This window comes from Harpegnathos saltator, unplaced genomic scaffold (genome assembly GCF_003227715.2).
Source record: "Harpegnathos saltator strain DR-91 unplaced genomic scaffold, Hsal_v8.6 scaffold113, whole genome shotgun sequence".
Taxonomy (NCBI): Eukaryota; Metazoa; Arthropoda; class Insecta; order Hymenoptera; family Formicidae; genus Harpegnathos; species Harpegnathos saltator.
Genome location: NW_020229888.1, coordinates 1 through 70000, shown reverse-complemented (window position 1 = coordinate 70000; position 70000 = coordinate 1). Strand labels below are relative to the sequence as shown.

The 70000-nt window shown below is 39.1% G+C and overlaps 7 protein-coding genes and 3 long non-coding RNA genes across 17 annotated transcripts; 7 read left to right on the top strand and 3 right to left on the bottom strand.

The window, feature by feature from the left end:
• The first annotated feature begins 23318 nt into the window (after nucleotides 1–23318).
• On the top strand, nucleotides 23319–24468 carry LOC105183011 (transmembrane protein 234 homolog). 6 transcript variants are annotated; one of them, XM_011140854.3, is made up of 4 exons: nucleotides 23319–23470; nucleotides 23853–23977; nucleotides 24060–24219; nucleotides 24299–24468. In XM_011140854.3, exons 1-4 carry the CDS (start codon nucleotides 23428–23430, stop codon nucleotides 24412–24414), a joined length of 444 nt encoding a protein of 147 aa, XP_011139156.1. In that variant the 5' UTR covers nucleotides 23319–23427; the 3' UTR covers nucleotides 24415–24468. The 6 variants fall into 6 exon arrangements, with proteins under 6 accessions (XP_011139156.1, XP_025157168.1, XP_011139157.1 ...); XM_025301383.1 differs by having other exon boundaries at nucleotides 23319–23556; XM_011140855.3 differs by having other exon boundaries at nucleotides 23319–23706.
• Nucleotides 24469–24503: 35 nt separating this feature from the next.
• LOC112589171 (uncharacterized) lies at nucleotides 24504–25869 on the bottom strand. Its single transcript, XR_003113337.1, has 3 exons — nucleotides 25134–25869; nucleotides 25028–25048; nucleotides 24504–24729 (listed from the first exon to the last, which is right to left on the bottom strand). It is a non-coding gene; the product is annotated as an uncharacterized LOC112589171 (long non-coding RNA).
• A 349-nt stretch (nucleotides 25870–26218) lies between these two features.
• Nucleotides 26219–28192, top strand: LOC105183012 (uncharacterized). Its single transcript, XM_025301367.1, has 6 exons — nucleotides 26219–26353; nucleotides 26811–26835; nucleotides 26995–27344; nucleotides 27482–27658; nucleotides 27847–27909; nucleotides 28013–28192. Exons 1-5 carry the CDS (start codon nucleotides 26338–26340, stop codon nucleotides 27861–27863), a joined length of 585 nt encoding a protein of 194 aa, XP_025157152.1. The 5' UTR covers nucleotides 26219–26337; the 3' UTR covers nucleotides 27864–27909; nucleotides 28013–28192.
• A 913-nt stretch (nucleotides 28193–29105) lies between these two features.
• LOC112589148 (uncharacterized) lies at nucleotides 29106–29721 on the bottom strand. Its single transcript, XM_025301321.1, has 2 exons — nucleotides 29477–29721; nucleotides 29106–29402 (listed from the first exon to the last, which is right to left on the bottom strand). The coding sequence occupies exons 1-2, from the start codon at nucleotides 29674–29676 to the stop codon at nucleotides 29282–29284; spliced, it is 321 nt and encodes a 106-aa protein (XP_025157106.1). The 5' UTR covers nucleotides 29677–29721; the 3' UTR covers nucleotides 29106–29281.
• Nucleotides 29722–30500: 779 nt separating this feature from the next.
• On the top strand, nucleotides 30501–34168 carry LOC112589165 (uncharacterized). Of its 2 annotated transcripts, none has more exons than XR_003113328.1 (4): nucleotides 30501–31287; nucleotides 33096–33319; nucleotides 33413–33725; nucleotides 33930–34168. It is a non-coding gene; the product is annotated as an uncharacterized LOC112589165 (long non-coding RNA). The 2 variants fall into 2 exon arrangements; XR_003113329.1 differs by lacking the exon at nucleotides 30501–31287 and adding an exon at nucleotides 32336–32639.
• A 2335-nt stretch (nucleotides 34169–36503) lies between these two features.
• On the top strand, nucleotides 36504–37399 carry LOC112589192 (uncharacterized). Its single transcript, XM_025301508.1, has 2 exons — nucleotides 36504–36753; nucleotides 36826–37399. Exons 1-2 carry the CDS (start codon nucleotides 36504–36506, stop codon nucleotides 37263–37265), a joined length of 690 nt encoding a protein of 229 aa, XP_025157293.1. The 3' UTR covers nucleotides 37266–37399.
• A 1703-nt stretch (nucleotides 37400–39102) lies between these two features.
• LOC105189352 (uncharacterized) lies at nucleotides 39103–41273 on the top strand. 2 transcript variants are annotated; one of them, XM_025301347.1, is made up of 4 exons: nucleotides 39104–39722; nucleotides 39805–39885; nucleotides 39946–40158; nucleotides 40253–41273. In XM_025301347.1, the coding sequence occupies exons 1-4, from the start codon at nucleotides 39386–39388 to the stop codon at nucleotides 40771–40773; spliced, it is 1152 nt and encodes a 383-aa protein (XP_025157132.1). In that variant the 5' UTR covers nucleotides 39104–39385; the 3' UTR covers nucleotides 40774–41273. The 2 variants fall into 2 exon arrangements, with proteins under 2 accessions (XP_025157125.1, XP_025157132.1); XM_025301340.1 differs by having other exon boundaries at nucleotides 39103–39722; nucleotides 39805–40158.
• Nucleotides 41274–43554: 2281 nt separating this feature from the next.
• Nucleotides 43555–45316, top strand: LOC112589156 (uncharacterized). The gene is made up of 3 exons (XR_003113324.1): nucleotides 43555–44562; nucleotides 44700–44850; nucleotides 44926–45316. It is a non-coding gene; the product is annotated as an uncharacterized LOC112589156 (long non-coding RNA).
• Nucleotides 45317–53350: 8034 nt separating this feature from the next.
• LOC112588088 (uncharacterized) lies at nucleotides 53351–55094 on the top strand. Its single transcript, XM_025301330.1, has 4 exons — nucleotides 53351–53716; nucleotides 53802–54163; nucleotides 54235–54357; nucleotides 54497–55094. The coding sequence occupies exons 1-4, from the start codon at nucleotides 53679–53681 to the stop codon at nucleotides 54985–54987; spliced, it is 1014 nt and encodes a 337-aa protein (XP_025157115.1). The 5' UTR covers nucleotides 53351–53678; the 3' UTR covers nucleotides 54988–55094.
• A 97-nt stretch (nucleotides 55095–55191) lies between these two features.
• On the bottom strand, nucleotides 55192–60641 carry LOC105185619 (protein ALP1-like). Its single transcript, XM_025301318.1, has 4 exons — nucleotides 60477–60641; nucleotides 55925–56082; nucleotides 55752–55851; nucleotides 55192–55662 (listed from the first exon to the last, which is right to left on the bottom strand). The coding sequence occupies exons 1-4, from the start codon at nucleotides 60639–60641 to the stop codon at nucleotides 55237–55239; spliced, it is 849 nt and encodes a 282-aa protein (XP_025157103.1). The 3' UTR covers nucleotides 55192–55236.
• Between the last annotated feature and the right edge of the window lie 9359 nt (nucleotides 60642–70000).

Below are 70000 nucleotides of genomic sequence, written 5' to 3'. Positions count from 1 at the left end.
GCAACACGTACGGTGTAGGTGCGGCGGATGTGCTTCGCATAGCACTTTCGGCAATATAAATAATGCATATTAATTATAGGTAATTCGTCATGCTCATTTAGGACATGACAAACTAAAAAGTCGCCATTGATTGCGTTCGACAGGAAAAGCTGCTTTGCAACTGTATAAAATTCGTGACTCTAACTGGCATATGCTTTAAATTTGGCTGAATCCAAAAGCATGCACCCCAACGGATTCACGAATTTTATGAGAATTACAAAGCAGCTTTCTCTGCTGAACATAGCCATTATTGGACTTGCCTAACTCAGTCAAAACCACACCGTTGGCTCGACCCGGTCTCCTCGATGAGAGTTGAAATAACGTTTATTTAACGTTTCATCGACTGTTTCAATGTCGAATCAACGTTATAGTTCTGGAAAGAATTGAGATCGTGGTATGACTTGATGTAAGTCAGACGTCCACTCCATCTTCAAGTAGCATAATTTAATAGATTGTCAACCGACTTTTCCATTATACTAAGTGGTAAACTTAATTCCTGTCGTTTCTTCGTCTCGAAAATTGATTTATTTCGAAAGGAAGGTGAATGAACCTTAATCAAAGCAATTTCCTCCATTTCTTACTACTTTTTCCCATCTCTCCGGCAATATATTGCCAATCTGTTAAATTATACTACTTGAAGATGGAGTGGGCGTCTGACTTGTATCAAATCATACCACGATCCCAATTCTTTCCAGAACTATAACGTTGATTCGACATTGAAATAGTCGATGAATCAACGTTAATTCAACCCTCATTGAGGAGACCTGGTCGAGTCAACGGTACAGTTTTGACTGAGTAAGACAAGTTCAATAATGGCTACGTTCAGCAGAGAAAGCTGCTTTGTAATTCTCATAAAATTCGTGAATCCGATTGGGATGCATGCTTTTGGATTCAGCCAAATTTAAAAACATACGTCAATTAGGTTCACGAATTTTATACAGTTGCAAAGCAGCTTTTCCTGTCGAACGCAATCAATAGCGACTTCTCAGTTAAACCTACGTCATATGTCCAAGCATACGCATTTAGCTCAGTGTGTCCGAACTCGAACTCTACCTCTTATTGGTCCACATGATTTAGAATCCTAACGCAGAGCTCTGATTGGGATAGCATGTCGAGAGGAAGTAAAATTGCGTCCCTTATTCCACCTCTTCGTATCCTAGTTTTAAATCGCGACGTGAGCGTTTGATCAGGATCACACGTAAAAGTTGAACCTTACTATGGCGTACAAGCTCCCTTGAGCATTATAATTAAGTAGAGCCTGACAGCCATTATGGAGGATGTGCTTTACGCTCGACATTCGTTATACAAAGTCAGACTTAGAAATTAAATTACTTTTTATTTTTTATTTTTTTTTCAGGGCGACGTAAACTTTGCGAGAAGGACTCGTTGTCCTAATCGCAATAGTTACTCATCGTTTTTCTCAGATGATTTGCATTATCCCACTTTATTTTGGCAGGAACATTCACTGTACGAAAGTCTTTTTCATTACGTGCAGCCAGTGCGACGTAAACTTTGCAAGAAAGTGTCGGTGTTCTATTCGCAATAGTTTCTCATCGTATTTCTAACATGTTTTTTATTGTTCCACTTTATTTTGGCAGGAATATTTGTCTTCCAAAAGCATTTTCATTTCCGTATTGCTAGTGCGACGTAAACGTTGCAGAAGGAAGTCGGTATCCTAATCGCAATAGTTTCCCATCGTTTTTCTCGGATGACTTGAATTACTCCGCTTTATTTTGGCAGGAATATTCACTGTACGACAGCGTTTTCAATTCCGTATTTCCAGTGCGACGTAAACGTTGCAGGAGGAACTCGGCGTCCTATTCGCAATAGTTTCCCATCGCTTTTTTCGGATGATTGTAATACTCCGCTTTATTTTGGTAAGAATATTCACTGTACGAAAACGTTTTCCGTACTGCTAGTGCAACGTAAACTTGACAAAAAGAAGTCGCTGACACGATAAAGTGAGAAGCCGATGTACGTGAAAACAAGCATACTGTTTCTGAAGAATCATTTTCGTGTAATAATATTCATTGCTCAAATTATTCTTTAATACATGTTACACTGTATATATATCAGCGAGTCGAAAAATCTGAGAAGCAGCAGCAAAATGCACATTTCGGAAAGAAGGCAAATATCGGCAGCGTCGTATTCACATTCATATAAGATCTGTGTGAAGAAAAGTCGAAATGACAATGCAATACACACACATTTGTCCGAAGTCTGTGAGAAAAGATATATATGGAAAAATGCGATGAAAGGATAGCGTAATCGCATTAGCGCTTATCCAGCAATTGTCTTTACTACAGGGTGTTATAAAAGTCCGGGAAGAGCAGAATAACTCGAAAAATATGAGTCCTAGAAAAAATGCGAAGTATTGAGTTTTTGTGATTTTTTCCTGGCTATCTGACGTTGACCTTGGATTTAACCTGAACAATGACCTTGAAGGTCATTTCAAGGTCAGGTCAATTTTTTTAAATGGGACCCCATACTTTTGACCCCAGAAATGAAAAGAGCGGAACATTTTACGTTCGGATATGACCTTGAACACTGCCAAATTTGACCTCTGAAGGTCACATAAAGGTCGAAGCTTGTTTTAGGCTGAAAACGCGAATATCTTCGAAAATGCACCTGCTAGGGAGCAATGTTACGCATAAGAATAAGAATGTTGAGGTCAACGAGGGACATTCAGCCGTGACCTTGCTCTTATTATCAAGGTCATGAGTTAAGATTATTATTAAGGTCAAACCGGACTTTTTTAGGACTGAAAATCCATACTTTTGACCTAAAAGTGTCAGGATTGAAAAAATTTACGTTCGGATATGACGTTTTCAACCTTGATCTTGTTCTTAAGGTTATGTGTCAGTCATATCAAGGTCAATTAATTTTTCAGGCTGGAAACATACTTTTACCCCCCCCCCCATAATGTGAAGAGTGAGGTTTTACGTTACGTGCGAGGTCACACTCCGATTGTTAGTAATTCCTCAATATCGGGCGCCATTTTTGATCGGTCATCTTGAATTTGTAAAATCCAACGTCGGATTCGATTTCAGAAACGATTTCAGAAACTCCTTAAACAAGATCCAATTTTTATTATTCTTAAATATCGGCCGCTATCTTGAATCGGCCATCTTGAATTTGCAAAATCCGACGTCGGATTCGGTTTTAGCGAGCTCAAAAATCCCAGGATCGCTATCCGAAAAATTTATTCGCCATCGATAAAGTGTATGCTTCAAGGTTTTTATTTGTCTCGATTCTATCAGTGTCAAACAGATAATAGATTGTTTTTGAGTTTTCATCGATTTAACAAATTTTGATGTCATTCTAGTCCGTTTTGAATTATTATCATATTATCATTAACGATCAATGGTACATTACTTATTATTTTTATTTAAAGATAAAGGAACCGAATTTTTTATACTAAATGTTTGCAAATTTTTTATTTTCAATTCCAAATGGCTTCTCTTACAGAACATGAGAGAGTTTCGCTATTGATCATGAGAGGATTGGGGGATAGACAAAAGTCATGCAGCGAAGTGAGATTGCTGTTCAATGAAAACTTTCGTAATGAAGGAGAAGGTATTTCAATATCGACTGTATCTCGCACCATCAGACGATTTGTAGAAACTGGGAATAATAAAAACCGCCAAAAATCTGGGAGGCCAAGGTCCCAAACGACAGAAGAGCGACAATTTGAAGTAGCCCAATCATTTGTTGAAAATCTCAGATTGTCAATTAGAAAAGCATCTCAACAGCTTCAAATGAGTGTATTGTCAATTTCCAAAAATCTAAAGACCATTAAGTCCACCTCTACAAAATTCATCTCCACCATGAGTTGAATGAGAATGATTTTGACCGCAGGGTGCAATTTTCAGAAGTTATGATGCAAAGAATTGATCAGCAACCGAACTTTTTGCATAATGTCGTTTTTTCAGACGAAGCATCTTTTGGAATTGCTGGTAACATAAACCGTCATAATTTTAGATATTGGGACAACGAAAATCCTCATTGGATGCTTGAAGCACATACGCAGCGACCTCAAAAATTGAATGTTTAGGCAGGTCTTTATGATAATCAAGTGTTGTTTGTGAATGTGTTGTTTGGGCCTTTTTTTATAAATGGGAATTTGAACTCAGAAACCTATCTCCAGCTTCTAACAGACCAAATTGTTCCATCAATACAGGGGATTGTTGGTGATAATTTTGATGATGTTTGGTTCCAGCAAGATGGGGCACCGCCACATTATGGACGCATTGTTCGGAACTATTTAAACGATACTTTCCCTAATCGATGGATAGGTAGAAGAGGAACAATCGAATGGCCACCAAGATCGCCCGATATTGCCCCACTTGATTCCTCTCTTTGGAGCTACATAAAAAAAAAGTTTATTTCACTAAACCTCGTAATCTGGATGAGCTTCAACAACGGATTATAGACGAATGTGCTGCAATACCTCCAGAAATTATAAGGAGTGCGACTGACAATTTGTACGTCCGCTTAGCACACTGTCAAACGGTCAATGGGGAACATTTTGAACATCTCTTGTAATCTCAGGCCGAGTTACAAGATGCTTTGCCTTCGGTGGCCGGGACTAACTGAACCTTGTCTTCAGTGGTCGGTTTGAGACACCTTGCCTTAAGTAGTCGGCTTTGAGACACCTTGCCTTCAGTGGTCGGATTCCGAGACGCTTTACTTTCAGTAGACTTCACGATCAGTGAAGTAACATAAAACGCATAATTTTGAGAACAAGGTCAAGGTTGAAAACGTCATATCCGAACGTAAAATTTTTCAATCTTGACACTTTTAGGTCAAAAGTATGGATTTTCAGTCCTAAAAAGTCCGGTTTGACCTTAATAATAATCTTAACTCATGACCTTGATAATAAGAGCAAGGTCACGGCTGAATGTCCCTCGTTGACCTCAACATTCTTATTCTTATGCGTAACATTGCTCCCTAGCAGGTGCATTTTCGAAGATATTCGCGTTTTCAGCCTAAAACAAGCTTCGACCTTTATGTGACCTTCAGAGGTCAAATTTGGCAGTGTTCAAGGTCATATCCGAACGTAAAATGTTCCGCTCTTTTCATTTCTGGGGTCAAAAGTATGGGGTCCCATTTAAAAAAATTGACCTGACCTTGAAATGACCTTCAAGGTCATTGTTCAGGTTAAATCCAAGGTCAACGTCAGATAGCCAGGAAAAAATCACAAAAACTCAATACTTCGCATTTTTTCTAGGACTCATATTTTTCGAGTTATTCTGCTCTTCCCGGACTTTTATAACACCCTGTAGTAAAGACAATTGCTGGATAAGCGCTAATGCGATTACGCTATCCTTTCATCGCATTTTTCCATATATATCTTTTCTCACAGACTTCGGACAAATGTGTGTGTATTGCATTGTCATTTCGACTTTTCTTCACACAGATCTTATATGAATGTGAATACGACGCTGCTGATATTTGCCTTCTTTCCGAAATGTGCATTTTGCTGCTGCTTCTCAGATTTTCGACTCGCTGATATATATACAGTGTAACATGTATTAAAGAATAATTTGAGCAATGAATATATTACACGAAAATGATTCTTCAGAAACAGTATGCTTGTTTTCACGTACATCGGCTTCTCACTTTATCGTGTCAGCGACTTCTTTTTGTCAAGTTTACGTTGCACTAGCAGTACGGAAAACGTTTTCGTACAGTGAATATTCTTACCAAAATAAAGCGGAGTATTACAATCATCCGAAAAAAGCGATGGGAAACTATTGCGAATAGGACGCCGAGTTCCTCCTGCAACGTTTACGTCGCACTGGAAATACGGAATTGAAAACGCTGTCGTACAGTGAATATTCCTGCAAAATAAAGCGGATAATTCAAGTCATAAAAAAGTGAAACTGCGAGATACATTCTTCTAAGTTTACTCCATACTCGAAAGAAAATGCTTTTGGAACGACAAATATTCCTGCCAAATAAATGGAACATAAAAAACATGTTAGAATACGATGAGAAACTATTGCGAATAGAACACCGACACTTTCTTGCAAAGTTTACGTCGCACTGGCTGCACGTAATGAAAAAGACTTTCGTACAGTGAATGTTCCTGCCAAAATAAAGTGGGATAATGCAAATCATCTGAGAAAAATGATGAGTAACTATTGCGATTAGGACAACGAGTCCTTCTCGCAAAGTTTACGTCGCCCTGAAAAAAAAAGAAAAAATAAAAAGTAATTTAATTTCTAAGTCTGACTTTGTATAACGAATGTCGGGCGTAAAGCACATCCTCCATAATGGCTGTCAGGCTCTACTTAATTATAATGCTCAAGGAAGCTTGTACGCCATAGTAAGGTTCAACTTTTACGTGTGATCCTGATCAAACGCTCACGTCGCGATTTAAAACTAGGATACGAAGAGGTGGAATAAGGGACGCAATGCCACTTCCTCTCGACATGCTATCCCAATCAGAGCTTTGCGTTGGCATTCTAAATCATGTGGATCAATAAGAGGTAGAGTTCGAGTTCGGGCACACTGAGCTAAATGCGCATGCTTGGACATATGACGTAGGTTTAACTGAAAAGTCGCTATTGATTGCGTTTGACAGGAAAAGCTGCTTTGCAACTGTATAAAATTCGTGAATCTAATTGGCGTATGTTTTTAAATTTGGCTGAATCCAAAAGCATGCATCCCAATCGGATTCACGAATTTTATGAGAATTACAAAGCAGCTTTCTCTGCTGAACGTAGCCATTATTGGACTTGCCTAACTCAGTCAAAACCATACTGTTGACTCGACCCGGTCCCCTCGATGAGGATTGAATTAACGGAGGTCTGATTCAACGTTTCATCGACTATTTCAATGTTGAATCAACGTTATAGTTCTGGAAAGAATTGAGACCGTGGTATGACTTGATACAAGTCAGACGCCCACTCCATCTTCAAGTAGTATAATTTAACAGATTGTCAACCGCATTTTCCATTATACTAACAAGGAGAGGGTCACAACTGTCCCACACTGATTTGAATGGGCTTCGGATATGTTGTAGAGCATCAGAAACTAAGGGACACGTATTTTTTTACATCGTCTTCGGAGCATGTTTAGGGAGTGAAACCATCCCTTGAAGAAAATAGCCGTTATCGTTTTTATCAAATATTTTCTAAATTATGAGTCATATGAAAAAAATTTATATATGCGATTTATCTCTGCTCACATGTTTATTTTGTGTAAAGGACTGGTCTCACAATTGTCTTAATGATTTTCTATACGTTAACTTTTATGAAGTTGCATATGGAACATTATATGACAGAGTTCATGATTTTGAATTGTTAGTGTTATTGTCTTTGTCGAAATCATGAAGGTTGCCATGCAGAGCTCCGTGCACAAATTCATAAGTTAACATACAGAAAATCATTAACACAATCGAGCATCGTGAGACTAATATCATTACGATTAATTATAGCATAAGAAAATATGCACAAGCACTCGTGAAGCATAGGGCAGTTGCAGAGAAATATCACAGCGTAGCCACCAACAGTATCTATCTACTCGGGCAGCGCGGCACAAATACCGTAGAAGATTTCTCATTGCGTTTTGTCCAAAATTTTAAATAGCATTTTCTAAAATTATATATGGATGGATTTGGTACTTAATGCTCTACAATTTTTGACCTTACAAAAACTTAAAAATTTTACCAGAGTAACGAGAGGGGAGGAGTAGTTCAACAATTGAAACTTTAAAAATTTGAACATTTGGTTGCAAAGAGCATAAAATATTGCAAAACTTTTGTCTGAAACTTTTATTCATATGACTCATAATTTATAAAATATTTGATAAACGCGATAACGGCTATTTTTTTCAAGGGGTGGTTTCAACCCCTAAACATGCTCCCAAGCCGATATAAAAAAATATGTATCCCTTAGTTTCTGATGTTCTACAACATATCCGAAGCCCATTCAAATCGATGAGGGACAGTTGTGACACTCTCCTTGTTAGTATAATGGAAAATGCGGTTGACAATCTGTTACATTATACTGCTTGAAGATGGGCGTCTGATTTGTATCAAGTCATACCACGGTCTCAATTCTTTCCAGAACTATAACGTTGATTCGACATTGAAATAGTCGATGAAACGTTGAATCAAACCTCCGTTAATTCAATGCTCATCGAGAGGACCGGGTCGAGTCAACGGTATGGTTTTGACTGAGTTAGGCAAGTCCAATAATGGCTACGTTCAGCAGAGAAAGCTGCATTGTAATTCTCATAAAATTCGTTAATCCGATTGGGATGCATGCTTTTGGATTCAGCCAAATTTAAAAACGTACGCCAATTAGATTCACAAATTTTATACAGTTGCAAAGCAGCTTTTCCTGTCGAACGCAATCAATAGCGACTTTTCAGTTAAACCTACGTCATATGCCCAAGCATGCGCATTTAGCTCAGTGTGCCCGAACTCAAACTCTACCTCTTATTGATCCACATGATTTAGAATCCCAACGCAGTGCTCTGATTAGGATAGCAAGTCGAGAAGAGGTGGCATTGCGTCCCTTATTCCACCTCTTCGTATCCTAGTTTTAGATTGCGACGTGAGCGTTTGATCAGGATCACAGATGAAAGTTGAACCTTACTATGGCGTACAAGCTATCTTGAGCATTATAATTAAGTAGAGCTTGACAGCCATTATGGAGGATGTGCTTTACGCCCGACATTCGTTATACAAAGTCAGACCTAGAAATTAAATTACTTTTTATTTTTTATTTTTTTTTACAGCCGGGGCGACGTAAACTTTGCAAGAAGGACTCGTTGTCCTAATCACAATAGTTACTCATCGTTTTTCTCAAATGATTTGCATTATTCCACTTTATTTTGGCAGGAATATTCACTGTACGAAAGTCTTTTTCATTACGTGCAGCCAGTGCGACGTAAACTTTGCAAGAATGTGTCGGTGTTCTATTCGCAATAGTTTCTCATCGTATTTCTAACATGTTTTTTATTGTTCCACTTTATTTTGGCAGGAATATTTGTCGTACAAAAGCGTTTTCAATTACTGCTAGTGCGACGTAAACGTTGCAGAAGGAAGTCGGTATCCTATTCGCAATAGTTTTCCATCGCTTTTGTCGAATGATTTGTGATACTGCGCTTTATTTTGGCAAGAATATTCACTGCACGAAAACGTTTTCCGTACTGCTAGTACAACGTAAACTTGACAAAAAGAAGTCGCTGACACGATAAAGTGAGAAGCCTATTTACGTGAAAACAAGCATACTGTTTCTGAAGAATTATTTTCGTGTAGTAACATTCATTGCTCAAATTATTCTTTATTATGTTACACTGTATACAGAGTGAAGTAAAAACCCCGGGACCCCTGAAAATTTCGAAAAATATGCACTTTATAAAAACACGTTTCAGACAGAAGTTGTAGCATTGAAAGACATCTATTTGTCGATCTTAACAATTTGACCTTGGGTGGCGTTATCAAGGTCAGGACAAGGTCACCTCGGATTTTTTAAATGGAACTCCCAATTTTTTATTGCATATTCTTATGGTCCTTCTTCAGGGATTTTCAAAGCACTATAGTTTTATCCAATTTGGATAAGCTGTTCCGAAGTTATCGAGTTTTTTAAAGTAAGATATCTAAGCAACTAAGGCAGGATCGGAGGATGATCCGGCCAACTAAGGCAAAGTCGGAGTGATCGAGCCAACTAAAACAAGATCGGAGGATGTTCCAGCCAACTCGTAAAAATAATTGCGCGACTAACTTCCAGGCGTTGGCTCCTATTGGCTTGTCTTAATTTCGTTGATTGATTTATTTCAGTTATTTATTTATTTGAACTATTCTGCTGTTCGATGTTTATTTCTTCCATTTACTCATTTAATACTCATTACAGTTTAGTGAATCGCAAACTCTACTGAAATTCCTCTATTTTTTGAAAATTATTAAAAAACAGTTTGAAGCTAGTAAGCTGACTTAATTGCACCTCATTCCGTGCTCATTATTATTCTTCAGCACTGTCTTTAGAATAACTTTGAATTGATCCAAATATTAATTTAGTCGATTAGACTAAATCTTACCACTTCTGCTTGTCAATATGGCAAGACTTTCAGAACGAGAACGCATATCTCTTTTGATGATGAGAGGATGGGATGATCGACTAAGGTCGTACAATGATGTGAGGCGACTTTTTAATGAAACTTTTCGTCATCAGGGTAATGCCATTTCAAAATCTACCGTTGAAAGAACGATAAGGCGTTTTCAGGAAACTGAAAGTGTGAAAAATCGTGTAATACCAGATAGGCCAGTATCAGCAATAAGTGTAGAAAAATCATTAGATGTTCTACAATCCTTTATCGAAAATCCGCATGATTCGACCCGCAAAGTAGGACAGCAACATGAAATAGATCAAATGTCTGTGCTTAAAATATTGAAAATGAATAAATTTCATCTTTATAAGATCCATCTTGTACAAGAGCTAAATGAAAATGATTTTGATAGGCGCATTGAATTTTGTGATTTGATGATGGAAAAAATAGCCCAAGATCCTAACTATCTATCAAATGTAGTATTTTCAGATGAGGCAACATTTCAGTTAAATGGCCACGTTAATCGACACAATTGTAGATTTTGGTCAAATACAAATCCTCACTGGATTGAAGAAACACACACACAGTATCCACAAAAAGTGAATGTTTGAGTAGGCATTTTGAATAATGTTCTCATAGGTCCACACTTTATTGACGGAAATCTAATAGCGATAAAATATGAGAATATGCTAAGAAACGAAATAGTTCCAGCGATACAAGCAATCATGGATGACAACTTCGAGCATACATGGTTCCAACAAAATAGTGCCCCCTCCCACACATTACGGAAGGGACGTCCGTAATTATCTGGACACAGTGTTTCCTCATCGATGGATAGGTAGAAGAGGACCTATAGAATGGTCTCCTCGATCACCCGATTTATCATCTAACGATTACTTCCTGTGGGGCCATTTAAAAGATAGAGTTTACAAAACGAAACCACAAAATTTGGATGACTTACGAAATCGAATTCTTGATGAAGCTGCTCTCATCCCTGCTGATTACATTCAAAAAGCCGTTTCATCTTTTTACGATAGATTAGCTTATTATCAAACTGTTGATGGCGGACGTTTTGAACAATTACTTTAAAGCTTTCCAGTATTACCTTAGTTGGCCGGACAACTCCCGACCTTGCCTTAGTTGGCCGGATCATCCTACGATCTTGCCTTAGTTTGCTAGATATCTTACTTTAAAAAACTCAATAACTTCGGAACAGCTTATTCAAATTGAATAAAACCATAGTGCTTTGAAAAGGTTTGAAGAAGGGCTATAAGAATATGCAATAAAAAATTGGGGGTTCCATTTAAAAAATCCGATGTGACTTTGTCCTGACCTTGACGACGCCATCCAAGGTCAAACTGTTAAGATCGGTAAATAGATCTTTTTCAACGCTATAACTTTTGTCTGAAACATTTGTTTATAAAATGTAAATTTTTCGAGATTTTCAGGGCTCCCGTAGTTTTTTCTTTACCCTGTATATACCAGCGAGTCGAAAAATCCGAGAAGCAGCAGCAAAATGCACATTTCGGTAAGAAGGCAAATATCGGCAGCGTCGTATTCATATTCATAAAAGATCTGTGTATAGAAAAGTCTAAATGACAATGCAGCACACACACATTTATTCGAAGTCTGTGAGAAAAGATATACAGGGTGGACCATTTTAACCTTTAATGGAGAATAACTCGACCGGTGAGCGAAATAATGAAAAAAGTTTCATACAAAAGTTGTTGGACAAGGAGGGGGACGTATGACCATATCCTTGAATTTGACCTTGACTTTGATCTTAGGCGTTATTTGAAAGTCAAATAACATTTTTTAAATGGAATTGCTTATTTTCGACCCCGGATTTGGAAAGAGCGGGAAATTTTAGAATAGGATATGGTATGATCGATAAGATCAAATGTCATGTTTTGAGGTCATTTCAAAGTCAAAAGGAACTTGTACGTGTATACATGCGAAAATCGTATCTGTATACGGGGATTTCTAAATTATCTTCTACACTTAGCATTACCCAGAGACAACGACGTGGACGTGGTAGAATTCTGCCTCTTTCGGGGTGCTTGTTTAGAGTGAGTCCCCTTGCCTCTCACTATGCATACTTTGCTATTGTTAATCTAGCTATTCAAAAGGTTTTCGAAAGTTGCACCGTTAGCATTTATGCAATAATTGAGCCTTCTTTGGAAATGGGCCACTGTGCTGAGCAAGACATTTCGTGGAATCGCTTCACAAGTTCGTCTTATGCGATTTTCCATATCTTCTCTTGTTGTTGGTTCTTCTTTGAAAACAACTTCTTTCAAATAGCCCCAGAGATAAAAATCGAGTGACGTCAAATTAGGAGAACGAGGAGGCCATGCAATCGGACCCTCTCGACCAATCCATCGGTTCGGGTACCTTTCATCTAAAAACCTCCTGACTATACGTGCAAAGTGCGGTGGTGCACCATCCTGTTGGAAGAACATCCTTCGCCTGGTTTCCAAGTCTACGTTCTCCAACAAATGAGGCAATTGGTCTGTGAGCAAATCGAGGTTTGTATTTGCATTCACAGTACGTTCGAAAAAGAATGGACCGACCAAGTATCCATTAACAATCCCGCACCAGACATTGAGGCTCCAGCGGTGTTGATTGTTAATGGATACTTGGTCAGTCCATTCTTTTTCGAACGTACTGTGAATGCAAATACGTACCTCGATTTGCTCACAGACCAATTGCCTCATTTGTTGGAGAACGTAGACTTGGAAACCAGGCGAAGGATGTTCTTCCAACAGGATGGTGCACCACCGCACTTTGTATGTATAGTCAGGAGGTTTTTAGATGAAAGGTACCCGAACCGATGGATTGGTCGAGAGGGTCCGATTGCATGGCCTCCTCGTTCTCCTAATTTGACGTCACTCGATTTTTATCTCTGGGGCTATTTGAAAGAAGTTGTTTTCAAAGAAGAACCAACAACAAGAGAAGATATGGAAAATCGCATAAGACGAACTTGTGAAGCGATTCCACGAAATGTCTTGCTCAGCACAGTGGCCCATTTCCAAAGAAGGCTCAATTATTGCATAAATGCTAACGGTGCAACTTTCGAAAACCTTTTGAATAGCTAGATTAACAATAGCAAAGTATGCATAGTGAGAGGCAAGGGGACTCACTCTAAACAAGCACCCCGAAAGAGGCAGAATTCTACCATGTCCACGTCGTTGTCTCTGGGTAATGCTAAGTGTAGAAGATAATTTAGAAATCCCCGTATACAGATACGATTTTCGCATGAATACACGTACAAGTTCCTTTTGACTTTGAAATGACCTCAAAACATGACATTTGATCTTATCGGTCATATCATATCCTATTCTAAAATTTCCCGTTCTTTCCAAATCCGGGGTCGAAAATAGGCAATTCCATTTAAAAAATGTTATTTGACCTTCAAATAACCCCTAAGGTCAAAGTCAAGGTCAAATTCAAGGATATGGTCATACGTCCCCCTCCTTGTCCAACAACTTTTGTATGAAACTTTTTTCATTATTTCGCTCACCGGTCGAGTTATTCTCCATTAAAGGTTAAAATGGTCTACCCTGTATATGGAAAAATGCGATGAAAGGATTGCGTAATCGCATCAGCGCTTATCCAGCAATTATCTTTACTATATAAATACTATGTAAATATGTATATACATATGTGTACCAAAATTCACTAACGTCGATAACAGATGATAACGTTCCCTACTTTTTGACGAACGCTTCTACGTTATCGATGCTTTGCAAGTTTGTTGACGACTTCAGCATCCCCTTAATGTATTTGGCTCTTGATGTGTGGTCTGAAGTGTCTCCACTTGATATCAGAATTATACTTTCTATACGACTGTCGTTAAAGATGTGTCGGTATGCCATTAACGTCTTGTAACGGGTACCAAGTTAAAGATACCGATGTTCATCGTTTATAAACGACAAGCATCATTACACGTTTGTCGTTAATAGTAGTACAGAATAGCCTTTATCAATATTTGTCGGTCGATGCTGTTAACGACACTAACAACTGTCAGTAGGAGTGTATGGGGTGTAATAGCAACATACGGGTCAGTATGACGGTTTATTGGTCCCAATTCGGACAATAATGCAGAGGTTGTCGAAGAAATTGATTGTCACTTTTGGTTTTGCTGATAATGATATTTGCAGTGCTCCCAGTTATGATAATTAACTTTGCAAGTTGATCGTTATGATAATTTATCGACCGTTTACTAACAAGGAGTCGAGCTTCATTGAATTAAAGAAATTGTTTAAAAAATGAAACTGAGGAATCAATGTTACAGAATTAAACAGAATAATATTAGATAATATTAGAAATAAGAATAATATTTAAAGAGGTAAATAATACAACTTATTTACAATTTCTCCCATTTTGAGCAATAAATAATTTGTCACACTCACCTTATGCATCTTATATCCAACAATAGTATTTTCATTATTAGCTTCGAGTGATAGTATTCTCATTGGTTCTCATTGGCTATTATTCTCAGTTTGGAGTGAATTTTCGTCTTAAGAAGTATCCCAGACAGCCCGCACCGGACATCCAATGGATGTACGTTTCACGTCCAATTTATGTCCGTATGTCCGATTTACGTCCGTGGACATAAATTGGACGTAACAAGGATGTCCTTATTGGACATCGGACATGTAGGACATCCGATGTATATCCATCGGACATCCTATGCCCGAAGTTGTGACAAACGTACGTCCTATGGACATCTTTTGTAAAAAAAATGGACATATAACGGATGTCTAATGGATCCGTGTGCTGTCTGGGATAAAGAGATGTATTTGAAAACTTTATCGACAAAAGTATTCTGAACACATTTTATCAACAAAAGTAACTTATGAGTCATCTCATTTGCTTACATGCAGCAAAAATTTTTGAAAAATAGGCCTTATTTTCGATAAGGAAGACGTCAAGATACAAGATTAATGTATCGAAAATATGTCGCTTGATAGTTGCGGTTGATTAAGTTACATCCAATATTTATACTTTGTTTCTGGTTCATTCCTATTCTTGCAGGAGCGATCTTTCGTAGAAACATAAATGAAATATAGTGTATAAGACTTTTAAATATTTCTGTATCGTTCTCTTTAATCTCCAATTTCTATCAAACTTTCAGCATAAAGAAGAAATTAGGAAATTATGCGAAATCAGGAAATACATTGTATTATTTATCTCTTTAACTATGTGCCGTTTAGGAGATATCGAAGGTAAAAATTTTTAACTTGTACTGTTAATACCCCCGATTCTACTGGGAATTGAGAGTCGAGCTTTATGGTAAGAATAGGGATGGAATAGGACTATACTGTGGCAAAAGAGCGTAGCTGTATGTTGAACCGTTTAGGAGATATCGAATGTTAAAGTTTTAACTTGTACAGTTAATATCTCCGGTTCTACTGGGAGCTGAGAGCCGAGATTTATAGCGAGAATAGGGATGGAACAAGACTATATTTTAGCAAAAGGACGTATCTGTACGTTGAACCGTTTAAGAGATATCGAAGATTAAAATTTTAAATTGTACAGTTAATATCTCCGTTTCTACTGGGAATTGAGAGTCGAGATTTATGGCGAGAATAGGGACGGAATAGGACTATACTGTGGCAAAAGGGCGTACCTGTACGTTGAACCGTTTAAGAAATATCGAAGGTTAAAGTTTTAAATTGTAGAGTTAATATCTCTGTTTCTACTGGGAATTGAGAGTCGAGATTTATAGTGAGAATAGGGATAGAATAGGATTATACTGTGGCGAAAGGGCGTACCTATATCTTGATCCGTTTAGCAGATATCCAAGGTTAAAATTTTAATTTTGCAGTCAATATCTCCGTTTTTACTGGGAATTGAGAGTCGTGATTTATGGTGAATATAGTGATGATAGAGGACCATATTGTGGCAGAAGGGCGTACGTATATCTTGATCAGTTTAGGAGATATCGGAGGTTAAATTTTTAACTTGAACAGTTAATATCTCCTTTTCTAGTGGGAATTTAGTGTCTAGATTTATGGTGAGAATAGGGATAGAGTAGCATTAAACTGTGGCAAAAGGGCGTACTTGTATGTTGAACCGTTTAGGAGATATCGAAGGTTAAAATTTTATCTTTTATAGTTAATATATCCGTTTCTACTAGGAATTGGAAGTCGAGATTTATGGTGAGAATAGGTTTGGTATAGGACTGTACTGTGATAAAAGGGTGTATCTGTATGTTGAGCCGTTTAGGAGATATCGAAGGTTTAGGAGATATCGAAGGTAAAGTTTTAAATTTTACATTTAATATCTCCGTTTCTACTGGGAATTGAGAGTCAAGATTTATGGTGAGGATAGGGTTGATATGGGACTATATTGTAGCAAAAGCGCGTTCATGTATATTGAGCTGCTTAGGAGATATCGAATTCGCATCGTGCGAAAATTGGAGAAGCGTGGTCCAGATGGAAAAATCCTCATTGATGTAAGTGTCAATTATTTTTACATTTTTGTTGATTGTATTTTCGCATTTGCATAAGGTAAAAAACTGCATTGCTATGACGACATATGTACCAAATTGAATTAATACATGTTGACATAAATGTACAAAGGTTTATATATATATATACACTCAAACGCAAAAAACCCGGTACACTAAAAATTTGGGAAAAAATTACAAAATTTCAAATGATCATAACTTGGTAAACAATGAAGATACAAATATGCGCAGAAATGCAAAATGAAGCTTGAAACGTCCTCTTTAAGAATATCTGAATGGCAATTATGCTCGGCCATTTTTTTCAAAATGGCGGATGATAAAGTGAGAGGATGCAAAATTGATAATCAAAGGTCCGTGTTTGCGATGGTGCATGGTGTGCATCAGGTATCGCAGCGTAATGGGACCAAATGCACATGAAAGTATAGAGTGTTATCTTTAAAATGCTACTTTACCGAGCTCGATGTGATCATTTTTCACTGAGTTGTTCCAAATTTTGCTAAAAATGCGGTTTTCTTGTTAAATTTGCATAATTCAGTGAATAAGTATCGCATCAAGCTCTATAACGAAGTATTTTAAAGAAAACATTCTATACTTTTAGGTACTTTTCGTCCCATTGAGCTGCGACACTTACTTTGCTCCATGCGCCGTTGCACGCTCGAACCTTTTTTTAGCAACTTTTCATGTTCTCCTTTTTATCACCCGCCATTTTGAAAAAATATCGTTGCGCACAATTTCGATAGATCTTTCGAAAAGTACGGTTTCAAAGCTTTCAAACCGTTTTTGAAATTTGCTGCTAGGATATTTAGGTATCGAGATATTCAATTTCGAATTTGCAACAAATGTCGATTCAGCGAGGCTTAAGGGGCTAAGAGGCTCTGCGGTTCGTTTGGCTCTTTCATAATTTCAATAGCCGCGTTCATTATTCTCTATACAATAATTTACACAATTTTGCGAATTGGAAATTTAATTTTTATCAAAAGTTATCATTCTTTACCCTTCAGTTACGCATGATCACTGTGGTATACACTTTAGTTCGCGAAGCTGTCCCTAGCTCTCTACCTTCTCCGTACGATTGGCCATTATGGTACATAGCTTGAATATGCTATTCAAGATCGCGCCTGAGTTCGCGGTGACTCGGTGCGCGGGATGCCGAGTCGCTGGACGCCACCTGAACGTCGAAATTCCCTAGCGCTCCTAGTCCACGGAACCGCCGCGACGCGGCGATCTGGGTTGTCGCGCGCGCGAGCTCCTCGGCTCGCACGCGAGTTCGAGCTGCCCAGGGCATATAAGAGTGCCCGCGGAGACGATCAGAGATTGCCTTCGTACAGCTTTTGGCCTTCGTACGGTCCACGGCCGATAGTGGCACTATCTCTTGTACGCTGGACTTCGCGAGTTTGTCAGTACGCCGGGCTTACGTTCTGGCTTGACTGAGATTCTCTCGGTGCGCCGGGCTTTAACGCCTGGCTTGACTGGATTTTTCTTAAATGTATGTGCCAAGACAATAAACAAAGACAAACAATTTTCCTTTTCCGAACGTGTTCACTCCGATAAGCGCTGCCTCGTGCGACTTTTCTTTTTCCGTGATCTTTTCCTTTCGAGGCGCGTTGCTTCGTGCAACTTCATCAATTTAAACCATAATTGATTGTTTCGCATCGAAATTATTGCGTCGATTATGGCGACGATAAATCCTGAAAAGGCTGCTCAAGTTATTGCTTTAATTGAAGATGGCAGAAGTCGAAGGTACGTTGCTCAGGCACTTGATTTGTCAGTGTCAACTGTGCAACGTGCTTATGCCAGGTACTTACAAACCAATTCTTTCCATAGAAGGCCTGGTTTGGGACGTCCTCAATGTACCAATCACAATGATGACCGATTTATTGTTTCAAATTCGTTAAGAGACAGACATCGAACATCTGTTCAAATTAGAAACAATTTAAGGGATGTCCGCAACATTAATGTATCCGTTAACACCGTTCGGAGAAGATTAAAGGAACAAAATCTGCTTTCGCGCAGGCCAGCAGCTGTACCTTTGCTTAAATGTCACCATCGCGTAGCTCGACTCAATTTTGCAGTTGAGCATAGAGACTGGACTTACGCAGACTGGAGCAAAGTACTCTTTAGCGATGAATCTCGTTTTTGTGTCTATTCTCCAGATGGACGAGAACGAGTTTATCGTCGCGGTGGAGAACGATTTGCAGACTGTACGGTAAGTGAGAGGCATAGCTACAATGGAGGCTCTGTAATGATTTGGACAGGAATTTCAGCTAATGCTCATACAGATCTGCACTTTTTTGACAAGAATATGAACGCAGATGTATACGTGGAAGACATACTCATTCCGTATGTTGTTCCGTACGCACCCTTCATCGGAAAGAACTTCTTGTTTATGCAAGACAATGCGACCACACACTGCGAGAAGAGTGCTTGATTTCTTCGATGAAGTTGGCATAAATCGACTCGATTGGCCAGCAACTAGTCCAGATTTAAATCCAATCGAACACTTATGGGACAACCTCGGCAGGAAAGTACGAAATCATGTACCTGCTCCTCAGTCACTGCGAGAACTGCGAATAATTCTCGAAAACGAATGGAATACAATTACGCAGGATGAAATTAAAAGACTAATAAGGAGTATGCCTGATCGTATGAATGAGGTAATACGCGCACAAGGCAGTCATACCCACTATTAGTATACACACACCACACACACAGCAGAGAGGGTTTGGAGTCATTAATTACTGCAGGAGTGACGAACTGCGGGGTCCTTATCTCTGCTGTAACACCACACACACACACACACACACATCATAAGGAGGGTGCGAAATCTTGAAATACTGTGGAACTGACGAACCACGGGGTCCTTATCCTTGTGGTATACAAACACACACACACACACACACACACGCGCGCACACGCGCACACACGCACACACGCACACACACACACGCGCGCATGCACGCACACACGCACACACACACACACACACACGCACGCACGCGCTCACACACACACACACACACGCACGCACGCACGCACGCACGCACGCACGCACGCACGCACGCACGCACGCACACGCACACACACACACTACATACAATGGGACTTTTCCTACCAGTAAAACTCCATGCGGTTTATATTGGGGAGACTTACAACCATAATTTGAGCTAATGACAGCGGTATCTTAAAACGCAATTCATCTTTATTACGTAATATCGATTACGTAAAATGAAGAACCTAAATTGAATTTTACTTTCATTTCCCTGGCTTTCAAAATAATAAATGCAAATCGTTGAATATATTGTGCAGGTTATGTAAATTATTATATAGAGAAACATGAACACAGCTATTGAAATTATGAAAGAGCCAAACGAACCGCAGAGCCTCTTAGCCCCTTAAGCCTCGCTGAATCGACATTTGTTGCAAATTCGAAATTGAATATCTCGATACCTAAATATCCTAGCAGCAAATTTCAAAAACGGTTTGAAAGCTTTGAAACCGTACTTTTCGAAAGATCTATCGAAATTGTGCGCAACGATATTTTTTCAAAATGGCGGGTGATAAAAAGGAGAACATGAAAAGTTGCTAAAAAAAGGTTCGAGCGTGCAACGGCGCATGGAGCAAAGTAAGTGTCGCAGCTCAATGGGACGAAAAGTACCTAAAAGTATAGAACGTTTTCTTTAAAATACTTCGTTATAGAGCTTGATGAGATACTTATTCACTGAATTATGCAAATTTAACAAGAAAACCGCATTTTTAGCAAAATTTGGAACAACTCAGTGAAAAATGATCACATCGAGCTCGGTAATGTAGCATTTTAAAGATAACACTCTATACTTTCATGTGCATTTGGTCCCATTACGCTGCGATACCTGATGCACACCATGCACCATCGCAAACACGGACCTTTGATTATCAATTTTGCATCCTCTCACTTTATCATCCGCCATTTTGAAAAAAATGGCCGAGCATAATTGCCATTCAGATATTCTTAAAGAGGACGTTTCAAGCTTCATTTTGCATTTCTGCGCATATTTGTATCTTCATTGTTTACCAAGTTATGATCATTTGAAATTTTGTAATTTTTTCCCAAATTTTTAATGTACCGGGTTTTTTGCGTTTGAGTGTATATATACAGGGTGCACGATTTATCTGAAGATATTGAAATATCTCGAGGACAATGCATTGGATAAAAAAAAGTGGTTAATGAAAGTTGTTAGTCTCGAAGGGGGACATCCAATGATACCAAACTCGACCTCCCACCCCACTCCCTGGGGGTGGGGGTTGGGGGCAACTTTGAAATCTTAAATGGAAACCCCCATTTTTATGGCAGATACTGATTCTTCGCCACAAAATACGTAAATTTTGTCCGAAACTTTTTTTTTAATTCGTGATAGATGGCGCTGTAATCGCAAAAAATTATATTTTCCGCAATTCTCCAGAAATGATCATTGGATTGAGAAATAAAAAATACCTGTTCAATATTTTTAAAGAACATAATAAAAGTTATTCCCCCCCATCCTCTCGGGGTAGGGTGGATGATAACGTTCATATCTGAAATGGGGACCCACATTTTTCATTGCAGAATTAGATTGTACGTGAAATTTTTATTGAAACAATTTTTTCCATTGAAACAATTTTTTATAATAAGCCGTAGTTCGCCATACACCCACAGTGGCGCGTCGAGCAGTTCCCTCTTCGATTCGGGTTCCCATTTCAGATTTGAACGTTACCACCCACCCTACCCCGAGAGGATGGAGGGGAATAACTTTTATTATGTTCTTTAAAAATATTGAACAGGTATTTTTTATTTCTCAATCTAATGATCATTTCTGGAGAATTGCGGAAAATATAATTTTTTGCGATTACAGCGCCATCTATCGCGAATCATAAAAAAAGTTTTGGACAAAATTTACGTATTTGTGGCGTAGAATCCGTATCTGCAATAAAAAATGGGGGTTTCCATTTAAGATTTCAAAGTTGTCCCCAACCCCCACCCCCAGGAGGTGGGGTGGGAGGTCGAGTTTGGTATCATTGGATGTCCCCCTTCGAGACTAACAACTTTCATTAACCACTTTTTTTTATCCAATGCATAGTTCTCGAGATATTTCAATGTCTTCAGATAAATCGTGCACCCTGTATATAACGAGACAATCTTTTTGACAGATTCCTTACAAACGTTCTCGTTTGCTGGAATCTGCGGTTCCATCGATTTTTTACTGTGAATATTTAGCGCATGAAGGCACTGACAAAGAAAGTAAGTGCAACCAAAATAGAATTGTCTAAATGAATAGCATTTAATGTTGACCATTAATAATATCGCATTATAGATCGCATTATAGATACAACAGCAGTGGTCAAAGTTGCGACATCTGATACTGATGCCAATAGATGCTTGGTGCAAAGAACAGCATCCTTTAGAACTATCGAAAATGAAGAAAAGGCTGTAAAATCAGTAGAATCGGTAGATGAGTTGAAGTCATTAAACGAAGCAGAAAATATCAGTAGCACTACGGATAACCTAGATGTGGAAATTGAATCTCACTTCTCCAGCGATGATCAATTTTTGACATTTTCTGTGACAAATGATTCACAAATACATTTTTAAATCGGCGACGATGTTTGTACAGTGACTGTGTCGAATTCATGGAGTATCGTTGAATCATCAACAGAACAGAAGCTTCTGATGTTATCTCAGATTGTCTCAAATGCTGCAAATAACGGTGATATTGCTGTAATTCGTAAAGGTATCGTGATTGATAATAAGAGAAGAATTAAATATGCGATCCATGGAAAGCTTGTAAAGCATGACGTACCACAACTTCCACAAGAACTGACTGACCCTCGAATTTTGCCGAACATCTTAAACGAATTTCATGATCTGCATGTTTGTGATGGATTGAGAGATGCCAACATAAATCTTGTAGAGAGTGTTGCTGTATATAAAGATAATATGAACATTAACCGGTCAACGAAATGTATGTTAATCGGAAATAAAAATACGTGCAATTTTTGTACGCGACTCAGGAGGATGTTACTGCAAAAAAATTTTCGTTACACAAAACATGATAAATTCAAACGATTTGCTGCTTTGTCAAATCCTGCTGATCAGAGAAAGTTTAACGCTATGCGGCTGAAGATAAATCGTCAGAGACGAGCAAAAAATCGTCGAACGAGACGGATGAAAATATTGTCAGCGTGATTAAGACAGAAACAAGACGAATTTGTTGCGATAAAAGATAATTTGCTCGAAGAACGGTGTGCAATGTTACACATAAAAGTTATGACAATATACACAATGCGTCTGTTACTTTTTTGTACGCCTTTCCTTTGTTCCTCTACTTTCGCACTCACATTATACAAATAATTTAAAAAATTAAAGAAGTATAAACAAACGAAAAATGAAGTACCCATACCAATAAAAAAAGAAATTAATGAAAAAAAGAAATAGAGAACGAATCTATAAAATAAATTTAATGAATGGGTAAAAAAGTCATTGCATTTCTATTTTAAAAATATTGTTTTTTTAACATCATTGCACAACTATTTGGATTATTTAAACACTTCTGTCGATGATAACCACCGTGATGGTAACACTTTTGGGATGGTAGTTCTCGGTTACGCCACCTGCGGCAGTGCAACCTAGGGGTGCTTGCCGCACTATCTGAGTCACTCCCTACAAGTTTTCAGCCTGTATGTAAGATCGTGGTCTGTTCTTTGTAGCTGCACTGTTGAACTAGTGCAATAAGTTAAAGTGAGATAAATATAGGTTTTTTCACTCTAGCTTATTGCATCAGTTCAGCAGTGCAGTTATAAAGAACAAACTATTTAGTTCGGCTCCGTGGCGGTTGAATATGGTTCCTGTAACTACTCATATTTTTTGGTCGTGGGGATTATGTACGCGCGTTGTCCCTGTTTTTCTTTTACCTTCATACTATTGAAAATGGCCTATGGACAAAGCTGAATGCAGTCCGGAACCATAAGTGATCTGACTGAACAGTTTATGTTTGATACGATATCATGGAATGTGTTGCGAATTGTTTAACAAATTTTTGTAACAAATTGCTTTATACGTCATTGAATGTTTATAGTATTTTATATGTTATAATTGACAGCGATGTTGGTTACTATTGGTTAGATTCGTTTATTTAATAATCTATTTACTGACATGTTAAGAATTATCGAAGTGCAATGGAACAAATTCAATACTCAAGATTGATCTTTATCGATGTGACTTTTGATTTTTTTATAGATTCTGTGATATATTTATGTCTTGTAGCGATCCTATGGGGCGTAACTAATCCATTTATTAAGAAAGGTGCACAAGGCTTAGAGGATGTCAAGGCTATGTCTGTTTATGGGCAATTTATCCAGGAAATTTTGTTTCTTGTGACTAACTTAAAGGTTTCACACTTTTCCATAGATCACAATGTTTTTACAAAATAATGTTGTATGTTAGTATAGTTCATTATTGATTTTCTTGTAGTATATTTTGCCTTTTCTTCTTAATCAATGTGGCTCAGTATTATATTATTTAACTCTGCAGAGTACAGATATATCTCTTGCTGTACCTGTTTCAAATTCCCTTACTTTTGTATTCACTGCAATCACAGGCTGGTTTTTGGGTGAAGAGAAAGTACATAGAAGTTAGTAAATATAAGCTTTCATATTTTGACAGAAATAAATGTTACAATGAATTAATCATTTCATCAATTTGCTATTTAGATACATATATGGGAATGATACTTATATTATGTGGAACAATATTATGCTGTTGGGATAAGATAAAAGAAATTGTAGAATTGATATCACCTTCTACACTTGGTTTCGAAGAAGAATAAAAAGTCCAAGACTGTACCAAAGTGGAAACAGATATATTAATTTATTATGTATAAATATGTATTAAATATATTATGTGTACATATTACATATAGACTATGTATTTACTCACCTGTATGATAGTTTTTTCTTTCTTTATAATTTCTGTTATTTATGTTATTTATTGCAATCCTGTTATTTTTCTTTTTCTTTTATTTTTCTTCTCTCTTTGACTTACAATATTAATTATTTTATCTTGTACTGGACTATTCTATTGATTTATGATGCATGATCTTATATTAGTTTATCAATTCTTATATTTGTACTATCTACAATATCTAAAAATATAAATAATGTATATAAATTTATATGTACAATTTCAAGTAAATTTTAAATTGATACAGCAAATAAGTTTATATAGAATAGATTATGTAAACATATTTTTAGAAAATATGTCATTGTTGCATTTTTCTTTCCTAATGTAGGAAATTTTACTACATGTGAAGCAAATTGAAATTTTATTATATTTGTTAAAATTAGTATGATATACTTATTGTAATCCTGAACTGATCAACTGTATGATCAGCTTGATATGTTATGCTTTTATACCCAATATAAAATATATTTTTCACTTACTGGTTCATAATTTGCAATGTTCTGTAATGTCGAATGATTATACTTTATAGAATGTACTTTATACCTGATATACTACTTATTTCTTCTAGTTATCTCAATTCTATACCTGCCTATTTATAACCTGCTAAGTAATTCATCCACATCTACCCAGACATCACCGAGCATCCAATGGATGTACGTTTCACGTCCAATTTATGTCCGTATATCCGATTTACGTCCGTGGACATAAATTGGACGTAACAAGGATGTCCTTATTGGACATCGGACCTGTAGGACGTCTGATGTACGTCCATCGGCCGTCCATCGATGGACGTACATCGGACGTCGTATGTCCCAAGTTGTGACAAACGTACGTCCTATGGGCGTCTTTTGTAAAAAAAAATGGACATATAATGGACGTCCAATGGACATCCGTGTGCTGTCTGGGTACATTTATTCAGTCTATATTGATGAGTAACACAATGATTAATACATTTATATGATACCACTCTGACAAAGCAAAGTTATGCTGCATATTCTATATTACTTCTGAATATTGTATGACAATGTTACGATGTTTGATATACATTTTGTTTATATTATTTTACATTTGCACTTTGTTCAAGTTATTATAGACATGGTTTTCTCTGTCTCGTTTTTCTTTTTCTTCTTCTTCTTCTTCTATTATGCTGTTATAGTATATTTTGTTTTAGTTTCTTCTATATTTCCCTTCTTTTTATTTTGATCATATTTTTACATATCCCCTTCAAAAATGTGCATGTGAGAGCGGCCAACACGGCATTTTCTACGATATCGACTCTCCGCACTGGGAAAGGACGCCATCTGCATCCATTTTGAGAGGCGAACTATGATGCTACATCCACTTTCAGGTCTCGGTGGTAAAATCTGTGTTTGGTGCACGGTCTTAGGGCTAAAACACAAAACATGTCGTAACAGTTAAGACCATTGCACGTAAAAAAATTTTAGTCGTAACCGTAAGACCGTAAGCAAATTGACCAATCACAATCCAGCATCTCGAAATATACAAATTATGATTGGTCAATTTGTTTACGGACTTACGGTTACGACTAAAGCCTGGTCTACAATAGGTGTTGTAAGCTGTAAGCCGTAAGAACTGACCAATTATAGCTGATTATTTTTGTAATAATCGACTGTGATTCGCCAATTCTTACGGCTCACAACTTACGACACGTATTGTAGATCAGGCCTTCAACTTTTGTACGTGCAATGGCCTTTACGACAAGTCGTAGTCGTAGGTCAACGCGCAAGCTTTGTCGTATACTTGTTCGTATAACAGATCTCACTGTGATATGTATCCAAAGATAGGTATATAACCTGATTAATTCTATATACATTAAAACTTATATGCAATTCATTAAAATTATTTATTATTATTATACATAAATTATATACTATCAGTTATTATTCTCATGGACATTATTATATAATAAATAATAATACTTTTAGGAGAAAATATACGCAATGAATAATATAAAAAATATTAATGATTTTTTAATCTGTGTCCTTCAATGGATAAATACATATATTTTGCTTGTACGTAAAAGAAAAGAACAAATTAGATGGTTGAATAGAAGATAGCATACTAGACCAATAAACCAAAAAAGAGATAAATTTGGAGATTATAAAAATTTATTTTGTGAGTTAAAAAATGACAGAAACATGTTTTATCGCTATACTAGAATGTCATTAGAACAATTTACAAAACTGCTAGAATTAACTGCACCATATTAAAAAAAAAACAGTAAACGAGCTTTTGTTCCAGAACATCGACTTATAATAACTCTAAGGTAATAATTTCACAATGTATGTTAGTTTAAAATATTTGATATTGCAATAATTAATGTTGTCGTAAAACATTAATGAATATTATACAATAGAAACTGTACAAATAAAAGGAAAAATAATGTATGTTGTATAATATAAATTTATTATTTTAATTTTTGTAGATACCTTGCTACAGATGACTTACCTATATCAATAGCTGTAGCATTTCGAGTTGGAGAATCTACAGTCAGGAAAATAGTAAAGGAAGTTTGTGTAGTAATTATAAAAGTTTTACAACCAATGTATCTTACTTTTCCTGCTGAAGAAGATTGGAAGAAATGTACAGATGGATATTGGAAGAAGTGGAATCTTCCAAATTGTTTTGGATCAGTTGACGGGAAGCACATAAAAATTCAATGTTCTCCTAATAGTGGAACTTTATTTTATAATTATAAAAAATATAGCATAGTTTTAATGACAGTAGCGGACCATTTATATAGATTTACTTTAGTTGATACAGGAGCTTATGGAGGTAAGTCTTAAAAAAATATTAGTATCTATGTGTTATGCCTGTGATATCCTTTAAATTATAAATAATATGTTAACGACATGTTATTTACACTTTTGCAAAATACATTTAAAACAAAATAATTATGTTTGATTTTGTAGGAGATAGCGATGAAGGAATTTTTAACGATTCTGAAATAGGAATAAAGTTAAATAATGAACAATTAAATCTGCTGAAAGGAACTGCTAATCTTCCTGGTAGCAATTTGAAGACATTTGGATATTTTATTGCTGATGATGCCTTTAGACTCTCAACCAGGATAATGAAACCCTATTCTGGTAAACATTTGAGCGATGAGCAGAAAATTTGTAATTACAGATTTTCCAGAGCACACAGAACTGTTGAGAGTGCTTTTGGAATTCTTGCCAATAAATGGAGAATATTTCATTCAGTTATTTGCACACTACCAGAAACTGCAAATTTAATGGCTACAGTTTTGGTCTGTCTACATAATTATGTGTTACAGGAAGAACAATGCTGTAGATATAACCATTATAGTAGTGAAATAATTTCAGAAAATATAAATGAGGTAAACAATTATGATTAATTACGATTCAGTAATTAGAGAAATATAAGTTGTTTTGTACATATTTTTTTATTATTTAAATAACATTTCTTAAATCATATTCTAGGATGCGATGTGGTTGTCATTACCAAATGCTGAAGAATGTAGTGGTAATATAAAAGAAGCTCAAGCTCAAAGAAATACATGCAATTATTTTATTTCTCCACCTGGACAAGTAGAGTGGCAGTATGACTTTATCCGTAGAGGTGTTCATGCAGATGGATGAAATAAAAAAAATTTGAATTATTACACATTTTGTACGTTAATTAAATACATTTCTTCATATATATAACGTGAAAAGGTATATTAAAATTTTCAACTTTTATAATTGTATATTTATATTCATACATTTATTCACATATTTATTTTCATATATTTTACACTTATATTCATATATTTATATTCAATATAATAAAATAGTATATTAAGTAAAAAGAATATGTAAAAAAAAAACAGATAAGTCTTCTTTCTCAAGTAGTTACATAAATTAATCTAATTATAATCTCACTATCAATAATAATTATAATAATAAAAAAAAATAGATAAGTCCTTGTCTCAAGTAGTTATATAAATTAATTTCAATATAATCTCATTGTAGTGACAGTAAAACATAATAGAAAAACAAAACTTGCGAGATTTTTGTAATTTGAAAGATATTTGCAATGAATTAAAAACAATATGATATCAAATAACGTCTTAATAATGTTTTAAACATCAATAAGAGATCATTGAAACCTTACTATATACCTTACTATATATACTTATACTACTTATACTATATACTTATACTATTATTATGTCTCTAAATATATACTATATATTTAGAGACGTAATAATCACTATGATAAATAAATAAATTAAATTTATAACTAGTTATCACAGTAAAAAGTCACTATTAAAACTAGTTATCACAGTATAAAATTATTACAGTATAAAAACCGAAATTATACTTTAAATTACGTCAAATAAACAAGAAAATAATTAATACGTTTTAGAAAACATGTAATAAAATATATAAAAGGATAATAAAATATATAAAATGAAATTATGTCTTTGGTAATGGCAAACATACAGCATCCATAATCATTTTCCTTCTTAAATTTTTCTTATATTCAGGTAGACTTTGAAACTGTGCTGTAATAAATTGCATAAATGCCTCATCTGGTGCGAATGATTTTGAACTTTCCATATAATTCATAATTCTGTTGCTCATATTCAAAAACGTTTCTTCAAATTCCTTCGTTTCATTCATTTTTCTTCTTTTTGGCGCTGCAGAATTTATTAAAACTTCTGGAGAAGAACTTCCTTTATCAATAATTTCTTGTTTCTTAATGTCTTAATTTTCTTTATTACTTGAAGAAGTGTCAACATTGTCTGAGATGCATGCTTTATTTCTTGAAACACTTTTGTCAATTAAAGTTGAATTCGATTGCCATTTTGGTACATTACTATAAGTTCTGAAACAAATAATGATATTAAAAAAAGATATGTTATAAATATTACATTGTTAAGTTTATTGACATTATAATACCTTCGTCTTTTAATGACTTCATCCAAAAATTTTAATTTAGAATATAATGAAAATTTAGATTTGGGATTTGGAGCAGCACTTCCACTTTTACATTCATTTTCCATCTTTTCCTTTTCGCGATTGTATTGTTCTCTTAAAGAAGTGCATCTTCTTTGGTAGTACTCTGATGTGTATACTCGTGAACTAAAAGGTATGTGCATCGATTTTTTGTTGACTTCGGAACGCGCTCCGACTTGAGGAGAAAGACAACCACTGCTTCATACGTCAGCGCTGTCACTTATTACGAGAGCAGAAGAATGGCATATACGAGTGTCAAATAAGTAGTGATTGTGGCGTAGACACAAATGTCTTGGAGACTTTGAGTTATAATTGAAGAAATGAAAACAAATAGTGATTGTGAAGAAAAGTGGCAAAAGGCTTTATAAAATTTGTAAAACAGCATATTAAAGGAGAGTATTAATTGTCTAATAATATTTTAAGTGAAAAATATTTTTAAATTTGAGTGTAAGTTAAAAAAGTTATAATCCATAATTTCTTTAATGTTAATAAATTTGTCATCGACGTTGAATGAATATATGATATTTAAGGAAAACTTTTTCAACATTTAATTTACGATATCTCGCTAATCATTTGTCGAAAGAAAAAGTGATATTAGACTTTTTTACTCTATTTAGTCCGTAGAATATATTGCTACAATAGTGTCCCAATTTTTATTAACTTATCAATCTTTGGAAATTTCGAAATTATTAAATTAACAAAAAGTCAGAGCGCTATTGTAACAATATATTCTTGATTTCAAATGGAGTAAAAAAGTCTAGTACTACTTTTTCTTTCGACAAATGATTAGCGAGATATCGTAAATTAAATGTTGAAAAAGTTTTCCTTAAATATCTCAAAAATATTAGGCAAATAAAAAAATATTTCAGACAAAAGTTGCTCAAATTAATTGGTAGAAAAAGACAATATAATAAAAAATTAGGATTTCTGTCTGAGAAAATTAATGATCAGTAAATATTAAAAAAATGGCGCCATTTGTAAACAAAACGCTATCGCTTTTATGTCTCCCTTTAAGCCATATAATTTCTGTTAGAAATTTTTTCATATTTGAAGCCGTTTCCGAAATCCAGGGGTGAAGTCAGACTTTAGAGATACTCTACTATAGGAATTTAGGATGAAACAACCTCAACATATACGCCTATTAGCGTTCCGCAATTATTTGGATATTTCCTCGCGAACACCGCTAATATTTGCTGCCGATATTTTGATTGCGTCTGTTGCTTCTTGTTGACGTGCGACCTATTTTTATACGAAAAATGAATACTTTTTTGTCCAAAGCGTAATCAGATCTCTCGAATCTGATGCCGGTTCGCGCGTTCAATTTCTCGACGTCTCACAGCCAGCGGTGGGCAAGAATTCAAATCCACCATGTATTTTGCCGATATTTTGATTACGTCTGTTGCCTCTTGTTGACGTATGACCTATTTTTATACGAAAAACGAATACTTTTTTGTCCAAAGTGTAATCAGATCTCTCAATTCTGATGCCGGTGCGCGCGTTCAATTTCTCGACGTCTCACAGCCGACGATGGGCAAGAATTCAGGTCCACCATGTATATCTGTATTCTGTAGTGTTGAATATAGGAAGATGACCTTCGCCATCGGAATTAGAAATAAAGGCGTTACCTAAGTAAACTCTCTGTACAAGGTTCAGGAGAGGAATATAATCAGTGGATTTCTCAGGGTTAGAAATAATGACGTGGAAAGGAGTGACGGTACGTGGTTGTATCACGATGGATCCTTCTTCTATAAAAGGTATGCTGATTTGCTTGCACCGAACGCGTTTATTGTGATAGTCGGGCTTGCATTGTGTTTAAAGAATTCGTTTCCTAAGATTTCGTGTTCTTCAAAAGGGAACTCATCTGGCAGCACATGAAAATTAGCAAGTTTCCCGAGAAATGTAATTTGTACACATTCCATGGTAGTTATCGGTTTAGGTGAGATGCTTTGTAGAGTCAATTGTACGTTATTATTTACGTGCACGCCAGGTTCTAGAAGGTGGCGCTGAATTAAGTTCACGGCGGATCCTGAATCGATCATAAAAAGAACAGTTTTGTTAAGATTCGGTAACGAAAGCATGACGTTCGGAACGTCACCTGAGATTGTATTTAAATTTATGCGTTGGAGGTTCCGGGTACCTCTTGCAATTGAATCAACTTTTGGACGCCCTGTCTGTTCCGTGTCGCGGCGGGCATCGCTCTGTACCGGGACACGCGTGTCGCGTTTTCCGGGACTGTAGCTCCTGCGGAGGAACTTGTATTTTCTAGCGACCACTTACAAGCTGGTGTAACGTCCCACGACGTGCCCTCCTTCATATTTTTCGCCTCAGAATCAGAAGGCTAGTAAGGAATATAATCAACTTCACTCATCAAAAGTATTTATTTACGGCCAAAATTAAGAACAAAAGTCTATATCTCTTAAAATAAGAATAATTTTAGAAAACCGCTCAGTGCAATTGAAAGCTCTTCTAAAATACTGCAAATACCGTTATAACAAAAATTTTGTGAAATGAATAGTTTGAAACTTATAGCCATTTAAATGTCTCGACCAATCGGAGAAGTCGGTTTTTCTCAGCAGCCATAAGACGTAAATAAAAAATCTAGTATTCTAATAACAGTATAAAAGGGCCTCTATCCAAGGGCCATACCAACATTCAGAGAATATTAACAATTAAGAGACATAATAAAAAATAAAACATTATTCCATAACAAATAAATTCTGAGATCTATACCGAAGGATCCTTAAGGTCCCAGTAACAGGCCCAACATAGAAAAATTAAGAAATAATCATTCCTTCAAAAGATATGGCCAAATACGGACCAAATTAAATCACTTTCGTCTAATGAATATATAGAGAATATATAGAGAAAACTATAACTAAACCCATGCAAGTCTCAAAATCACAAATTATTCGAAAGAACCAAAGTTACAGCAAAAAGACATTAATTGTTCTTATTCATACTTTAGAGACTCTCCAATACTTCACTCACTTGAAATTGTTCATGCGATACCACTACTCGAGTCTTTCACTAGTGTTAAAAATCTTTTGTCTACTCAATTTTCCACTACCAAAGGCTTGCATAAGGCTCGAGAAACAGTAATTTATAAGTAAGAATTTTTTATAACAATTATTAATTAATTACCGAACTTCGATAATGACGAAACCTCCTAAAGAAATTTACCTTACCGTCATACGTGAATAAGGAACCCTACGGTAGAACACACACTTACCGATAAACATTAATATCCCGACAGCAATACTAAGGATCCCTGCAAAAAGGTATCCTCCTTCTCCATTAACAATATTATAAGTTTCTATACTCTACTTACCTATACCCACTGTTAACAATATGCATCTCTTATCATAATTTTTAACAAAACCATTTAAACATTAATAATAAATGCTCCTTTTATTATAGCAAATGCATATTTCCATTAGTAAAATTATAATTAACTTATATTATAATATCTTATTATTTTATTCACATGTTACCATATTAAGCATATGCTATAGCTATAAGAACTACACATACTGTATTAACAACTATTATATTAATATTGCAGTAACATATAGACAGGCACATGCGTTAATTAATTATTAAGACTGGCGACGGAAGTCTCCGAGATAAGCGGGGTGAGAAAAACAGGCCACCGTGAGCGCTCTGGAATCCTCGAGTAACCCGATCCCATATCAGGTAACATAGAGCATCCTGTTGACCAAGCTCCTTATCACATCCGGCGGCGCGCCGAGATGTCTCGACACCTCGTCGGCATCAAGCCACTCACAAGTAACACTACCCAACTGATACTCACCGATTTGAATGAAACTTAACATACTTATTAAACACCGAAAATATTAAGTACGTGTCTTTTTGTTTCAGTTAAATACGCTTTTTAGGGGTAGAAAGCACCCCTCAACTCCTGGAGGTGGAAACAGTTATGGCTAATTATTTCTGAAACGATACATTTTCTGAAATAAGTGCTTAGGACCAAAGTTGTAGAGTTCAAAATGATGCACTTGATGGCGACTTTGAAGTCGACCTTGAAGTCGTTTTTCAAGGTCATTTGAAAATCATTTCATGTTTTTCAAAGGGAGAAGTTTACTTTCCATCCCGAGAATCGATAGAGCGTAAAATTTTACATTCAGAACGTTGGCGGTTTGTAAATAAAGCAAGCCTCTGCAAGTAAAACTCTGTAAGTAAAACATATACTAGCGTTTTCGATTTAGCAACCCAGTTCCAACTTGCTAAATCGAAAACGCTAATAGTAATGGATATATCATATGAGCTGTTCTTTTTAACTCAACTGATTGTGTATTAGTTCATGAAATGTACCCGAAATTAAGCGACTAAAGCGTACATACGAGAATCTTACACTTCAGTGTGCTTCAATTTCTAGAACTAGTGCAGCCAGTGAGCCAGTTCAGCTAAAACGAACAGACCAAGGACTGCGTTCTGATATAAAGCCAGCAGCACACGATGCTTCTTTTCATACTGAATTACTTGATGGATTTGCGTGCTTGCTACTGTATGGACAGCTGTGCTGGCAATGCTACTGGCCGAGTTACCGGTTAGGCTTCACACGGTGCAAGTTTTCGTGCTGGCTGAGCAGCTGATCTCAACTCTATTACAAAGGAACTGGATATATAAATAATAAGTATGGTGTTGACCGACACTGCTGCGGTACGTCGTCGGATAAATGATAATTCAAGTTGTCAATTATTTAAGAATTGAAACAATGACAAAACGAACATGGTCGACGTTTGTGTAGTTGACTGGCTACAACAGAAAAATGTAAACGGTAGTGGTGTTCATCATGTTAAGCTGTATATTCTGATTGGTTCTCACAATAAGATATGCAGCACAGGACCACGCAAGAAAAATAGCACCGAATCTATTACAAAAATCCAGCAGAGCAGCCAGCAAGATAGCCAGCACAGGAGCACGCAATAGCCAAAAACACACTGTGCGCTGCTGGCTTTACTATCAGTGCTGAAAATATCTAGTATACGTGACATAAACAATAGATATTTCAGAACTAGCAGTAATATCAGAACATAACTCATGTTGCATAGGAGCAACTTGTTATATAAAAAATAAAACATATGTAACATATAATGGAAGAAATTGTGTGTTTCTCACTTATATAATGTTCTTCAGGAAAAGTATTGGGTACTGATGGAAGGCCTTGCACATAATCATGTCCTATCAGTCCCAAAATTTGCTTCTCTAATTCAGATAATGTTATATCGATTGGATTATTACCTGTTTTTGACCTTGCCTGCCTGAATTTTTGCACCTTGTCTGATATTTTCGATTTATGGTCTCTCCAAGTCTGTAACAAAGTGTTATTGAATGAAAGATTAATCACTATATAGATGTAAGTTTATTGTACAGGGTATTTAAAAAAGCTGACTATATGTAATATGTTCATACATAGATGTAGATGAAAAGAATATAATTACATATAGCCCCCTCACCCTTTTTGAAACTTGTATAACTAAGAGAAAGAAATATTGTTTAGTCAAAAAGTACAAACACACATTTAAACGCAGGCATTTTTATGTTGTATAATATAAAGAAGATAATTGAAATTAACATTTATTAACGTTCTCATATTTTGAGAATATCTCTAATAGCTTCTGCCAACAGCAGGATCCCACAGCAGATCCATAATATGTATTTGCTTAAGCTCATGTTCTGTGGACACTAGTTAGACAGAGTCTGACAGCAGATTGACGGCAGAAGTGGAGCAGATCTGTCAAACACAGTCTCTGTCCATAGAACACGAGCTAAATGCGGACACAGATGGCTATATATAGAACTGCTGTGGGATTCTGCTTTTGCGGGTTTAGCTATCTGGAATAATATGTTTTTTTTGTAACAGTAAATTAACCTTATTTTACATAGGGCACAATTGGAAAAGCACTCGATCACAGAACTTCCTGTGCTGAAAATCTACAGTACATACAATATGACATAAACTATAGATGATTTTGTGCGCAGTAAATGCTGAGTGCTTTTCGGACAGCGCTCATATGTATATTATTATTATATATACTTACAGTTTTCCAAGATTTTACGTCTTTTTTCCCATCCATTGCTAAAGAATTTAAATTATTTGATAAATCTTGCCATTTATCTTGTAAATTTTCATTGGCATTCAGTGGATTGAATTTTCCTGACACCAAACTAGGATTCTTTTCTAAGTAATCGACGAGAGCTTCAATTTGTCGTCTATTTACACGTCCTTGACGTGCTTTTGCATTTTTTCTGAAAAAAGATAAAAATATATATATATATATATTTCTCTCTTTTCATCACAATCTCTAAAAGCTGATTTTCATATAATTAGAATCTATATATAGGTACTCTAAATATAACAGAACACCTATACATGTTATAAATATATAAAATTAATATTTCTCTTATGAGTGGTAAATGTCATAAATTTTAAAACTTAAAATATTTATATATGTATAGGCATATTTGCATAAGTTACAAAGTAATTATTTAGAAGACGGGCCTCACCTTGGATTTCGCTCAAATTCACCTATCTTGTGTATTTTGACGTGTAGAAGCCGAATCTACAAGTAAAAATGGTCGCTCGGCTCTAGTTTGCGAGAAATAAATAGTTAAAAAGTGACACATGCGAGGTTAGGAAATCTGTCATGTCGGTAATACAGAGTCTTATGGATATAACCAGGGGTTATAAACTCCTATTGGTATCACGGTCCTAGTGTTTGCAGCGCCCTCACTGAGTGACAGGCTCACAAACAAGAACTAAGATGCATGGTGTGAGTGTCGGCCATATTGAAAAAGTACGTATAGAAATGTAAATGAGAGTGAGGAAGTGACTCAAAATAGCGGTAACAAAAGATATAGTGTAATTTTTCTTCAATTAAAAATATAAAAAAATAATATAGAAATGCTAAGAGCATGTTGTGTGCTCAACTGTACGTCGACAGGTACAATGTCATCACACACTTTCCCAAAAAATGTAGAAATGCGTGAGAAGTGGATGACAAATTTAATCTTGAAGCCATACAAAAAAACAGAAATCAATAAATTACGAGTATGTTATAAACATTTCAAAGAAACTGATTATACCGGAAGCCAACTTCGCAGATTAATTCGGGCTGCTGTTCCTCATATGGCAACAGAAATAAGTGAAAAACAAACAAGTAGTGGATATCAAGATCGTGATATGAGACATGAAGAACGTAACATTCAACAAGAAAATATTATAGCCTTACGAGAATAGCCTTAAGAGAATAATAAAGAATTACAAATAGATATAGATAAGATATCAAAAAAACAAGAAATTGCTATACCATTACAAGAGGATGTGAATATATTGTCACAACAACAACAGGCACAACAAGAAAATATAACACTACTGCAGAAAGACGTAGAAACATTATATCATATGCAAGCACAAATACAAACACAACATCATGATCAATTACAAGAAATAGTGAAGGAAGTAGGATCGCTGAAAACACAATTGCACTTAAAATCGCAAACAAGAAGACCAAATCTTGCAGAAGTAACACGGAAGAAAAGTTTGTCTCCAACGGCAAGAAAATTTTATGATAATAATATAAAACTCCAAGCACAGAAGAGACGTATGAAATTAATGATTAAAAGAATAAAGCAACAAAATGTAAATAAAAACGTTACATTAGAAAGAAGAATAGATAAAAGCCAAGAAGATAAGACAACAAAAATCTGACAAAACTTTATAAATGTGATGTTGAGAAATAATAATGTTCCACTACAGGTAATATAATCCCTTCCTCATCTTTCACCTTTTAAATTTTCCCCAGCATATACAAATATTCGATGAGATATAATGCCTTTAATAATATTTTTAACTTCAATTGTATATCATTGCATTTTATTATATAATTTGCATCCGTAATATGATTTATTTTTGTACACTAATATAATTATATATATTTATATATATAATTCATATATCACATTAATATTTCAATATAGTATTCTTATATAAACATGTCATAGTTTATATATATATATATATAATTTTATATACAGGGTGTTTGATAGCTGATCATGCAGACGAAAGTTGGAGATAGATTGAGTGTAGCTGAGAAGAAAAGTCATGTACCATAGTGTCAAATTGGCAATAGTTATTGAGTTATTAATTAAAACATATGAACCAACGAGCGCGTAGAGAGCGGAGGGTGACCACAGTAAGCTCATAGACATTTGATATAGGCGGAGTCAGCGATAACGGTAGGCGAGCGCACGCGGCGAGGGGCAACGTAAACAACAAGAGGCGAACGCGCGCGACGAGGAGCGAGCGAGCGCGAACGACGAGGAGCGAGCGAGCACAAGCGACAAGAGACGAGCGAGCGCAACGAAGAACGAGCGAGCGTGAACGACGAGGAGTGAGCGAGCTATAAGCAAAAACCTATAATAAAAAAAAAGCTCGCTCGCTCCTCGTCGCGCGCAATCGCCTCTTGTCGCTTACGCTGCCCCTCGCCGCGCGCGCTTGCCTACCGACACTCACTGACTCCGCCTGTATCAAATGTCTACGTGCTTACGTGCTTACGTGCTTACTGCGGCCGCCCTCCACTCTCTACGCGCTCGTTGGCTCACATGTTTTAATTAATAACTCGATAACTATTGCCAATTTGATATTATGGTACATGACTTTTCTTCTCGGCTACACCCAATCTATCTCCAACTTTCGTCTGCATGATCAGCTATCAAACACCCTGTATATATATATATAATTATATATATATATAAAATAAAAAGAAAAAGCTATATAAACATAGGTCCAGAAATAAATCGTTTCCGAATTATAGCCACTTTTATGTTAAAATATCGTAATTTATTTTTCATGATCATTTATCATAATTTGAAACTATTCATTTTTTTTATATTTTCTTGTTTGGTCATATGATGCTTCATGATATTTATATTTGTATACATATATTGTACACAGATGCCTTTTAGTATTTATATTTGTATATACTCTGAATAGCGCACAGTACGATAACATTAGACCGTTGAACATGTTGTTATTCCACCTTTAGATACGGATGTTACATTCTTCATTTGATTTCAATATTGGTAAGATTTCTAATTATTCATTTCTTCGATACACTTTTTAACTCTCGTTTTCTCTATTTCTTATTTAAGGAACTATAAAAAATAAATTATGATATTTTAACATAAAAGTGGCTATAACTCGGAAACGATTTATTTCCGGACCTATGTTTATATAGCTTTTTCTTTTTCTTTTTTGGTATCAAATTACCTCCCGAAATACTGCGGGCGAATTACCGGACACTCTGTATATAAAATGCATTGTATATAAGTATAGCAGTTGAATAATGGAATAAATAATTTATAATATTAGTATAGAATTAATCATGCAATAGTACAGTACATATATATGCTGCTTGTATTATTTCTATAATATTATATATAAACATTTTTATGTAATTTTTGTTTTGTATACATCCACATATATTCACATACATACACATACGCAACACACGCACACACATATTGCTTAAAATAAATCTACTGTATTTAATATTTTATAAAATATTTTATTTTATTTTCGACATAGGCAAGACGATATACTGTAGAAGATAAAATGTTTTGTTTGGGCATTTATCGTAGATCCCGTTCCTCCTATAATTTTGTGTCCAAATATTTACTGTGTCCTTCATATACTACTCTAAATACGCAATTAAATCGCATTTCAATCGATACTGGATATAATAAGATTATTGGAAAATATCTCAAATCAAGTGCAAAAAAAATGTATTTAAAAGATTTATATATTGTATTATACTTGCTTGGGATGAAATGGCTATTCAACCAGCACTTACATATGATGTTAAAAGCGACAAAATTATTGGATTTGAAGATTGGGGAATGAGGCGAACAAGAAGATTTGCAGACCATGCTATTGTATTCTATATCAGGTGTTTAGCATCTGATCATAAAATGCCTGTTGGATATGGTTTTTGTAATAGTGCAACAACGTATATTCAACTTTCGAGATGTGTGAAGGAATGGCTGAAATATTTGCAACAATGTGGTTTTAAGCCGATAGCAACTGTTTGCGACCAAGGAGGGCCAAATATAGCGACAATAAATACATTATTTGAAGAAAGTCGCGCACAATATTTAAGACATAATAGTATGTTTTTTTATTTACATATTATATTTATACCGTTTATTTATTATAATATAATATTGACACAACTATTTTCTTTTTTCAGAAGTACTGCAGCTAGATAATATATTTTATGTGGGAGACAATCCTATTGTGCCTTTATATGATTTCGTACATCTTCAAAAAGGTATTCGTAATAACCTTTTAGACAATGATTTACTTCTTGATAAAGATGCCAAATCTTCAGAACATGAAAGTCAATGTGCTTCTTGGGATGATATCATAGCAGCATATGCAATCGACCAAAAATGCTTTCCACATCGGCGAAAGATGAAAAAATTAACAGATAGTCATATTTTTCCACACTTAATTCCAAAAATGAAAGTAAAGTTTGCGGTGCAAGTCATAAGCCATACTGTAGCAAACTTTATGCATATGATACTTACTTTCAATAAAGAAGGTAAAATAATAATTTAATTTATGAAGCAATTAATTTTATTTACTTTAATATAAAAAAAACAATGTGTTGTTTACATAGTTTTGTTTTATTATAGGTGTCGTGCAAACAGAATATGGTACCATGCATTTGTCCAAAAATGCCTCCACCACAGCAGAAGCACTATTCTTCTTTGACGACCTATTCTATTCGTTCAATGGAAGTTGTGAGCAAGGATTCAGCATTATTATCACACCAAATAGCGGCCATTTAAAATTTTGGTCAGAAACATTGCGCAAACTGAAAAAAATGGAATTTGTTGAAAAGAATAGCTACAAACCTTTAAGAAGAAATAAGCCAAAGTGTTTAGTTAACTGGAAACAAACAATTCAAGGTGCACAATGTTTATGGCAAATGCTTCAGAAATGCGGGTTTACCAAACTCAATTTAAAATATTTAAATCAAGATCCTGTCGAAAATTTATTTAGTCAAATAAGAAATCATGGACATCAAAATACAAATCCAACATCATATTTATTTGGTACATCATTTAAAGCAATATTAACGTGCAATCTAACATCGAAGCACTCCATATCAGCAAATTGTGAAAAAGATAAAGAAAGTTTTTTTTACCGTTAATGGCTTTAATGCGTGCAAAAGAAATTGAAAATCCAGAAGAAGGTGAAAGAAAGGTAGAATGCGATGAAGCCGCTATTACATTAGATGAAGGAAAATCAGATAACTCACATAGTTCGTACATAGACGCAAAAAAGATTATTAATATAGTCAGGAAGAAGTGTAAAATTATATGTGTTGAATGTACTGCAATAATGGAAAACGAAAACACTATACAAATGATGAATCGTGCTATAGAAATAGCTGAAAACAGATTTGCAGATTTCTGCTATAAGACAAAAATTAAAAATAAACTTTTAACTATATTCAGTCAGATATTTTCCACAGCACGTTTTCACTGTACTGATGTGCAGAACATTTTGCTTAACACTCTTGCACAATATTTTCTAATAGAATGGAGCAACATAATAAATAAAATTATGCGAGGACAAATAAAAGATGACCACAATAAAACTTACATATATTATGAGGCACGTAGGATGTCATTGAAATATTGCAAGAAAAGTAAGAAAAATATAATTAACAAATAATATTTCCAAACTATTATTATAGTATGTATTAAAATATAATTAAAATATGTTTTTGTTGCAGGGTCATGAAAAAAATAATTATTACAATTATTTTATTAATAATTTATTATAACTTTCATAATAAAATGATTATTGCATTTAAATAAAACAATATGAAACATTTTCTTTTTTTCTCGTACAGTTCAACATTGCAAATAAATATATTAATGTTTTATAAATACAACGTGTACCATATATGTGCGCGTACCCACATTGAAAGGATTTTTCTATCTCACTCACTCGCACCATAAGTTTTAGGTTCTCTCTCACTCACACTCACTCACACTATGCATCTTAGTTCTTGTTCGTGAGCCTGTCACTCAGTGAGGGCGCTGCAAACACTAGGACTGTGATACCAATAGGAGTTTATAACCCCTGGATATAACTTTCAAGGCGCAACAAGAACGAGGAGGGTGCGGGAGGGGGATATGTAACAAATGAAAAAGTCTCAAACATATACATGCAGTACCAACATATGTACACACACCACACACGCGGGAGAGGTGCAAGGGGGAGCCTTCGGCCCCCCCTCCCGCACCCTCCCTTGTGTGTGTGTGTATGTGTATACACATGTTTGAGACATTTTCATATATTAAACATATTAATCTTTAGCTCATGTATCAGTGGTTATTTTTGTGGTTATTTGTGTAATAACCACTGATACATGAGCTAAAAATTCATATGTTTAATATATGAAAATGTCTTTGGGGAGAGGGCTTCGCCCCTCTCCAACATGTACTATTTTACACTTTTCGACTAAAAAGAACAGACCATAAGTCTCTGTATTACCGACATGACAGATTTCCTAACCTCGCGTGTGTCACTTTTTAAACTGCTTATTTCTCGCAAACTAGAGTCGAGCGACCATTTTTACTTGCAGATTCGGCTTCTACACGTCAAAATACACAAGATAGGTGAGTTTGAGCGAAATCCAAGGTGAGACCCGTCTACTAAATAATTACCAGTTACAATTTAAGTTATACTTATATATATTATAAAAATACGTATATCTAATAATTAATTGAATTAATTTTTACACTTTAGATTGTACTTACTTCGTCATATTTTTGCATACAATTGCAAATATTTATTATAAATTAAATAAATGACTGTAATACATGCGAAATGTTGGCGTTCGCAAACTCACAAAAAGAGATACAGGAAAACGGTGATGTGATTGGCTGAATATTACGACAGTAGAGTAATATCTAATGAACTATATTCGCTTTCTTAAGCCAACGGCACACGGTGCTTGTTTTCGTGCTGGATTGCTTGCTGGATGAAAATACTGCATTCTGATTGGTGTATTTCCATCCATCTTCGGAAAAGTACCAATCAGAACGCAGTATTTTCATCCAACAAGCAATCCAGCACGAAAACAAGCACCGTGTGCCACTGGTTTTAGCGACGTCGGAATCATATTATCGAATCATATCGATATTGTATCGCTAGATCGAGTTACAGAATAGTTTCATCGTTATACCATCGTTAGAACAGGCAACAACGTCGCTATTTTAACGGTAGCGACATTGTCGTTAGGAAGTTACAGAATAGGCCTACAGTGGTGCGATTCTGTAACTCGTTATTGGAGTTAACGACACTTTCGTTATCGTTGCGCAGCTTTTGTATACCGTAGAAAAGCTGCGCAACGATAACGAAAGTGTCGTTAACTCCAATAACGAGTTACAGAATCGCGGTACTGTGCTACGATTCTGTAACTCGTTATTGGAGTTAACGACAGTTTCGTTATTGTTGCGCAGCTTTTCTACGGTATACAAAAGCTGCGCAACAATAACGAAAGTGTCATAACTGCAATAACGAGTTACAGAATCGCGGTAGCACAGTCGATTATGACAAAAATAATCAACTGTGGTTGATCCATTTCTTAGGGCTAGAGCACAGACTTCTTATTGCTTACTGCCATTGTAGACGACGCTTAAATTTTACATTGTTGAAATAGTAAACTGAAAAAATAAATAAAACGTACATATGTAAATATATTGTGATGTGATGTGTAATTAAAATGAAAATAAATAAAAGTCAAATAATAATAAGGTGAAAAAACTTATATGATATAAATAAAAAAGAAATATGGATAAATTATCCTTATAAAAAATTAATACTGATTCTATAATAAATCGGCGAGTGACAAATTACTGTGGCTTTGTAATTTTATAACTTTCATAAAAATAAAATAAAATAAAAGTATTGAGCAACAATAATCACTCACTAATGTATTACAGCCAGAGAGAGAGAGAGTATATATTTTCTAGGAAGATATTATATAAATAAACAAAAGTGAATTCTCAGTTTTGTGTCATGTCTAAATAAATATAACTCAATTCATTGTGGTTTCATTCTTTGAATTGGAATTAATTTGTCATCACCAACTGAAAAATAAAACCTGTAGGAGACGATGGAAGCATGCAAAGAAGAGGATAGAAAGAAGTAAAATGAAGGATGGACAAGTGTCAGATAAGTAGCTAATATTCTAAACCTGTACCAATGTATATTATTTACGTCTCAAGGCTCGTCTATAATAGCTATAAGAATAAAGCTGTAACGTAAGCTGTCAGCGAATGAAAATGTTTCATTTTGTCTTGCCACCTTACAGCCTTACTCTTACAGCTAATGTAGACGAGCCTTTAAAGATACACGAATATGCAATACAAAGTATATATTTTTCTAGGAAGATATTATTATATAAATGAATAAAAGTGAATTCTCAGTTTTGTGTCATGCCTAGATAAATATAACTCAACTTGTTGCGGTTTCATTCTTCAAATTGGAATTTGTCATTGCCAACTGGAAAATAAAACCTGTAGGAGACGATGGAAGCATGCAAAAGAGAGGTTAAAAAGAAGTAAAATGAAAGATGGACAAATGTCAGATAAGTAGCTAATATTCTAAACTTGTACCAATGTATATTATTTATGTCTTAAAGATGCATGAATATGCAATACAAACATATTATGCTATTTATGTGAGCATTATAATTTTAGATATTGGATCAATTCTTTTCTTCGATTAATGGTTTTGTTTCAGCTTTGGGAGATATAATGTTTGTTGAAATGTTCCAAAGGATTAATTCGTAATAGAAATAATCCAGCCACCCAAGACGAAAATGATGATTGATCCAGCCAGCAAAAACAAGTCTGATGATTGACCCGTTCAGCAAATGCAGAATCTTTGCCAATATCTTAATACCACAACAAACCTGATTGTAAGTACTGTAAGAAAAGGCACAAAAAACAATTATTACAGTTAAGAAAATTAATCAAGTAATCTTACAAGCCTTTGGTGTTATACATGTTACATGTGCATCCATATTACGCTTGTTATATGAGTATATTATTTCAGGTTAGGTTCGATATACGTAAAAGATATACTGCAGATACATAGATGCATATTGGGTCACATCGATCCTATTGAATTGTTATCACTTTTGTAGGAAGCAGACTGGGATGTGATTGAATAGCGAACAAGCCATCAGGTTGCATCCACCAGCTAAGTGAGTACATTTTTTTCTTCCGTTCCACTGATATATTTCTCACGAGTATTGATCTCTGAAAATCATTTTTCATAGATATGCAGTTGTCGTACAAGCTGGTACATGTACATCCGAAGGAAAGCTCCCATATAAGCGACTGGTTACGTCAAACCGCTAACCGACTGCGAAAATCAAGTATGAAGTGTATGAAGAAGGAACCAGAAAGCTGTGTGTACGATATATTTTGATATATCGTAGATTTATAAACATATCTGCCCAATTCGTTGAAACGTTATTTAAATTAATATCTTGTTATGTTCTCTAAAAGTTGTCAATTAATTTTAACGCGAGCCCGTGTAAATACGAATCTTTGATATTGCTCTATATGGTAGACTTTAATTTATAATATTCAATTTATAATTTTTAAGTGTGCATGTATACGCAAAAGCCTTTGATATTATAGAATAACGGAATAATAAAATATTAAAATAAGGTTAAAATATATTTATTAATTTCTTTCTTTGTTCCCAACGAACTGACTCAACTTATTTAAAATTAACAACGAATCAACATTTTGCACATCTTTTTCTATTTCACGCTAAATAGTTTTCAAAGCAATTTCTTCTCTGACTTCCATTAATTCGATGATTTTGAGATTTCCGAAAGTCAGTCAGTTAGTAAAAGTCAGGGCGCTGTTGTAATAACATATTCTTGAGATTAAATAGAGCAAAAAAGTCTAGTACCACTTTTTTCCGACAAATAGGTAGCGAGATATCGCAAGTAAAATATTGAAAAAGTTGTCAAATATGTCAAAAAATATTAGGCAAATAAAAAAATGTTTCAGACAAAAGTTGTTCAAATTAATTGGTAGAAAAAGGCGGTGTAATAAAAAATTGGGGTTTCTGTTTAAGAAAAGTAATGATCAGTGAATATTACGAAAGTAGTGCCATTTGTAAACAAAATGATATAGCTATTTTACATCTCCCTTGAAATCATATAATTTTTGTTCGATACATTTTTTCTAAAACGCTTGGTTTTCGGGATATTTTACCGGCCCGGGACTTTTTCCTCACCCTGTATATATATATATATATATATATATATATATATACAGGATGAAGAAAAAACCCTGGGACCCCTGAAAATTTCGAAAAATATACACTTTATAAAAAAATGTTTCAGAATTCAAAAGTTGTAGCGTTGAAAAAGATCTATTAACCGATCTTAACAATTTGACCTTGGGTGGCGTCATCAAGGTCAGGACAAGGTCACCCCGGATTTTTTAAATGGAACTCCCAATTTTTTATTGCATATTCTTATAGCCCTTCTTCAGACCTTTTCAAATCACTATGGTTTTATCCAATTTGAATAAGCTGTTCCGAAGTTATCGAGTTTTTTTAAAGTAAGATATCTAGCCAACTAAGGCAAGATCGGAGGATAATTTGGCCAACTAAGGCAAGATCGTAGGATGATCCAGTCAATTAAGGCAAGATCGAAGGATGATCCAGCCAACTAAGGCAAGATCGTAGGATGATCTAGCCAACTAAGGCAAGATCGGAGGATGATCCAGCCAACTAAGGCAAGATCGTAGGATAATCCGGCCAACTAAGGCAAGATCGGAGGATGATCCAGCCAACTAAAGCAAGATCGTAGGATGATCCGGCCAACTAAGGCAAGGTCGGGAGTTGTCCGGCCAACTAAGGTAATACTAGAAAGCTTTAAAGTAATTGTTCAAAATGTCCGCCATCAACAGTTTGATAATAAGCTAATCTATCATAAAAAGATGAAACGGCTTTTTGAATGTAATCAGCAGGGATGAGAGCAGCTTCATCAAGAATTCGATTTCATAAGTCATCCAAATTTTGTGGTTTCGTTTTGTAAACTCTATCTTTTAAATGGCCCCACAGGAAGTAATCGTTAGATGATAAATCGGGTGATCGAGGAGACCATTCTATAGGTCCTCTTCTACCTATTCATCGATGAGGAAATACTGTGTCCAGATAATTACGGACGTCCCTTCCGTAATGTGTGGGAGGGGGCACCATCTTGTTGGAACCATATATGCTCGAAGTTGTCACCCATGATTGCTTGTATCGCTGGAACTATTTCGTTTCTTAGCATATTCTCATATTTTATCGCTATTAGATTTCCGTTAATAAAGTGTGGACCTATGAGAACATTATTCAAAATGCCTACCCAAACATTCACTTTTTGTGGATACTGCGTGTGTGTTTCTTCAATCCAGTGAGGATTTGTATCTGACCAAAATCTACAATTGTGTCGATTAACGTGACCATTTAACTGAAATGTTGCCTCATCTGAAAATACTACATTTGATAGATAGTTAGGATCTTCAGCTATTCTTTCCATCATCAAATCACAAAATACAATTCGCCTATCAAAATCATCTTCATTTAGCTCTTGTACAAGATGAATCTTATAAAGATGAAATTTATTCATTTTCAATATTTTGTCAGACGCCCACTCCATCTACAAGTAGCATAATTTAACAGATTGTCAACCGCCTTTTCCATTATACTAAGTGGTAAACTTAATTCCTGCCGTTTCTTCGTTTCTAAAATTGATTTATTTCGAAAGGAAAGTGAATGAACCATAATCAAAGTAATTTCTTCCATTTCTTACTACTTTTTCCCATTTTCCAGACAATAAATTGCCAATCTGTTAAATAATACTACTTGAAAATGGAGTGGGCGTTAGACTTGCGTCAAGTCATACCACGACTTCAATCCTTTCCAGAACTATAACGTTGATTCGACATTGAAATAGTCGATGTAACGTTGAATAAACGTTAATTCATCCCTCATCGAGGAGACCGGGTCGAGCAAACGGTGTGGTTTTGACTGAGTTAGGCAAGTTCAACAATGGCTACGTTCAGCAGAGAAAGCTGCTTCGTAATTCTCATAAAATTCGTGAATTCGATTGGGGTGCATCTTTTGGATTCAGCCAAATTTAAAAACATACGCCAATTAGATTCACGAATTTTATAGAGTTGCAAAGCAGCTTCACCTGTCGAACGCAATCAATAGCGACTTCTCAGTTAAACCTACGTCATATGCCCAAGCATACGCATTTAGCTCAATGTGCCCGAACTCGAACTCTACCTCTTATTGATCCACATGATTTAGAATCCCAACGCAGAGCTCTGATTAGGATAGCATGCCGAGAGGAAGTGGCATTGCTTCCCTTATTCCACCTCTTCGTATTCTAGTTTCAAATCGCGACGTGAGCGTTTGATCAGGATCACACGTGAAAGTTGAACCTTACTATGGCGTACAGTCATGGACAGAAGAGTTGTCAGGTCTTTATAGTGAGTTTCTGGGCGCATTCTGTCTTGACGAAAACGAAAGCTTCTGCTCTGTCACGCCTGAACAGTCATCGATTGAAAAATAGAGAAAGTATGTCATTTAAATATGTCATTTAATAAAATGTATCAACAATAAATATGACATATAAAAACAGGCTCGGGCATCCAATATGTTTTATAAAAATGAAAAGCAAAAGAAGAATATTGAAAATCTTCCACCCGAGTGACGAAAATGATTTCGACAAAGTCAGATTTATTTTGTGAAATGGCCATGCCGTACAAAATGCCAGGTAGATCACGGAAATGACGGATTTTATAGAGCCCAAAATCGCATTTTTATTAGGTAAGAAAAAGTACGCAGCAAACACAATATTGCATGTAACGTGCATGTTAGTTATAATTTCCTATTTAACAATATAACTGTTATATAACCGTTACATAACATTTATATTGTTGAGTAAGACTCGGGTGGTCACCCAATCAGGTGGAAGATTTTCAATATTCTTCTTTTGTTTTTCATTTTTACAAAACTTATTGGATGCCCGGGCCTGTTTCTATATGTCAAATTTATTGTTGATATATTTTATTAAATGACATATTTAAATGACATATTATCTCTATTCTTCAATCGATGACTGTGCAGGCGTGTCAGAGCAGAAGCTCCCATTCTAGTCAAGACAGAATGCGTCCCGAAACTCATTATAAAAACTTGACAACCTTTCTGTCCATGACTGTACGCCATAGTAAGGTTCAACTTTCACGTGTGATCCTGATGAAACGCTCACGTCGCGATTTGAATCTAGGATACGAAGAGGTGGAATAAGGGACGCAATGCCACTTCCTCTCGATATGCTATCCTAATCAGAGCTCTGCGTTGGGATTCTAAATCATGTGGATCAATAAGAGGTAGAGTTCGAGTTCGGGCACACTGAGCTAAATGCGTATGCTTGGGCATATGACGTAGGTTTAACTGAGAAGTCGCTATTTATTGCGTTCGACAGGAGAAGCTGCTTTGTAATTCTCATAAAATTCGTGAATCTAATTGGCGTATGTTTTTAAATTTGGCTGAATCCAAAAGATGCACCCCAATCGCATTCACGAATTTTATGAGAATTACGAAGCAGCTTTTCCTGTCGAACGCAATCAGTAGCGAGTTCTCTGTTAAACCTACATCATATGCCCAAGCATGTGCATTTAGCTCAGTGTGCCCGAACTCGGACTCTACCTCTTATTGGTCCACATGATTTAGAATCCCAACGCAGAGCTCTAATTAGGATAGCATGCCGAGAGGAAGTGGCATTGCGTCCCTTATTCCACCTCTTCGTATCCTAGTTTCAAATCGCGACGTGAGTGTTTGATCAGGATCACACGTGAAAGTTGGACCTTACTATGGCGTACAGTCATGGACAGAAAGGTTGTCAGGTTTTTATAATGAGTTTCGGGACGTATTCTGTCTTGACGAGAATGGGAGCTTCTGCTCTGACATGCCTGCACAGTCATCGATTGAAGAATAGAGATAATATGTCATTTAATAAAATATATGAACAATAAATTTGACATATAGAAACAGGCCCGGGCATCCAATAAGTTTTGTAAAAATGAAAAACAAAAGAAGAATATTGAAAATCTTCCACCTGATTGGGTGACCACCCGAGTCTTACTCAACAATATAAATGTTATGTAACGGTTATATAACAGTTATATTGTTAAATAGGAAATTATAACTAACATGCACGTTACATGCAATATTGTGTTTGCTGCTTACTTTTTCTTACCTAATAAAAATGCGATTTTGGGCTCTATAAAATTCGTCATTTTCGTGATCTGCCTCGCACTTTGTACGGCATGGCCATTTCACAAAATAAATCTGATTTTGTCGAAATCATTTTCGTCACTCGGGTGGAAGATTTTCAATATTCTTCTTTTGTTTTTCAATTTTTAGAAAACATATTGGATGCCCGAGCCTGTTTCTATATGTCAAATTTATTGTTGATATATTTTATTAAATGACATATTTAAATGACATATTTTCTCTATTCTTCAGTCGATGACTGTGCATGTGTGTCAGAGCAGAATCTCTCGTTTTCGTCAAGACAGAATGCGCCCAGAAACTCACTATAAAGACCTGACAACTCTTCTGTCCATGACTGTACGCCATAGTAAGGTTCAACTTTCACGTGTGATCCTGATCAAACGCTCACGTCGCGATTTGAAACTAGAATACGAAGAGGTGGAATAAGGGAAGCAATGCCACTTCCTCTCGGCATGCTATCCTAATCAGAGCTCTGCGTTGGGATTCTAAATCATGTGGATCAATAAGAGGTAGAGTTCGAGTTCGGGCACATTGAGCTAAATGCGTATGCTTGGGCATATGACGTAGGTTTAACTGAGAAGTCGCTATTGATTGCGTTCGACAGGTGAAGCTGCTTTGCAACTCTATAAATTCGTGAATCTAATTGGCGTATGTTTTTAAATTTGGCTGAATCCAAAAGATGCACCCCAATCGAATTCACGAATTTTATGAGAATTACGAAGCAGCTTCTCCTGTCGAACGCAATCAATAGCGACTTCTCAGTTAAACCTACGTCATATGCCCAAGCATACGTATTTAGCTCAGTGTGCCCGAACTCGAACTCTACCTCTTATTGGTCCACATGATTTAGAATCCCAACGCAGAGCTCTGATTAGGATAGCATGCCGAGAGGAAGTGGCATTGCGTCCCTTATTCCACCTCTTCGTATCCTAGTTTCAAATCGCGACGTGAGCGTTTGATCAGGATCACACGTGAAAGTTGAACCTTACTATGGCGTACAGTCATGGACAGAAGAGTTGTCAGGTCTTTATAGTGAGTTTCTGGGCGCATTCTGTCTTGACGAGAATGGGAGCTTCTGCTCTGACACGCCTGCACAGTCATCGATTGAAGAATAGAGATAATATATCATTTAAATATGTCATTTAATACAGTATATCAACAATAAATTTTACATATAGAAACAGGCCCGGGTATGCAATAAGTTTTGTAAAAATGAAAAACAAAAGAAGAATATTGAAAATCTTCCACCTGATTGGGTGACCAGCCGAGTCTTACTCAACAATATAAATGTTATGTAACGGTTATATAACAGTTATATTGTTAAATAGGAAATTATAACTAACATGCACGTTACATGCAATATTGTGTTTGCTGCTTACTTTTTCTTACCTAATAAAAATGCGATTTTGGGCTCTATAAAATTCGTCATTTTCGTGATCTGCCTCGCACTTTGTACGGCATGGCCATTTCACAAAATAAATCTGATTTTGTCGAAATCATTTTCGTCACTCGGGTGGAAGATTTTCAATATTCTTCTTTTGTTTTTCAATTTTTAGAAAACATATTGGATGCCCGAGCCTGTTTCTATATGTCAAATTTATTGTTGATATATTTTATTAAATGACATATTTAAATGACATATTTTCTCTATTCTTCAGTCGATGACTGTGCATGTGTGTCAGAGCAGAATCTCTCGTTTTCGTCAAGACAGAATGAGTCTCGAAACTCACTATAAAAACCTGACAACCTTTCTGTTCATGACTGTACGCCATAGTAAGGTTCAACTTTCACGTGTGATCCTGATCAAACGCACACGTCGCGATTTGAAACTAGAATACAAAGAGGTGGAATAAGAGAAGCAATGCCACTTCCTCTCGTCATGCTATCCTAATCAGAGCTCTGCGTTGGGATTCTAAATCATGTGGATCAATAAGAGGTAGAGTTCGAGTTCGGGCACACTGAGCTAAATGCGTATGCTTGGGCATATGACGTAGGTTTAACTGAGAAGTCGCTATTGATTGCGTTCGACAGGAGAAGCTGCTTTGCAACTCTATAAAATTCGTGAATCTAATTGGCGTATGTTTTCAAATTTGGCTGAATCCAAAAGATGCACCCCAATCGGATTCACGAATTTTATGAGAATTACGAAGCAGCTTTTCCTGTCGAACGCAATCAATAGCGAGTTCTCTGTTAAACCTACATCATATGTCCAAGCATGTGCATTTAGCTCAGTGTGCCCGAACTCGGACTCTACCTCTTATTGGTCCACATGATTTAGAATCCCAACGCAGAGCTCTGATTAGGATAGCATGTCGAGAGGAAGTGGCATTGCATCCCTTATTCCACCTCTTCGTATCCTAGTTTCAAATCGCGACGTGAGCGTTTGATCAGGATCACACGTGAAAGTTGGACTTACTATGGCGTACAGTCATGGACGGAAAGGTTGTCAGGTTTTTATAATGAGTTTCGGGACGCATTCTGTCTTGACGAGAATGGGAGCTTCTGCTCTGACACGCCTGCACAGTCATCGATTGAAGAATAGAGATAATATGTCATTTAAATATGTCATTTAATAAAATATATCAACAATAAATTTGACATATAGAAACAGGCCCGGGCATCCAATAAGTTTTGTAAAAATGTAAAACAAAAGAAGAATATTGAAAATCTTCCACCTGATTGGGTGACCACTCGAGTCTTACTCAACAATATAAATGTTATATAACGGTTATATAACAGTTATATTGTTAAATAGGAAATTATAACTAACATGCACGTTACATGCAATATTGTGTTTGCTGCGTACTTTTTCTTACCTAATAAAAATGCGATTTTGGGCTCTATAAAATCCCTCATTTCCGTGATCTACCTGGCATTTTGTACGGCATGGCCATTTCACAAAATAAATCTGATTTTGTCGAAATCATTTTCGTCACTCGGGTGGAAGATTTTCAATATTTTTCTTTTGTTTTTCAATTTTTGGAAAACATATTGGATGCCCGAGCCTGTTTCTATATGTCAAATTTATTGTTGATATATTTTATTAAATGACATATTTAAATGACATATTTTCTCTATTCTTCAATCGATGACTGTGCATGTGTGTGAGAGCAGAAGCTCTCATTTTCGTCAAGACGGAATGAGTCTCGAAACTCATTATAAAAACCTGACAACCTTTCTGTTCATGACTGTACGCCATAGTAAGGTTCAACTTTCACGTGTGATCCTGATCAAACGCTCACGTCGCGATTTGAAACTAGGATACGAAGAGGTGGAATAAGGGACATAATGCCACTTCCTCTCGACATGCTATCCCAATCAGAGCTCTGCGTTGGGATTCTGAATCATGAGGACCAATAAGAGGTAGAGTTCGAGTTCGGGCATACTGAGCTAAATGCGTATGCTTGGGCATATGACGTAGATTTAACTGAGAAGTGGCTATTATTGGCCACGTTTGCACCGTATACTTAGGCCGCGGCCTATACCTCAAATTCGACCTAAATTATTTAGGCCGTCTGCTGTAAATACTTGGTAGATCACCTCATCTAGCTTTAGGTCAAGTCTCGAATTTTAGTGACCTGACCTAAAATAGGACGTATGCTTTTTCGGTGTAAACACGCAACGCGACCTAAGAACTCGACCTAAAGTGCATTGAAGTTGATATTGGTGTGTAAAGATTTGTTTGTGCATAAAGAAAAACAAATACATAAAATGTCTTGCAGCGGCGGTTCTCAACAAGATGAAAGTTTGTAAGTAATAATGTCTTTGCTAATGAAAGTAATATAAATAGAACTTGAAAGTATAAATTAACCTCAAAAATATTTTATTCAATAGCTGTGAAAAGAAACGTAAAGGCTCTAATTGGACTGTAGAGGAAACAAGAACTTTTATTGCTGTTTGTATTGAAAAGAGGATAATGCAAATGATGGATGGAAAACGCTTTGAGCACATAGATATTTATAACTCATTAGAGTCTTCGATGAAGGAGATGGGTTTTATAAAAAATGGTGCTCAAATGAAAATAAAATTAAAATATCTAAAAGAAATGTATCTTAAGTGTAAAAGAAATAATAATGTCAGTGGTGCTGCTCGTCAAACGTTTCTTTTTTATGATGAAATGGAACAACTACTTGGCGGAAGGCCATCAGCCCAAGCTAATGAAGATACTGGTATAGATTCAAGCAATATTGTTCGAGGTATGAATAATCTTTTTGTTAGGTTTATTTATTACTCATAAAAGCAATAATGTGCATTTATATGATTCTAGAAGAAAATGAGGAAGAAATATTTGAAGTTGAAGATGATGTGAATGCTGTAGCAAATGAAATAGAGAATAGTGAAAATATACCTATGATGAATAATATTCCATCCTCAAAAAAACGAAAAACAGGTCAGTATTATTAAACATCTCATCAAAAGATTAAGTAAAGAATATATAAAAATTCGATGCTTATAACTATATAATATAGATTCTAATAATTTTAGTTTCTAGATAAGGCCACTTAAAATCATTGTTCGTATATTTTTAGGTCGCAACACAAACATGAAACTGGCAGAGAATTTTACTGAAGTTTTTGCAAAAAGACAGGCGGAAGAAATGCACAGAGTTATGACAGATCAAATGTGTATATTTGATGAAACTATAAATAAACAAATAGAGAATCAATGTCAATGGGAAAAAGAGATGATGGAAAAAGAACACGAACATCAAATTATGATGTTTGACAACTTCTTAAAAGTATTAGGAGCAACGCAAACTGCCAACATCCAATATCCTCAGTTTTCACAAATTCCAGTGCGTACATTTTCAACTGCTCAACATTTGTATCCGTCACAATTGTCACCATCTTCGTTATCACGCTCACCAACACCATCCTCACCTTTTACAATAATTCCTTCTCCGTTATCATCGCCAACTTCCATATATTTTCAAGAAACAAATGTATCAGTGCATTCACCAGGATCGTCAAGCTCATCTTCATATGATGCAGATAATAATAACAAAAGGAAACATACATAACTTAAATATACATTACATATAAATATAAATATTTTATTTCTGTTTCTTACATTTATAAGTGTTTATTTATAAGTGTTATGTACTATATACTATTTATAAGTGTTATGTACGTATAAATAAATATAAACGAATGTTCTATTTCTACTTTTATATTTACTTTATTACAAAAATGTACATTTATTTTATAAGAATAAAATACTAAATATGAACAGAATATCTTATTTTAATATACTTGCACGCAACGGATAATTATGACAAATAATCTGTTAAATATTTTCGAATAGTTGACCCAGATATGTCATCACGTTCTCGATGTATAGCATTAACAGGTTGCGGGTACATTATTTCCGCTTCAATCATATCATTCAGCCATTGCTGAATAAATTGTTCCTTCCTACATTCGAGAAAATTTTGCAAAATGCAGCAGACACTAGTAATATGTGGAATGAATGTATAGTTTACATCAATTCTTTTTAAAAATATTCTCCAACGTGCTTTTAAACGGCCGAATGCTATTTCTACAACAACTCTTGCAGAGTTTAAATATACATTAAAGGATTCTTGTGCTGCTGTTACGTTACCAGGATAACTTTTTATTAACCATGGTAATAGCGGATATGCTGGGTCACCAATAATTAGGTAAGGTACTTCTAAGCCACTAATATTTCTTATAACCTTCAATAAAAAATATATAATGATTTTAAATTGTAAGCAAAGTATAAATATATTTTTCATATAAATAATTATTAAATTTTTAATCTTACCTGTGGAATAATATTTTCAACATCTTTATATAAACTCGAATCTTTAAAAACAGCAGCATCATGAGTGCTCCCAGGATGACGAATACAAATATTTCTAAACCTATAAACAATACTTTGATTAATAATGTATCAGTTATTTTACCGTTATTAAGAAATTAAATGTTAATATGTACCTGTATTTGTTATCAACAATGGCTTGCCAAACATATGAGGGCCAACCCTTACGATTAACAAAATCTCGATAGCCTTCTGCAGGAGCCAAAATGGGTATGTGCGAACCATCAATATCCAATAATTTGTGGGATATGTGATATTTTTTCAAAATCCATAGCTATTTCTGCAGCTTCGTGTATATTCGGCATTTGAAGATAATCTTTCATCATTAATTCATTTATACCATTTACAACTCTATAGAGACACTTTTTCACTGTTGATTTGTGAATGCCAAATACATTTCCCACGACACGATATTCTGCACAACTTGCTAATTTGTATAAAGCGACAGCAACTTGCTTTTCTATTGATAACGGTTCTCTTGATTTTAACATAACAGGCTTAGGCTTCAAAGCAGGTTGTAACAAAAAACATAACTTATTGAAAGTTTCCTTGCACATTCGAAAACTCTCTATCCAGTCTCTATCTGAGTCTCTATCTCTCTATCTGAGTCTGTATACGTACATAGCACTATTTCATTCCAAAAATTATTGCTTCTCAGTTTCATCCATAAACTTCTTTCAGCCTGTATCACGTCCAAATATATTTCCAAAATGTTGGCCATAGGAAACATTCTCATATATTCCACATGTAATATTTTCTGCATCCTGTGCAGTTGTCGAATTTTGTCCCACATTTTTTTTCTTTCTCGCATAATTTTCCAGTACACAATATATCTCCTATTTCTTTCAAATATAAAAAACGTGTAAATATGTTGTGTAGATGCCATTTTGAAGGTTAAGATAAGCCGGACCAAAGTGGACTAAATACAACCTCCTCAATTTTTAAGTCTTTTTCGGTGTAAACAGTTAGGGACTAAACCTGCTTAGGCCATGGCATAGTTCAAGTCGCAATTAGGTCGTACGGTGTAAACGTGGCCATTGATTGCGTTCGACAGGAAAAGCTGCTTTGCAACTCTATAAAATTCGTGAATCTAATTGGCGTATATTTTTAAATTTGGATGAATCCAAAAGCATGCACCCCAATCGGATTCACGAATTTTATGAGAATTACAAAGCAGCTTCTCCTGTCGAACGCAATCAATAGCGAGTTCTCAGTAAAAACTACGTCATATGCCTAAGCATGCGCATTTAGTTCAGTGTGCCTGAACTCGGACTCTACCTCTTATTGGTCCACATGATTTAGAATCCCAAAACAGAGCTCTGATTAGGATAGCATATCGAGAGGAAGTGGCATTGCGTCCCTTATTCCACCTCTTCGTATCCTAGATTCAAATCGCGACGTGAGCGTTTCATCAGGATCACACGTGAAAGTTGAACCTTACTATGGCGTACAGTCATGGACAGAAAGGTTGTCAAGTTTTTATAATGAGTTTCGGGACGCATTCTGTCTTGACGAGAATGGGAGCTTCTGCTCTGACACGCCTGCACAGTCATCGATTGAAGAATAGAGATAATATGTCATTTAAATATGTCATTTAATAAAATATATGAACAATAAATTTGACATATAGAAACAGGCCCGGGCATCCAATAAGTTTTGTAAAAATGAAAAACAAAAGAAGAATATTGAAAATCTTCCACCTGATTGGGTGACCACCCGAGTCTTACTCAACAATATAAATGTTATATAACAGTTATATAACAGTTATATTATTAAGTAGGAAATTATAACTAACATGCATGTTACATGCATTATTGTGTTTGCTGCATACTTTTTCTTACCTAACAAAAATGCGATTTTGGGCTCTATAAAATCCGTCATTTCCGTGATCTACCTCGTATTTTGTACGGCATGGCCATTTCACAAAATAAATCTGATTTTGTCGAAATCATTTTCGTCACTCGGGTGGAAGATTTTCAATATTCTTCTTTTGTTTTTCATTTTTACAAAACATATTTAATGCCCGAGCCTATTTTTATATGTCAAATTTATTGTTGATATATTTTATTAAATGACATATTTAAATGACATACTTTCTCTATTCTTCAATCGATGACTATGCATGTGTGTCAGAGCAGAAGCTTTCATTTTCGTCAAGACAGAATGCGTCTCGAAACCAGAGAGTAACCTGAGAGCGGCCAATACGACATTTTCTGCGACACCGACTTTCCGCACTGGGAAAAGACGCCATCTGCATCCATTTTGAGAGGGGAACTACGATAGTACATCCACTTTCAGGTCTCGGTGGTAAAATCTGCATATAGTGGAAGTCCATGCTACATCCACTTTCAAGCGGTTTATGTCCGTGCTGCAATGACAGTTGCCATCTCTATGCCAGACTATGCCCGGTGGTCTAAAAAGAGCGAGGGAGAGGGGGAAAGGAGCAGAAAAATTAAAAGTACGTATTAAATGTTAAATCTTCGAATATATATTGCCGTATCAAAGTCTCTTCTATAATAAACAATTTGACATGTATGGAGACGCATGATGTATCGTTGTCCGTGTCCCGTTCACTTCGTCTTGTTTTTTAATTCAGCATCCCGTTCGCTCCGGACATTCGCTCGTGGCACTGACAGTGGCCGTCGGTGAGCATTCAATCCGCTCGGAGGAGCACTTGTTATTCACGTAATTAACGTGACGAGACTCCGATTATAAATATCCCGCGAGTCGACGAAATATTTGAACTTTTAAAAAAAGCATCAAAGAAAATCAGGTTAATGTTGTCATGGGTAAAATCTCACCCCGGTATATATTTTCTTATTTTCGAAATAAAAAAAGCCAAACGAATGCAATTAAATGTTATTTATCATCATTTAATATTAAATGAAAAATAGAAGAGTTATTGTCCGCAGCGGATAATCTCCCTGTATAAAATGTCGAACTGAAACATATTAAAAAGTATTGACATTTTGAATACGTCTGAATTCTGCTTTCTGATCCGAAGAAAGGGAAAATAAAAAGTATTAGTTCCCATTAAATTTCACCGCGCTAAATCCGAGATGGCAGTAGTGAATGCTTCGCATTAACAAGGATTCAATTCGTTTCAAATATGCCTTGTATTCAATCGCAATCGATAATTTTTAAATGCGAACTTTCGTATTGAAAAATATTCACTTCTTCTCCTAATCGTTTTCGGATTCAGAGGCATACAAGATTTTCACGTTCTATTCCCCGTCGCATTAAAAAATATTCACCCGCGATCCAATCTGAGAGCAGAATTCACGACAAAATCTCGTGAATGCGAAACAATACTTTTATATGACATTTTATACAGGACTAATATTTAATAAGAGCGCGACTAAATTCGCATAGGATGAAATTCCATTCTTTAACGCTACCATGACCTTTAATTATTCTCTGAAAACGGCGTCACAACAACTTACACTCTTTTTTTTTTTGGTTACGCAGGGGAAATCCATCATGGATACCCCCGGCCCCTTGGGGGGGGGCCGGGGGTTATGTCAGACTCTTACTGATTAAAACTCCTGCGGGATGCCTACCTGTCGGACCGAGGAGGGGGGAGTCAGGGGAACTATTCCCATATTCCCTTCCCAACCCCTCCGGCCCCAGGGCTCGATTGTCGAGCCCCTGCCATCATTTACCGCGCCTTGTTCTACAAAGGGAATCCAGGGCGCGGTCCCGGTCGGTCTGGGACCGACCGATTGGCCTTCTGGTTTCACCTATGGGGTGAGGGGGCATCCGCCCTCACCCCTTACCCCCCTCTCCTTGTCGGGGAGGTGGGTTTTTTGGGGAGTGGGCCGTCCCCAAACGGGCGCCACTCCCCCCTAACCTAACCTTTCCGTGGCAGGGGGCATCCATCTTTCACCACTATGTGGAGAAAGAGCCGGGTCCCCCCCGCCGACGGAGTCGGGCCCGGGGCGGCCGAGGAGGAGGGTTTGAATCCCCGCTAGTCGAGGTTCCCTCCTCCTCCTCCTCGGCCGATATCCCCCCGGACCCGCTGTCTATGACTCCCCCTGGGTCGCCCGCCACCCCGTCGTCGCCGGCGACGACGGGTTTGGTGTGGCCGGCGCTTCCTCTCGGCGGCCTCCTTCTTGGACATTACGTCCCTGCAGAAGAAGGTCGCCGCTTCCCATCCCTCTTCGCTCCCGCACATGACCGCGACCATGCGCGGGAGCGAGATCGCCCCGTCGCGCCACCCCAATGCCCCGGCCAGGATACGGCGCTCCCCCTCCCAGGCCGTACAATCGGCCAGGGTATGGAGCGCCGTGTCCATCAGCACAAGGCGGTGGTGGCATCTAATGGTGGGCTCCTTCCCTATTCGGTGCAGATACTTGCCAAAACACCCATGGCCAGTGAGTATCTGCACCAGATGGAAGGACAATCCGCATCCCCTCCTGCCTGCAAACTCCGGCAGGTAGGGGCGGACGGCCTCCGCTGTTTCGGGCCCGTACCCCCGTGGGTCGGACAATTTGTCCGCCTACATTGTGTGGGTACGGGCCACAGCTTGAGACTTCAAGGCCCGCACGTTCCCGGCTCTTAGGCCCCCCCCCCTCGTGAAGCTCCTTGATCCTCTAATAGAGGATTCTGCGTTCCTCCGCAATGAGCTCCACGGGAGGGAAGCCAGCCAGGGTGATCGCCGCCATATACGAGACCGTGCTGTACGATCTTGTCATCTTGACCATCATTGGCCTCAACGCCTGCCTCAGCCTCCTTTGGCCCTCTCGCCAGGCGTTGAGCTGGGGCGCCCATATTGGCGCCCCGTATAATGCGATCGACAGCACGGCCATCGTATATAGGCGGCGAGCCCTCCATCCTGGGCCCCCAAGGTTGCGCTGCAGGCTGGCTACCGCCACTGTCGCATTGCGCACCCTGGGGGCCAGGTCCCTAAAGTGCGGGCCGAAATCCCAGCGGCCGTCCAGCGTCAGGCCGAGATACTTGATCGTCGGCCCGACGCGGATGCGGACGCCATCGACTAGAATCTCAGGTCTAGGCCGCCTGGGTCTCAGGCGGCGCCCCTCGACTGCCGTCGTGAAAAAACACGGCTTCAGTCTTTTGGGGCGCCACCTTTAGTCCCAGGCCCTCGATGGTTCCCACCACCGATGCCACTGCAGCCTCCGCGCGGAGGCGAACCTTCCCCCAGCTCCTCCCCCTCACCGCCACTAAGATGTCGTCTGCATAGCAGACGACGTGGCAGCCGGGGGGAGAGGAGTTCGCAGCACCCGGTCGAACGCGATGTTCCATAGCAGGGGGCCGAGAACCGACCCCTGCGGAACACCGCGCTCCATAGCACGCCGGCCTTGAACCCCGCCCTCCACTGGGAAGGCGAGGTCCCTGCTCCCGAAGTAGGCCGATAGGATTCGCCGGAGATAGACGGGCACCCCGTGGTGTTCGAGGGCCCGTCCAATCTCCGGCCAGGGCAGGGTGTTGAAGGCGTTCGTTATATCTAACGACACTGCCAACAACACCCCGCCCTCCTCCTCCACGACCGCCCGGGTCAGGTCCCGGAAGCACTGGATAGCATCCAGCGTTGACCTTCCGGGCCTGAACCCATACTGGCGGTCGTGGAGGTCCGGCCCCTCCGAGGACAGGTGCTGGACGAGGCGGTCGGCAACGATGCGCTCCAGCATCTTGCCCGCCTCGTCCAGCAGGCATATCGGCCTATAGGCCGACGCACTCCCGGGTGCTTTGCCCTCCTTGGGGAGGAGGACCAGTCTGGCCCTCCTCCACTCTGGGGGGAATATCCCCTCCCTCAGACACCCGCTGAAAACCCTGCGTGTGGCTTCGGACACGTTTCCCTCGCCGAGGGCGAGGGCCCAGGCCCGGCCAGGAATTCCGTCGGGGCCAGGGGCTTTCCCCTTGGCCCCGAGCCTTTTCCTGGCCGCAGTAAGCTCCTCTGGACTCACCGCCAGACCCTCGTCCCAATCACCCTCCCCCAACGGGGGGGTCGGGATCATGGGGGGGCCCCCTTCTGCCCTCGGAAAGAGGGCATCCAGGAACCCCTCGAGGGCCTGGCGGTCCAACGTCTCCGTTGGTGGGGGCACCCATGGGCGGATCTTCCCCATGACCCTTTTGTATGGGCGCCCCCACGGATCGTCGTCCAGGGAGCTCACCATCTGCTCCCAGGCCGTTCGCTTGGCCTCGACGATGGCGACCTTGAGGGCTTTCCTGGCTCTCAGGTAGCCCTCTTTTATCCCTGCGGCGTCCCCGCCTCGTCGCCGGGCCCGATAGTACGCCCGTCTGGCGTGGACGGAGGAGTCTCGGAGGGCCTCCAGCTCCTCCGTCCACCAGTACATGGCCCGGCGCCGGCGGGGGTGGGATTGGGGCATCGCGACGTCGCATGCCGACGCCACAATGCCCACTATTTCCCCAGCCCCATCCGTGGGGCTGGGATCCCACTCACCTGGCCCCACATCTAGGTGCCAGGTGGCCGCAAGGACGGCCGCCCGAAACCTGTCCGAATCTAGTCGATTAAGAGCCCATCTTTTGGGGAGGGGAAAGTTCCCCTCCCCTGGGCAGCGGGCCAGCACCTGTGCGGGTTTGGGGAGGCGGAGGGCCCACGCTATATGTCTATGATCAGACAGCGATTCGCTCTCCGCCTCCACCCTCCATTCGTGGAACATCCTGGCGGCCAAGGGGGTGGCCCAGGTCAAATCTATGACCGAACTCCCCCTCGGCCTCACACAGGTGCTGGTTGAGCCCCTGTTCATTAACAGGAGGCCCAGCCCCGCTGCCCAGCCGATCACGGACTCGCCCCGAGGGTCCCTTTGCCGGGGACTGCAGCCCCACCCTTCCGAGTGGGCGTTGAAGTCCCCGGCAATCACGACAGGTCGGGGATGGCACCTACGTACCAATTCCCCGATCCTGTCAAGGATCCTTTTCACTGGGGCGAGCTCCCCGAGACCGGCCTTATTCCTGCGGTAGGAGAGATATACCCCCACCACAGTGATGGGCCCCCAATCGACCGCCACGTACGAGGACCCGTTCTCCCTAAAAGTACAGGGAGGGGTCCCCGCCACAGGGTTCGCCACCATGGCCACCGAGCCGTCCGGGCTGCCGAACCAGTTCGGACCTGGTACCGGCACCCAGTACGGCTCGGCGACCACCCCCAGCCCGGCGCCCAGCTCGGCCATTCTCTGCAAGTAGAGATCCTGAGCCCGGGCGCCGCGGCCGAGGTTGGCCTATAGGGCCCGGAGTAGCGTGAAGGCTAGGCCTTTCACGCCTCCTCCGGGCTGCCTACTTCAACCCCCTCCTCGTGGGAGACTTCCGACGGCTCTGCCGTCTCGGTCTCCCCGGAGGGGGTTTCGGCCGTGGTGGCCTCCATCGCGGGTGTCTCTGCAGAGATATGGGAGCTCCCTACCTGCGAGGTTTCCTCCTCTGGGGGGTACGAGGGGGGACCAACCTGAGGGGGGCCAGGGACAGCGCTCCCACCGACTCCCCCCTCTCCACCGCTGCTGGGGGTGTGCCCAAGGGCTCCACCCTCCTTACCTTCAGATCGTCTTCATCTCTATGGGCCTCCTCCTCTTCCCCTCTCCTTTTTCTTCTGGGCAGAGGTGTCGGTTCCTGGGTGGTCTCCGGTTCCCAGTCAAAATTGATGAGGTTGCCTATTAGAACCCCCTTTCCCTCCTGGGTTTTTGCCTGTGAGGCAGTAGGAACTACTGCAGTTCCTTCTTCCTTCGGTGGGGGGGGAGGCCCTTCTCCTCCTCTCCTCAGGCTTGATGGGGTCCGGTCCTCCCCTGGCGGTGATGGTTCGGGCATCCCCCCGCTAGTAGTTTCCCCCCCCCCATTTGCCTCTCTCCCTCTTTTTTCCTTCCCCCCCTTTTCCTCCCGGGAGGGGGTTTGCAAGCAGGTCCTTCGATCTTATGACCGGAGGGCCTGCCCGCCTCAGCGCATACCGGGCACCTCACCGCCTCCTGGCATCCCTTGGCGCGGTGGCCGGGGTTACCGCAACGGTAGCACATACCGCTGCGGTCGACAGCGCTTGTGCACCGCTCGCGCACGTGTCCCCGCTCCAAGCAGCGGAAGCACAATGTTGCGCGAGCGGGCAGCGCCGTCACCCCGGCGCAGGTCCATCCGACTGGTACCCGCTCCGCGGCGGCGACCTTAGCGGCCGCTGCCAGCGGACACCGCACCACCATAGCTCCAGTCCCCCGCTGGGAGACGCTCATCAAGCCCGAGGAAACCTCCTCGGGCGTGCATCCCCCAGCGAGGGCCACCGCGGCTGCCACCTCTTCGGCCCCGGTCGTCGCGTCCAGCCCAGCGATTCGCAAAGCTGCGAACTTAGCCGGACGTTGGACGCGATAACCGGGGCCTTTTTCCGCCGCCAGCTTGCGGAGCTCCTCCGCAAGCCGGTCGGCGAACGCCCCGACATTGAGGCCAGGCATCTCAATTAACATTGCCCCGTTCAGGGCCCGGCGGACCCTTAGGGACACCTTGATCCCAAGGTCCGCCGGCCTGATCCGGCGCCTGGCCTCCAGCATGAACTCTTCATACTTTCCGTCGGGGCATGTGACAGTGACGGCCGCCGAGCGAGGCGGCTTCGGTTTGCCCGGCATTTTCGCCGACGTCCCCCTCCCGGGTTCCTTCTGTTTCGGTAGGGCAGCGGCCGAGACGGTGGAGGTCCCATTTCCCCCCCCCCCTGCCTCGCCCTCCTTCCCACCACTTGGGACCACGTAGGCTCGTTCCTCCCTACTGGCTCCCGCTGGGGTCCGGTTGGTCGCCGGATCGCCTCCAGCAGCTCCCTTGCCGGTATTCCCTTTCCTTCCCCCCGGGCCTTTCTCTCTTCCTTCTCCTTCATTTCCTTGGCCCTTTCTTTCCTCCTCTTCTTCTGCCTCTTCCTTTTTTCCTTCCTTCTTCCCTCCTTGGACCCCTTCGGCTCCACTTGTGTCCGCGGTGCCTGGGTGTCCGCCTGCGCCGTGGTCGTTGCTGGTGTCGCCACCGCCACAGCCGCCCGGCCCCCTCCGCTTGCCGCCATTAAGGAGTCGAGCTCCGCCCTCATGCGGCGGAGCTCCTCCTCATGACCGCAAGCATGGGCCGAGACGGCCATGGCGGCGTCCAACTCCTCCTCCGCCTTTTCTGTGCTCCAAGTTGGAGGGGGTGGGTGCTCCGGGAGGTTATCGTACGACGGGACATCTATAAGCACCCCCACCTTCGCTTCTTTCCCTCTCGAGGGAGGAGGGGGGGAGGGAAGGTTGGTTTCCCTCCTCCTCTTCTTCTTCCTCCTCCTGTCCTCCTTCCTGTTCTTCTCCTCTTCTTCCTCCGCCGACGTAGTCGTTGATGTCGTTGATCCCGCCGCCTCCACGTACGACAATTTTCTCCCCCTGGGGAGCAAAGAGAGAAGAGGGGCGGGGGTCGAGAAGGTGGAGGCCTTTATGGCCTCCAGCTCCTCGCCCAGCCTCCTGTTTTCCACCCTGAGTGTTTTAAGCTCATTTCGGAGCTCCTCCGCCTCCCTTTTTGTTTCCGAGGCCTCCTCCCCCCGGTTGTCCAATTCCGCCGTTCGCGCGAGCAGGGTGGCCATCACCGCCTCGGAGGTGGCCACGGCGCGGTTCAGCAGTCCCACGAAGGTCCCCTTTAAGGTACGGGACCTTCGCGAGACCAGCCGAACCGCACCTAAGGCTCGGCCCACCTCCAAGGCCAGTTCGGCCACCCTGGCCTCTCTGAGGAGGTTGATTGTTGCATTGTCGCGGAATATCTCCTCGACCGGGCGCTTGTCCTCAAGGAACTGCAACATTCCGGTATCGAGGAGCATCCGGACATCCTGCTCCAACCTTTTACTTTCCTCCTCCTTCTTCCTCTTCCTCTCCAACTCCTTCTTCCTTTTCGTCCCCACCCCTTCCCCGGTGGTGGGTAGCCGACCCGGCCCCTTCCTCGTTGGCTCCAGGACAGGAAACTCTGCACCGGAGGAGGAGCCACTAGAATTAGTGGCCTCTCTCATCCTCTTCCTTCCTCCACTGGTGTTTCCGCCTTTGGCCGATCCTGCTCCTGGTCCCGCAGTGGTCTTCACCGGGCCCAGTAGCTGGACTCTGCTGCCCTGCGAAAGGATAATGTCGGAGCGTATCACCGGACCGGTGATCAGCCCCGACGTTCCTGCTGCCCCTTTGATCCTCTCCTTGGTCCCCTTGTTTGCAGAGGAAGGTTCCTCCTTCCTCCGCTTTGAGCAGAGGGGACCCGGTCTATTGGTCCCTGATGCCGTGGTTTTACCCCCAGACACCAGGGATCCGTTTGTCCCACGCTGGGTGGCCGCCCGCGTCAACCTAACCGGCGGGCTCACCACGCCATCCCCGCGGTCAGGGAGGCGCTGGTTTGGGACGGTGGTCGGTCCTCGGTTATAGGCGGCCCTCCAGGGGCTAGTCCCCTGGAGCCCGCTTGCTTAACCTCCCCGGGTGGAGGGGAGGAGGCATCCGCCTGACGGATTCTCTCCACCACTGCAACCCCCATCCCTACTGAAAAATCACCCGAAACGGGTGGTTGGTTCATGGAGGGGCAGCTACGCCCGTCCGTTAGAACCATTGAGCCCGAAGGCTCTGAGCTCAAGAGCTCGGAGTTTGTGTTATTAATTTGAGAATCCATATTGTTCCCACGAGCACGGCGGGAAGTGGGCGTCGATCCCGGGTAGAGCCCCCGCATTACCCGGGGTAAGGCTAGCGTGTCCCCTGTGTTCGCCAGGTGCCCAGGGTGAGGAACCACTAGCGACAGGTCACGCACCTGCCATTCATCCCATAAGCGTGGCATGCCTCAACCGTAAGATTACGTGGTGTTTTATAGAGGACCCGCCTCGCGGTCCGGCCAATTAAGGCAAGACCCCCGGCCCCAGAGACATGACCTAGGGTTACGGTATGATAGGCTAGGGCCTGCCGGGGATGCCTGAGCCCCCTGTACCAGAATGCCGAAGCACCCAGGCCCCTCGCAATCGTGTCAGGTTATACGTCCTGACAAGTACGGGTTTGCAATCAGGGTTTTCCTTCCCCTAGAACGGTTGCCTTCGCCCGGCTCACGAGCCCGTTCTGCCCGCGCTGTAGGGTCCTTTGGACCGTACTAGTACGATCCTCCGGTCCCTGTATGAAACTCAGAGGCAGCTGCCCCTCCGAGAGTGAATAAGGACACTCTTAGTTTGGCCTCTCAGTGCAGATCTCTCCGGCATGGTAGAACCTGCCAGGGCTCGAAATCCCCGCCGGCAAAGCTCTGCAAATCATCAAGGAACACAAGCCCCCCCTCCACGTCAAAGTGGCGCCCACGGGGGGGGGCGACTCTCTACTCCAAGTAGAAGCGGAGATATCAACGGAGAAAGGTTGGAAAACTTCAACCTTCGATATCTCCTAAACGGTTAGAGATACAGGCCTGGTTCTGGCACCAAATTAAAGTCCTCTCAAAACCCTACATTTTCGACTACATGGACGACTCTCTACTCCCAGTAGAAGCGGAGATATCGACGGAGGAAGACTGGATATCGACGGAGAAAGGCTGGAAAACTTTAACCCTCGATATCTCCTAAACGGTTAGAGATACAGGCCTGGTTCTGGCACTAAATTAAAGTCCTCTCAAAACCCTACATTTTGCCGTAAGTGACGACTCTCTACTCCCAGTAGAAGCGGAGATATCAACGGAGAAAGCTTGGAAAACTTTAACCTTCGATATCTCCTAAACGGTTAGAGATAGGGGCTTCGAACTGGTACCAAATTAAAGCCCTTTCAAAACCCTACATTTTGGACTACATGGACGACTCTCTACTCCCAGTAGAAGCGGAGATATCGACGGATGAATGTTGGATATCGACGGAGAAAGGCTGGAAAACTTTAACCTTCGATATCTCCTAAACGGTTAGAGATACAGGCTTCGGACTGGTACCAAATTAAAGACCTTTCAAAACCCTACATTTTGGACTACATGGACGACTCTCTACTCCCAGTAGAAGCGGAGATATCGACGGAGAAAGGTTGGAAATCTTCAACCTTCGATATCTCCTAAACGGTTAGAGATACAGGCTTCGGACAGGTACCAAATTAAAGCCCTTTCAAAACCCTACATTTTGGACTACAATGGCGACCCTCTACTCCCAATAGAAGCGGAGATATCGACGAATGAAGGCTGGATATCGACGGAGAAAGGTTAGAAAACTTTAACCTTCGATATCTCCTAAACGGTTAGAGATACAGGCTTCGGACAGGTACCAAATTAAAGCCCTTTCAAAACCCTACATTTTGGACTACAATGACGACCCTCTACTCCCAATAGAAGCGGAGATATCGACGGATGAAGGCTGGATATCGACGGTGAAATGTTAGAAAACTTTAACCTTCGATATCTCCTAAACGGTTAGAGATACAGGCTTCGGACAGGTACCAAATTAAAGCCCTTTCAAAACCCTACATTTTGGACTACAATGACGACCCTCTACTCCCAATAGAAGCGGAGATATCGACGGATGAAGGCTGGATATCGACGGAGAAAGGTTAGAAAACTTTAACCTTCGATATCTCCTAAACGGTTAGAGATACAGGCTTCGGACAGGTACCAAATTAAAGCCCTTTCAAAACCCTACATTTTGGACTACAATGACGACCCTCTACTCCCAATAGAAGCGGAGATATCGACGGATGAAGGCTGGATATCGACGGAGAAAGGTTAGAAAACTTTAACCTTCGATATCTCCTAAACGGTTAGAGATACAGGCTTCGGACAGGTACCAAATTAAAGCCCTTTCAAAACCCTACATTTTGGACTACAATGACGACCCTCTACTCCCAATAGAAGCGGAGATATCGACGGATGAAGGCTGGATATCGACGGAGAAAGGTTAGAAAACTTTAACCTTCGATATCTCCTAAACGGTTAGAGATACAGGCTTCGGACAGGTACCAAATTAAAGCCCTTTCAAAACCCTACATTTTGGACTACAATGACGACCCTCTACTCCCAATAGAAGCGGAGATATCGACGGATGAAGGCTGGATATCGACGGAGAAAGGTTAGAAAACTTTAACCTTCGATATCTCCTAAACGGTTAGAGATACAGGCTTCGGACAGGTACCAAATTAAAGCCCTTTCAAAACCCTACATTTTGGACTACAATGACGACCCTCTACTCCCAATAGAAGCGGAGATATCGACGAATGAAGGCTGGATATCGACGGAGAAAGGTTAGAAAACTTTAACCTTCGATATCTCCTAAACGGTTAGAGATACAGGCTTCGGACAGGTACCAAATTAAAGCCCTTTCAAAACCCTACATTTTGGACTACAATGACGACCCTCTACTCCCAATAGAAGCGGAGATATCGACGGATGAAGGCTGGATATCGACGGAGAAAGGTTAGAAAACTTTAACCTTCGATATCTCCTAAACGGTTAGAGATACAGGCTTCGGACAGGTACCAAATTAAAGCCCTTTCAAAACCCTACATTTTGGACTACAATGGCGACCCTCTACTCCCAATAGAAGCGGAGATATCGACGAATGAAGGCTGGATATCGACGGAGAAAGGTTAGAAAACTTTAACCTTCGATATCTCCTAAACGGTTAGAGATACAGGCTTCGGACAGGTACCAAATTAAAGCCCTTTCAAAACCCTACATTTTGGACTACAATGACGACCCTCTACTCCCAATAGAAGCGGAGATATCGACGGATGAAGGCTGGATATCGACGGAGAAAGGTTAGAAAACTTTAACCTTCGATATCTCCTAAACGGTTAGAGATACAGGCTTCGGACAGGTACCAAATTAAAGCCCTTTCAAAACCCTACATTTTGGACTACAATGACGACCCTCTACTCCCAATAGAAGCGGAGATATCGACGAATGAAGGCTGGATATCGACGGAGAAAGGTTAGAAAACTTTAACCTTCGATATCTCCTAAACGGTTAGAGATACAGGCTTCGGACAGGTACCAAATTAAAGCCCTTTCAAAACCCTACATTTTGGACTACAATGACGACCCTCTACTCCCAATAGAAGCGGAGATATCGACGGATGAAGGCTGGATATCGACGGAGAAAGGTTAGAAAACTTTAACCTTCGATATCTCCTAAACGGTTAGAGATACAGGCTTCGGACAGGTACCAAATTAAAGCCCTTTCAAAACCCTACATTTTGGACTACAATGACGACCCTCTACTCCCCAATAGAAGCGGAGATATCGACGGATGAAGGCTGGATATCGACGGAGAAAGGTTCA

What these genes read in the sequence shown, in the direction of transcription:
- LOC105183012 (XM_025301367.1), top strand. An exon ending in CGACTTATAATAACTCTAAG is followed by an intron (nt 26,836 to 26,994) that starts GTAATAATTTCA and finishes TAATTTTTGTAG; the next exon opens with ATACCTTGCTACAGATGACT. An exon ending in TGATACAGGAGCTTATGGAG is followed by an intron (nt 27,345 to 27,481) that starts GTAAGTCTTAAA and finishes TTGATTTTGTAG; the next exon opens with GAGATAGCGATGAAGGAATT.
- LOC105183011 (XM_011140851.3), top strand. Translation starts at nt 23,765, where the DNA reads ATGGAACAAATTCAATACTCAAGATTGATCTTTATCGATGTGACTTTT. An exon ending in TTCTTGTGACTAACTTAAAG is followed by an intron (nt 23,978 to 24,059) that starts GTTTCACACTTT and finishes ATTTTCTTGTAG; the next exon opens with TATATTTTGCCTTTTCTTCT. An exon ending in TGAAGAGAAAGTACATAGAA is followed by an intron (nt 24,220 to 24,298) that starts GTTAGTAAATAT and finishes TTTGCTATTTAG; the next exon opens with ATACATATATGGGAATGATA.
- LOC105185619 (XM_025301318.1), bottom strand. Translation starts at nt 60,641, where the DNA reads ATGGAGGGCTCGCCGCCTATATACGATGGCCGTGCTGTCGATCGCATT. An exon ending in AGATCGTACAGCACGGTCTC is followed by an intron (nt 56,083 to 60,476) that starts GTATATGGCGGC and finishes CTGCAGAAATAG; the next exon opens with CTATGGATTTTGAAAAAATA. An exon ending in ATTGTTGATAACAAATACAG is followed by an intron (nt 55,852 to 55,924) that starts GTACATATTAAC and finishes TATTGTTTATAG; the next exon opens with GTTTAGAAATATTTGTATTC.
- LOC112589148 (XM_025301321.1), bottom strand. Translation starts at nt 29,676, where the DNA reads ATGCACATACCTTTTAGTTCACGAGTATACACATCAGAGTACTACCAA. An exon ending in GAAGTCATTAAAAGACGAAG is followed by an intron (nt 29,403 to 29,476) that starts GTATTATAATGT and finishes TATTTGTTTCAG; the next exon opens with AACTTATAGTAATGTACCAA.
- LOC112589192 (XM_025301508.1), top strand. Translation starts at nt 36,504, where the DNA reads ATGTCATCACACACTTTCCCAAAAAATGTAGAAATGCGTGAGAAGTGG. An exon ending in TGATATGAGACATGAAGAAC is followed by an intron (nt 36,754 to 36,825) that starts GTAACATTCAAC and finishes AATTACAAATAG; the next exon opens with ATATAGATAAGATATCAAAA.
- LOC105189352 (XM_025301340.1), top strand. Translation starts at nt 39,386, where the DNA reads ATGGCTATTCAACCAGCACTTACATATGATGTTAAAAGCGACAAAATT. An exon ending in ACAATATTTAAGACATAATA is followed by an intron (nt 39,723 to 39,804) that starts GTATGTTTTTTT and finishes TTCTTTTTTCAG; the next exon opens with AAGTACTGCAGCTAGATAAT. An exon ending in ACTTACTTTCAATAAAGAAG is followed by an intron (nt 40,159 to 40,252) that starts GTAAAATAATAA and finishes GTTTTATTATAG; the next exon opens with GTGTCGTGCAAACAGAATAT.
- LOC112588088 (XM_025301330.1), top strand. Translation starts at nt 53,679, where the DNA reads ATGTCTTGCAGCGGCGGTTCTCAACAAGATGAAAGTTT. An exon ending in TCTCAACAAGATGAAAGTTT is followed by an intron (nt 53,717 to 53,801) that starts GTAAGTAATAAT and finishes TTTATTCAATAG; the next exon opens with CTGTGAAAAGAAACGTAAAG. An exon ending in CTCAAAAAAACGAAAAACAG is followed by an intron (nt 54,358 to 54,496) that starts GTCAGTATTATT and finishes GTATATTTTTAG; the next exon opens with GTCGCAACACAAACATGAAA.